The 72,089-nt window shown below is 37.9% G+C and overlaps 1 long non-coding RNA gene and 1 pseudogene across 1 annotated transcript; both read right to left on the reverse strand.

The window, feature by feature from the left end:
* Window positions 1–9,888: 9,888 nt before the first annotated feature.
* LOC116897076 lies at window positions 9,889–36,671 on the reverse strand. Its single transcript, XR_004387394.1, has 3 exons — window positions 36,477–36,671; window positions 12,258–12,360; window positions 9,889–10,876 (listed from the first exon to the last, which is right to left on the reverse strand). It is a non-coding gene; the product is annotated as an uncharacterized LOC116897076 (long non-coding RNA).
* A 30,583-nt stretch (window positions 36,672–67,254) lies between these two features.
* LOC116895604 lies at window positions 67,255–67,782 on the reverse strand (annotated as a pseudogene).
* Between the last annotated feature and the right edge of the window lie 4,307 nt (window positions 67,783–72,089).

Below are 72,089 nucleotides of genomic sequence, written 5' to 3' on the forward strand. Positions count from 1 at the left end.
ATGCTCCAAAGGGGACCCCATTCTCATTTCAATGGTTTGCTGTTAGCATTCGCCTCTGTATTTGTCATACTCTGGCTGAGCCTCTCAGGAGACAGCTATTTCAGGCTCCTGTCAGCATGCACTTCTTGGCATCAGCAATATTGTCTAGCTTTAATGGCTGAATATATATGGCTGGATCCCCAAGAAGAGCAGGATCTGAATCCTTCAGTCTCTGCACAAACTTTATCTCCATATCTACTCCTTTGAATATTTTTGTTCCTCTTTTAAGAAGGAATGAAGTATCTGCATTTTGGTCATCCTTCTTATTGAGCTTCATGTGGTCTGTGGATTGTATCTTGGATAATTCAAGCATTTGGGTTAATATCCACTTATAAGTGAGAGCACACCATATGTAGGTTTTTTTGTGATTGAGTTACCTCACTCAGGATAATATGTTCTAGTTCCATTCATTTGCCTATGAATTTTGTGAAGTCATAGGAGCTGAGTAGTACTCCATTGGTTAGATGTACCACATTTTCTGTATCCATTAATCGGTTGAAGGGCATCTGGGTTCTTTTAAGCTTCTGGCTATTATAAATAAGGCTGCTATGAACATAGTGGAGCATGTGTCTTTGTGGTATCTTGGAGCATCATTTGAATATATGCCCAGGAGTGGCATAGTTGGATCCTCAAATAATACTATGTTCAATTTGCTGAGGAACCTCCATACTGATTTCCACAGTAGTTGTACCAGCTTGCAATCCCACCAAAACTGGAGGAGTGTTCCTCTTTTGCCATATCCTCCCCAGCATCTGTTGTCACCTGAATTTTTGATTTCAGACATTTTGACTGTGTGAGGTGGAATCTCAGAGTTGTTTTGATTTGTATTTCTCTGATGACTAAGGATGTGGAACATTTCTTTATGTACTTCTCAGCCATTCAATATTCCTCAGTGGAGAATTCTTTGTTTAGCTCTGTACCCCATTTTTAATAAGGTTATTTGATTCTCTGGAGTCTAACTTCTTGAGTTCTTTGTATGTATTAGATATTAGCCCTCTATCAGATGTAGGGTTGGCAAGGTACGTTTCCCAACCTGTTGGTTGTCATTTGGTCCTAATGACAGTGTCTTTTGCCTTACAGAAGCATTGAAGTTTTATGAGGTCTCATTTGTCTATTCTTGATCTTATAACATAAGCCATAGGTGTTTTACTCAAGAAATTTCCCCCCAGTAACCATGTGTTCCAGACTCTTTCCCACTTTTTCTTCTATTAGTTTGAGTGTACCTGGTTGTATGAAGAGGTCTTTGATCCACTTGGTAATAAGCTCTGTACAGGGCAATTAAAATGGATTGATTTGTATTCTTCAACATGCTGACCTCCAGTTAATCCACCACCATTTCTTGAAAATGCTATCTTTTCCCCACTGGATGGCTTTAGCTCCTCTGTCAAAGATCAAGTGACCATAGGTGTGTGGGTTCATTTCTGGGCCTTCAATTCTTTTCCAATGATCTACCTGCCTGTCTCTGTACCAATATCATACAGGTTTTATCACTATTGCTCTGTAATATTGCTTCAGGTCAGGGATTGTGATTCCCCCAGTTCTTTTATTTTTAAGGATAGTTTTTGCTATAATGGGTTTTTTGTTATTCCAAATGAATCTTCAAATTGCTCTTTCTAAGTCTATGAAGAATTGAGTTGGAATTTTCATGGGAATCTCATTGAATCTGTAGATTGCTTTGAGGAAAATGACGAATTTTTCTATATTAATCCTGTCAATCCATGAATATAGGAAGTCTTTCCATCTTCTGAGATCATCTTCAATTTCTTTTGTCAGAGACCTGAAGTTCTTATGGTTAGAGTCACACCCAGGTATTTTATGTGATTTGCATCTATTTGTAAACAGTGTAATTTCTCTCTTTTTTTTTTTTTCTATTTTTTTTTTCGGAGCTGGGGATCAAACCCAGGGCCTTGCGCTTGCTAGGCAAGCGCTCTACCACTGAGCCAAATCCCCAACCCCTCAGTGTAATTTCTCTAATTTTTTTCTCAGTTTGTTTATCAGGAATGTTACTGATTTGTATGAGTTAAATTTACACCCAGCCACTATGCTGAAGTTGTTTATCAGGCTTAGTTTATTGTTGGAACTTTTGGGGTCATATCTGCAAATGGTAATATTTTGATTTCTTCCTTTCCGTTTTGTATCTTTTAGACCTACATTTTTTGTCTGATTGCTCTGGCCAAGACTTTGAGTACTATATTGCCTAAGTAGAGAGAAAGTAGTACCTGATTTTAGTGGGCTTGCTTCAAGTTTCTCTACATTTAGTTTGATGTGGGCTACAGTTTGCTGTGTATTCCTTTTACTATGTTTAGGTATGGGCTTTGAATTCCTGATCTTTCCAAGACTTTTAACATGAAGGGGTGTTGAATTTTGTCAAATTCTTTCTCGGCATCTAATGAGAGGATCATGTGGTTTTTATCTTTGAGTTTGTTTACTTAGTGGATTAGGTTGATGGATTTCTGTAAATTGAACCGTCCCTGCATCCCTGGGATAAAGCCTTCTTGATCATGATGGATGATTGCTTCAATGTGTTCTTGGATTCTGTTTGCAAAAATTTTATTGACTATTTTTGTGTCAATATTTATATGAAAAATTGGTGTGAAATACGTTCTTTGTCGGGTCTTTGTGTGGTTCAGGTATGAACATAATTGTGGCTTAATAGAAGGAATTGGGTAGTGATCTGTCTGTTTCTATTTTGTGGAATAATTTGGACAGTATTGGTATGAGGTCTTCTATGAAGGTCTGATAGAATTCTGCACTAGAATCATCGGGTCCTGGACTTTTTTTGGGAGACTCTTAATGACAACTTCTATTTCTTTAGGAGCTATGGGACTGTTTATCTGATCCTGATATACCTTTGGTACCTGGTATCTGTCTAGAAAATTGTCCAGTTCCTCCAGATTTTCAAGTTTTGTTGAGTATAGGCTTTTGTAGAAGGATCTGATGATTTTTTGAATTTCCTCAGATTTTCTGATTGTATCTCCCTTTTCATTTCCGATTTTGTTAATTTGGATATAGTCTCTATGCCCTCTGGTTAGTTTGGCTAAGAGTTTATCTATCTTGTTGATTTTCATGAAGAACCAGCTCCTGGTTTTATTGATTCTTTGTATAGTTCTTCTTGTTTCTACTTGGTCGATTACAGCCCTGAGTTGGATTATTTCCTGCCTTCTACTCCTCTTTGGTATATTTCCTTCTTTTTATCCTAGAGCTTTTAGGTGTGCTATCAAGCTACTAATTTAACCTCTCTCCAGTTTCTTTTTGCAAGCACTCAGAGCTATGAGTTTTCCTCTTAGCACTGATTTCATTGAGTCCCATACATTTGGGTATATTGTGCCTTCCTTTTTATTAAAGTTTAAAGTCTTATTTTTTTTCTTTATTTCTTCCTTGACCAAGTTATCATTGAGTGGAGTGTTGTTCAATTTCCATGTATATGTTTGATTTCTGTTGTTATTGAAAATCAGCCTTAGTCTGTGGTGATCTGATAGGATGCATGGGATTATTTCTATTTTCTTGTATCTGTTAAGGTCTGTTTTGTGACCAATTAAGTGGTCAGTTTTGGAGAAGTCACCATGAAGTGCTGAGAAGGTATATTCTTTTGTTTTAGGATGAAATGTTCTATAAATATGTGTTAAATCCATTTAGTTCACAGCTTCTGTTAGTTTCTCTATGTCTCTGTTTAATTTCTGTTTCCATGATCTGTCCATTGATGAGAGTGGGGTGTTGAAATATACTATTATTGTGTGAGTTGCAATGTGTAATTTGAGCGTTAGTTAGGTTTCTTTTATAAATGTAGGTGCCCTTGCATTTGGAACATAGATATTTAGGATTGAGAGTTAACATTGGTGGATTTTTCCTTTGATTAATATGAAGTGTACTTCCTTATCTTTTTTGATAACTTTAGGTTGAAAGTCGATATTCTTTAATAGTAGAATGGCTACTCCAGCTTATTTCTTCCAACCATTTGCTTGGAAAATTGTTTTCCAGCCTTTTACTCTGAGGTAGTATCTGTCTTTGTCATTAAGGTGTGTTTCCTGTAGACAGCAAAATGCAGGATCCTCTTTAAGTATCCAGTCTGTTAGTCTATGTCTTTTTATTGGGAAATTGAGCCCATTGATGTTAAGAGATATTAAGGAAGAGTGATAGTTGTCTCCTGTTATTTTTGTTGTTAGAGGTGGAATTATGTTTGGGTGGCTCCCCTCTTTTTTGTTTGTTGCAAGGAGATTACTTTCTTGCTTTTTCTAGGGTGTAGTTTCCCTTGTGTTAGGGTTATCCATCTATTATCCTTTGTAGGGCTGGATTTGTGTAAAGTTATTGTGTAAATTTGGTTTTGTCATGGAATATCTTGGTTTCTCCATCTATGTTAATTGAGAGTTTTGCTGGATATAGTAGCCTGGGCTGGCATTTGTGATCTCTTAGTGTCTGTATGACATCTGCCCAAGATCTTCTGGCTTTCATAGTCTCTGGTAAGAAGTCTGGTATAATTCTGATAGGTCTTCCTTTATATATTACTTGACCCTTTTCCCTCACTGCTTTTAATATTCTTTCTTTTTTATTTTCATTCGTTTGTTGTTTTGACTATTATGTGACCGGAGGAATTGCTTTTCTGGTCAATCTATTTGGAGTTCTGTAGGCTTCTTGTGTTTTTATGGGCATTAGTTTTTTTAGGTTAGGGAAGTCTTCCTCTATAATTTTGTTGAAGATATTTACTTGCCCTTTAAGTTGTAAATCTTTGCTCTCTTCTATACCTATTATCCTTAGGTTTGATCTCATTATGTCCTGGATTTCCTGGATATTTTAGGTTAGGAACTTTTTGTGTTTTACATTATTTTTGACAGATGTGTCAATATTTTCTATGGTATATTCTGACCCTTCTCTCTTCTATCTCTTGCATTCTGTTGGTGATGCTTGCGTCTATGACTCCTGATCTCTTTCCTAGGCTTTCTATCTCCAGGATTGTTTTCCTCCGTGATTTCTTTATTGTTTCTATTTCCATTTTTAAATCCTGGATGGTTTTGTTCAATTCCTTCACCTCTTTGGTTGTGTTTTCCTATAATTATTTAAGAGATTTTTGTGTTTTCTCTTGAAGGACTTATACTTGTTTACCTGTGTTGTAATGTATGTCTTTATGGAGATATTTATGTCCTTCTTAAAGTCCTCTGTCATCATCATGAGATGTGATTTTAGATCTAAATCTTGCCTTTCTGGTGTGTTTGGATATCCAGTGTTTGCTTTGGTGGGAGAACTGGGCTCTGATGATGCTATATAGTCAGTTGCATAGATTCCTGAGCTTGCCTCTAGCCATAAGGTTGTCTCTGGTGTTAGGTTGTCTTGCTATCTCTGACAGTGGCTTCATCTTCCTATAAACCTGTGTGTATCAGCACTCCTGCAGACCTATTTTGTTTTGTTTTGTTTTTTCCAGTTGGATTAGGGACTCGGTCAGCTTCAGGTATAGGCAGAAACCGGAAGGGGCCTGTCTCAGACTGCTCTTGGGTTTGTGTGTCCTGAGGCCTCTAGGCGGGTTGCTTGGAGCAGAAGAGTTGGTCTTACCTCTGCTCTCAGGTCTGTCAGTACTCCTGGCAACTGTCTTTCAGTTCTGAGCACAGGCAGAAACCGGAAGGGTTCTGCCCCTGACTGTTCCTAGGTTCCTGTGCCCAGATGGCACAGAGGGCACTAGGCAGTTTCCTCTTGGACCAGGAATGTGAACAGAAGTGGCACTCTCCCCTGAGTTCTCAGGATTGTCCACACTACTGAGAATCCAACTCTCTCCCCCATGGGATTTGGAACAGATTGCTGTGGGACTGGTACCGCTCCAGACTTAAGTTTTACATATGCTGTATTATAAATTTTATGTATTTGTGTTATTTTATCAATGAAATTTATTCATTATTTATTCAACATGTAATACTTGAGTGGTCAAAGTATTTTGTTGGTTTTTTATGTTTATTCTTTTTATTTTCTTCATTAATTTGATTTTGTTACATCTTTATCATAATTTCAAAGTTATTCTATTATTTATTTCTTCTATTTTAATATCACCATAGTAATTTTCCAGTTTGCCGTATGTAGAGTTTATGCCTTTGTTGAAGTCCTGACTGACAACTTGGAAATCACTAGTTAAATGTTTTTATACATGTATATACACATGTAAGACACATCTATGCAGTGTCTTGAATAAAATGTCAGGTTCATTAAGTAGTATTTTGCTTGCACTGTTTATAACAAATTTGTCAGTCACCTGGATGAGGCCCTTGGTAAAAAAAAAAATGTATGTTTCCTTATTAATTTAGATTAACGCTAGCAATCCCTTACTTGCTACACATTCTACATATAGTTTTAGATGAAAGACTGATGCTAAGCTTGGCAGATGATAGCTCAATCTTTCTTTTCACCAAATTTGGAGCAGTAGTTACCATTCTCTTTTACGTCTTTATCTTTCATGATGTCAACACTTCCTTAGACTTACAGGCAAGGCCCTGTTGCAATTCTCACTGTTTCATGGGAAAGGATTCACACAGAAAATGTAATCTCTTTCAGAATAAACAGCTTGCTTTCTTAGAGTTTCCTATTACTTGTGAATTGTTAGGGTTTTGTTTTTTGTTTTGTTTTTTTTTTCCCAACATGATGAAATCATCCATTTCCTTGACAGAGAAAAAAGGGGAAACAATCATTTTATCGTTTCCCATTTTATCATTTCTCCCCAGGACACTATTTCAGCTGTCTCTTCTTCTCTTCATTTTCTGGAGACTGTATTTATAGCAAACTATTTGTTGTTGCTGTTCTTGGTACTTTTCATAAATCCTGGTTCTTCCTTATCTTAAAGATCAGTTTCACATTGTATTCACCATGTCTTAAACTACTGTAGGATTAATGTTTTATATTTATTATTTTATTTGGTGCCTACAATATGTTTTTAGGAGATCATTGTTAACCGTTTTTGTAGGTAAAGCATCTAGCATGTAGCACAGCCAGGCTACATAAGCAACACTGTTTGAGAGTCCTCACTCTTAGTCATTTGCAGATGTTGATTCTTTCTTTCAGGTTTCTTACTGACCTTTTGAAATCTGTTAAGTTGCTTTTGCAACCATAATAAAACCTGCTCTTCTTTCTTCTTATTCAAAGGTATATCTCCAAATAACTTACTGGTGCCTCTGTGCCTTATGAACCACATTTCCCATTTAAAGTAGACGTGTCTCTGACTTAGTGCCATTTAACTAAGTCTGTTGGTTACAGAAAGCAGGCTGAATTTTGACTAAAGTTTCCATCTATGTCCTCAGTTTAAAGAGTACATTCACTGGCATTCCTCAGTTAAACATTTACCAGCATATTTATTTTTTAAACTGGGAATTTATAAGACTATAGTCTCTCAATTTTCTTCATTTACAGCGTCTCAAGAAGACCAAGCCTCTTCCATATGCAGTTTTCACAGAAAAGATGTTTTCAACTTATCTATTGAGGATTTAAATATAGAGAAAAGGAAAATGCTAGGCTAGATTATAAGGCAACAACATAAAATACAGTAGCTGGGTCAATTTAGGGCACTGAGGGGCAGAGTGCTTTGGACTCTGGAAAGGCAAGTGGAAAGGCAGCAGCAGGCAAGTAGGAACAAGCATGGAATAAAAAAGTATCTCTAATTTTACAGCCACAAAAATCTTACAGACATTACAAATGTGCTTGCTGAAATAATAATGTCTAAACATAGGTTGAAAATATAAAGAAATCTAGATAATAAAGCAAAATACAATTAACATACATAGAAGGAAAAGAAATTATATCTAAGAGTCTATTTGAAAGATTATATGTGAATAACAACAAAAGTCTGCCACCTCTCTTCCTCTTACACACATACACACACACACACACACACACACACACACACACACACACACACACACACACCAGAAAGAAGGAGACCCTTAGTAACTGTCATTTCTGTGAAAGACAGAATTTAATCCAAAAATAAAGTTTCTGTTGTGAAATATAGGGAAGAAAGAAAGAAGAAGACATAAGAGATGTCTAAAATTCTGCTGAGGGCAAATATTTGAAATGTGTTAACTAAAAGAAACTGGGGATTCTGACAGCAAAACACGTCTGACATCAATACATTGTTGACTTTTCCATAGACACAGTAAATGTAGTGGGGGGCACTTTAAGTTTTTGAAGGAATGATTTTCATCATGAATACAGGATTCAGCCAAAATATCAATCATATTTTGAGAGGGTATTTTATAATGTCTCAGAATATTAGAAGTCAGAAAAACTCTTTCTGTGGAATCTGTTTTCAGGAAGTTTCTATGGAGATGAAAAAGAAAAAGAGCTAGCATTAGTCTGTTCAGGCTTCTACAAAAAATATACCATAATTTTAGGAATTATAAAATTTTAAATGTTTGATAGCAATGCATGGTTTAGCACACTTATCATCCCTGCCCTTCAGAGATCAGTCATAGCAAATCCATCACAGAAGAAAACAAAAGAACAACAATTTTAGAAAGGCTTTATTTTCCTCAATTGCAGATGCTAAGAGGTTCAATACCAAGGTACCAATATCTGGTAAGGTTCCATTATCCATAAGTGACATCTTTTGCTGTTTGCTCACATGGCATGGGAGCCAATTTGTTCCTTGAACTATTTTCACCTCACAATCCAGAGGCCATGAATTCTATTTCTATCATCTTTTTTTAAAGATTTATTTATTTATTTTATGAGTACTCTGTAGCTGTCTTCATGCACACCAGAAGAGGGTATTAGGTTCTATTACAGATGATTGTGAGCCACCATGTGGTACTGAGAATGAAACTCAAGGCCTCTGAAAGAGCAATCTGTGCTCTTAACTGCTGAGCCATCTCTCCAGCCCTATTTCTGTCATCTTAAGGACTGACTTTCACTGTAAATTTGTGAATAGGACACATAGTATTTGCCAAGATCTAAAAAGTAAAATATTTACATAATAAAATGGTGACTGGAATGGTGAATATGGTGGAGTGTGAGAGAACTGGCCTTTATTTGTCACAGTACAAAATAAGTGTGTAAAACTGATAAACTAGACAATATGAAATAATGACATTGGGTTTAGTTATACGCATCCGAAGAAGCAAGAGAAAGTTTAAAAACAAAAAACCTGGTGATTATTGGAAATAAGAGAAATAAGTATAATGATTCGTCATTTGTAACCATCCCACTGTCTTAATCAAGTGTGTATACATCAACTAAGGCACACTAAACTGTGCTTTAATAGTAGATAATGTTCCAATCTTTTGTCTTAAACCAAAGGAAGCTATGCCTCCCTACAAAGACAATGTCTATCAACAGGAATGGTGAGAACTGTGCTCTACCATAATGTTTCTGGACTCCAGAGAGATGAGCACTTGTTTTTACAATCTTCCTCTCTTTGGGAAGACAGGAAAATCTGAAGAAGCTAAAGTAACATGGCCCCACTGAATTCTTGTGCTGGTGGGTTACAAATATCACATCCTTTCATTCAAATCCCAGAGAGTTGCAGCAAATATTTGAGAAAAAGCAATATGCCCCATAACAGCCTGTGACACTTTTAAAATAGGTGAATGCAGATACAATGACTATGCAATGCTCTGCAAACCACTCATTTAAAATAAACGGCAGTTCTTTTAAAACTGATAACCATGGAAGGGGAAGCCCTTGGTCCTGCCAAGACTGAACCCCCAGTGAACGTGATTGTTGTGGGAAGGGCAGTAATTGGGGGAGGATGGGGAGGGGAACACCCATAGAGAAGGGGAGGGGGAGGTGTTAGGAGGATGTTGGCCCGGAAACCGGGAAAGGGAATAACAATTGAAATGTAAGTAAGAAATACCCAAGTTAATAAAGATGAAAAAAAATACACTGTTGAATATTAACCCATCAATGAAAATGATTTTATTGGCACATTTTAGTATCACAAAAGCTACTTAACAATAACTTTGCCTTCCAAGTATTAAACATAGGTTTTCTGATAACACAGTTGTATATATAGATCTCTAGAAACCCCAACCTTTATTCTGCATAACTCAACTTCCCATCCTATCTTCTTTCAGCCCCCGAGTAATCACCCCGTCTACATTTTCTTTCTATGAACTTGAAACAAAAGGTAGGGCATTAAGAAATGGCATGTTAAGTAGAATCATGGAGTAGAAATTAATTAATTGGAAGCTGTATTATTAATATATCAATAATATAGCTAACTTATGAAGGCAACCCCTAATGACTCTAATCCTAGAAAGAAAACCATCAGCCCCTATAATCATTTTCCTCAAGTCACATTCTTACAACTAACAACTAACAAAAGAGATTAATTATAGTTAAAAGCGTTCTTCAAAAAGGTTCTGTTTATTCCTTAAGAAAACTTCCCAGGTTTGAAATGATCAGAACCTTTATATGCAGCATTGGACTAGTGTGTGCATTTAATGTACACTCAATGAACAGAGTTATGCAATCCAAGTTTGTGTCATTCAGGAAGTGAAAGCTGAATGGCCCAGTTGCACAGGAAATTCCCATGGGGACAAAGGGAGTTCTTGGCAGTGTTGAACTTCACAGTTTTCTAGTCACACTACTTGGCCTGGCTCAGTGGTAAAGTTCTTCTTATCTCATTTCTGTTCCATTCATCTTCCTTTCCTTAGTAGCTATACCTGTGAGGATCATATATTTTAACAAAACAAATCAACCATTCTTCTGGATCTATTGTCTTGGGTGAACTCAGTAAAAAGTTCTTGTCTTGCAGATGACATAATGATGTTCAAAGGTGGCACAACCTTCCTCTTCTGTGAAAGAACAATAGCTCCTGGTCCACTTGTTCTAATTACACTCAGTGTTTTGGGCAGTGAAAGACCGGCAACACCTGGGAATATGAGATGTTTGACAAATATAACACCATATGGTACTCAGGAAGAGGTATGTGTTCACCCTGAGACACAGGAGGGCAAAATTCATCAGTTTGGTAAAAATCTGGCATATCCCCTAGAAAGATGATCCCATGGATTCAGTTTTGCTTAGAAATAGAAATCCATAAATGCTTGTTATAATTAGTCTCACCTACATGTTTAATTTGAGAAACAGGATAAATAAGGTCACATAATATATCCCAAAAAATTCTAATCTAGGTTCCAAATTAGAAGCACAGATTGAGCTAATTTGATTTTAAAAATAGATTTCAGAGTGATCAAGACACTTATATGAAATAAATAAACTATTATGTAATCTGAGAATTGAAGTGTTGATTCTATGTTTTGTTCAAAGAGATTTTAGCACTAGGAAGTTTAGCTACGCCCCAACTACAGTTCATACTGATTCTTTTACCTGTTCTCTTAAATTTGAAAATACTAAATTTCAAGTCTGAATTCAGACATAAAGCCTTTAAATATTTTATTGAAATTATGTGCTTGAATAGAAATACTATTATAAAAAGAAGTTTTTAAGACAAACATTCTTTTCTGAAAAGGGTCTCTTGGTAATTATACTGTGGACATTTAAACACAGTAATTACAGTTTTCAAATGACCAGAAGTCATTACTCAAAAGCTTCTTCACCACCCAATTACTGGGTCATGTGCTTCTCTTGTGATTTTGCACTACTCTGGCATGATTCAACTTTCGTTAGGGATGGGGGTGGGGAATAGATCCTGTTTTGTGTCAGCAGCAGCAGCAGCAGCAGCAGCAGCTAAAAAGGAAAAAAAGAAAGAAAGGAAGAAGGAAAGAAAGAGAAAGAAAGAGAGAGAGAGAGAGAGAGAGAGAGAGAGAGAGAGAGAGATCACTCTCTTTTGTGGGGATATAGAAAGGAGGGAGTGTAAGCCTTGCATTCTTTTTGTGACATCAAGCAGGTAAGCTACTTGTGTCAGAAATAGTGCATTTCTGTGGTTACTGACCTTTCTAAAGACCCAACTTAAAACTATTATAAGGACTGCGCCCTGTTTTGTAATCTGGACATCATATCCTAGAGATGGTTCTAAAGTTAACCCCTTTTAAAGAGGAAGAATTTAATACCAATTCCTGTGTCATGCAAAGCCACAAAACAAGTGCACTTGGATGTTGTTAATGATACCTTATGGAAAGACTATGAACATCCTAGTAGCAGTTGTGAAACTTTTGAGCAAAAAGTAGATAATGGAAAACAAGGAATGAACTGAAAGAGCAGTGGGAGAAGCCTTTGGCTGATGACCCCAGGAAGGCAGAAAAAATTCAAGGAGTCATTTCTAAATTTCTATGAAGTCAGCGTCTACTCACCAATGGAGAAGTTTGGAACTGTTATTTTCAGCAAATCTTTCCAGACTCCCGAATGCATCCTAAGGTCAGTCGGTGGGCACATAAAACATCTGTTTCTTATTTCCTTAATCAAAATAGAACCCAAAGAATGAGATCCCCTTTGAAATGAGCACTCACTACCACTGAGAGCTTAAGAAGTAGATGGAACAGAGCAAAAGAATTTACAGGGCTCATAGACCAGAGATGACCAGCTAGAGTCAGTCATGTTAGCCTGTGCTATGTCGTCAACACAGGCTCTGTTCCAAACTTAAAACATTCCCAAGCCTGGCAGAAGGTAAACCAAGCCAATGATCTACAGTTTTGGGGTTTTGTGTGACTTTAAAACCCAAGGTTAGGAAAGATTAGATTGTTAACAGGTTACAATTTTTTTATTGTGTCTCTAAATAGAAACACAAAGGATTTCTTGTCTTTTGTTCTCTTGGTGTTGCTGGACTCTGGTCTTTGCACTATTGTTAATCTTAGTCACTAGACTTTCCATATCTGGTTACAAAAGCTCTAAGCTGCCTGTGTACAAACCAAACAAAGGCCAGAGAGGACAAAAGTTCACCCATGAGACAGGAACAGAACTCCAACAGAATACTGAAGTTTTTTTCATTTTGATGGGAAGAAAGCTTACAGCACAGATGACTGTCATTGTCTGTGCTGTCATGAGGACAGATAGGGATATTTACAGCTTAAAATTCTTCCATTCATTCTGCCTCATAACTCTCCAATCAGATCATTCAGTTCAAAGCAAAAAGAAAGATTTTATTTGATTATGTGTCAAAAGTATCATCTGCTTCCCAAAAGATTTTGGAATATAGTACATTTAAAACATGTTCTTCCTAGTTACCATTTAATAATCAATATTAATTAACTAAATTAATAAAATAATACTTAAATATTAAAGTTCATTTCTTATATTTACATTATCATAAATATTAATATAGCAAGATAACTATTTTTAATAATATAATTTTAATAAGATATCTATTTTAATAGTAATAATATTAATATAGCAAGAATTGAAGAGAGCTAAACAGGTTCAGTTTGGTGTGGTGAGTAAGTAGTGTAAACTCTCTTCCTTGTTCTGTTAGAGTAAATAAATACATTCTGGTTTCAATTATGGCTTCAAGCACATGAGACAGAACATTTTAGGAACCATGAGCATTTTGGTGTAAAGTTAGATTTGCCTGTCTCAAAATGTGACTCTCCTACTTTACTGATGTATTTTACTGTCAGTCCTCAAATATGTTTTACTGTGGCCAGCTATACAAATTGAATGATCAATAGGAAAACAAGCCATGACTTGCATTGAATTGTTCATCCATGATTGCTGTCATTCTCACATAAAACACTTTTTAGCATCTACTTTGTGTCAGGTACTGTGCTAGGGTACGAAGAACAGAAAGAAATCAACCATTTTCTTTAGCTCTAGGACTTCAGGAGTATTTACAACATTTTACTGGTAGAAATAATCATATCAGTAGCTAATATGACATGTACTATTTCATGTGCCTGCAGATTTCTAAGAACTTTACACATATAGTCTTCTTAATGTAACGTATCCTTTTAGATGTAGACACATCATTATTCTTGTTTTACATGTGCAGGCATAGAGAGATTAAGTTACATACCCAGTGACTACATGGGGTAACAAAAAATAGGATCGTTTTCAAATGAGACTCAACCCTATGTTCTGTACCATGTAAGCCAAGAAAAGGCTGTCTCACTTTCAACATTTTTACAGGCATTAGGGTAAGTCCCAAAGAATAAGATATAAGAAGAGATAAAGAGGAAAAGGTGAGGGCCCTTTCCCTAAAGCTGTTAACAGAATCTCCTAGAATCCATTTAAAAGGGAAAGTGATCACTATTACAGTGAGATGGGAGAAGATTGGTAGTACCCTATTAAGATGAACCTCATGGACTTCCTTGGGTAATTTGATTCTTACACTATTCTGGATTCATATCTATGTCTTTTGGGGGAGTGCTGTTGTATGTATGTTGCTTTTTTCACTATTTATTTAGACTTTTATGAACCATAGTTCTTCTTGAACTGAATAACTCTAAAGTCACTTTCCTCGAATCTCTTTTCACATTGAGATTGATAGCTGCCCACCAAAGCCTTTTAGTCTCCTATGTGTTTGATAATATTTACCTAGAATAAAAATTTACCAAAGTCTGCATGTCTCTAACTCAGTCCAGCAGAAAAACAAAGACTGATGAGATCCAGGCTCATTGGTATTGAGAGGAGTAATATTCCATTTGCATATTCCTGAGGAGAAGCTAGATATGATGCTGGGGTGTGACCTATGAATAATGAACAATAAGGTGTACACAGTGTACATGAGTGTGTTCAAGTAATATATGAACAAGGAGTAGTTCTCACAAAATGCCACCCATGTTCTGTAGTACACCCTAGCTCCTTTGTTCTTGGTTTCCAGATTTGATGACATGGATCCAAAAGGCCAGCTCTGTCCTCTCAGCTTTTCTGTGTCAAATTGTTTTATTTCATGATTCAGCCATCTCTGGCCTAAGCCCCAATCTCTGTGTTTCTCAACTGACTTGTTATGAATTATTCTTCTTCATTCTTCTGTACTGACAAATGTCTTTTCTCTCTTCACAAGCTTAGCGTGGGAGTTTCGCTTTTCACCCCTCTTTAAGACACTTGATGCTCATGGGAAACATTCAATTTTCTGGAAAGTGTCTTCAAAACTACTTGACAAAAAAACTTTTCAGCCCAGAATAAGGAGTAGGCAGGACTCAGGTATACACAAGAGGGGAGTTGTTTTCTTCCCTTTTATCCCCTTCTATTTACTCCCTTTTTTTTCCCCTGATTTTTGTCGACCACTGAACACTCAGAAGCATTATAAAACAACTTCCAAGAGGATGGCATTAGAACAGAAGAACTACTTTTATATTTTGGTTGAGGAAATCAAAGAATCTAAGAAAAATACAGCAGTCAGGAATGAAGTTATACTCAAAACAAATGATATAAATTCTTGCTCGAAGTCAGTAAGAATCAAGTCACAAAATTGCCTCAAACTAGTTTACCAGCAGATGTTTGAGGAAAAATTTGATTCACTGTTTCTGGAAGGCAGAAACAAAGCTGCAAAAAGGTAAAGCACATTTCTTGGGACTGGGAATTTAGAAAATTTTCTTTTAAGCAAGAATTTAGAAAATGTTATCTTAAGGAACACGGCTCTACTTTAGAGAGTGGAGAAGTAGTTCAGTTGGCAGATTTTCCTAGCATACATGAAGTCCTGGGTTTGATCACCAATACTACATATGTTTCATGTGTATAAGCACTCCTGTAACCCTGTTAATTAGGAGATAAAAGCAGAAGGATCAGAAGTTCAAGGTCATCTTTGATTGTGTAGCAACTTTGCAGTCATTCTAGAATGCAGAACACAAACAAACAAATGAAAAAACAAGAGATAAAATAAGAAGGTTCTTTAGTACAGAACCAAAAAGCACATACAATATTTTTAAAGGTCTGTGCCTTGGGAAATTATCTTGCTAAAGTGATTATAATAATTTAGATAATGCTGTTTTGTTCTAATGGATAATCTCTTCCAATCTCTCTCTAGACTAGATTTCAGAAGGTGGAGAGTTGCTTTCCTCCCTTTTCTCTGTTCTCTGGTTTGGTATTCACCTGAGATAGTCTGGTGAAAGAAATGCTCACACCAAACTTATATCTAAAAACTCATTGGAGACTTAAAATGAGTGTTAACTCATAAGGACTCTGAAAAGTCCTGCAGTTAAAAAACAGTCCTCACCTTTTTACAGTTCATTTTCCATCAAACACGATGGACACAGAACAACGTTTGTATTGCTATCTCCTAGTTTGTTACTTGAGGTTTTTTTCTATATTAAGAAGTAGGTGAGGGGTTGGGGATTTAGCTCAGTGGTAGAGCGCTTGCCTAGGAAGCGCAAGGCCCTGGGTTCGGTCCCCAGCTCCGAGAAAAAAAAAAAAAAAAAAAAAAAGAAGTAGGTGAGCATTTGATGACATTAATTAAAACTAAATGTACGAGGAGTGGTTTTAGCTCCTAGGGTGACACAGTCATTGTGGAAAGTAGGTGAAATACAGTTAAACCTCAGAGAAGATTTTACTTACATTTTACCTTAAGTTAAACAAATTCCTTTAAATTTCAAGAGGGGTTTCTGTGTTTGTTTGCTTGTTTATTTTTTTGTTTATGAGTACTGGAAATAACCACTGACATCAATATCACCAGACTTGTTTATAGTTTCTCAGAAGTACTGAACATATGTGGAAACGAAGCCATTCACCTGATGGGACAATGTCTTCTGGGAAAAAAACCAAGCTCCATAATTTTTAGATCAGGCACACACCATAACTGCAGGGTTATTTTTTAAAAAATATTTTTTAAAAATTCAGAAACCAGATTACTCAGCAGCCCTTGAACATTTAATATCTCTGTAGAAATGAATAATTTACAATGATTTTATCAGGTCTATTTTTAGTGCAAAGAAGCAAAACATTAAAGAAAGATATTTAAGTAACAACTCTGGCAAGTATTCTGACTTTAAAACCTCACTAAAATAACTTTTTTCTAAGTAAAACGTCAACTGAATAAATCTTCTGAATTGAATCTGGATGAGCTGTGTAGCGTCTGAGCAAGCTGCCTGGAGTGTGGATGTCTTCTCTCCAGCGTGTTGGAGTTCTTTCACTGTACTTCCTTTCTCTGCACGCTCCACTCACATGAAATGAGCATGCTATCCTAGATCATTATTTAGCCACAGATCATCTAGCCTCAATTTTAGAACCAACATAATAATTACAGTCTCTCCATGAAAATAAATTATTATGTAGAGAGAAGAAATCTTCATTTACTGCATTATATTTTGCTGAACAAGGAAGGGTTTCCCACATTGGGTCTTTAAAGGGTAATACAGTACCGGATGAAATTTCCAGACAAAGAGACATTTCCCTACTAACGTTACAGTCAGTACAAAGCAACACAACTGGAGGAGATACCATTTTATAATTTTATCATTGCAGAGGTAGAAAATTATAGACAGAAAGGGATTTTCCTATGATCATGTACGAATAATAGGCCGAAAATAGAGATTTCAAATCTTTTTCTTAGTTAAATGCCATTAGTTATAGTCATTATTCATAGGTCTCTATAGACAAATCACATTTTTTCTATTGATCAAATGAATTTATAAATGTATAAAAATAAAGAACATACATATAGATATAGATTAAGGGATTAGGATTTTAAGGTTGGTGGGAAAGTGTTGGCTTAGCAAGGACAAGTTTAGTTTAGTTCCCAGCAATAAAATAAACAAATAAAACAAACAACAAAATAATAAATCATAAATGCTACTTAAGCACAAACTGTCTTTGTGAATGCAGTAGCAACACACTGAGGCAGAGCACCCTGAGCTGTACAGCAAAGCTGCTTGATGAAATCTCACCTGAGTGAAAAAAATAGGGTATGCTACTACCACATGATTAATACTTGAACTTCTTAATATCTAGAGCACAGCCACTGACCCACAGGTACTATTGAAATATCCATCTTTAGCTATGATTGCTGTTCTAAAACATAGCATCTTAAATCCCATTGCATCTGGAATACCCATTCTACTGAGTTCCTCAAGTAGCACATTAAAAATTGAACTTTTTTACAAGCCATCTCAGGAATGTCCTCATTACCCCTACAGCTTCCTAACCTGGAAGTCTGGGCTCTTCCCTAGATACCTTCCTCTCCTTAGTCTTTACATCCAACTGTTAGCTGCGGGGAAGTTTGGAAGTGCCCAGCCATTGCACTGTTCAAGGCACACTATAATAGAAGGCTGTGTGTGTGTGTATCTTTCATTCATGAATCCAGAACACTCCTGTAACCACAGATTGGCTCGGTAGTGAGAAGCACAGGGACAGCAGCCAGCAGGGAGTTTAGAGCAGATTAAAAAATTACCACAGGGGTTGGGGATTTAGCTCAGTGGTAGAGCGCTTGCCTAGGAAGCGCAAGGCCCTGGGTTCGGTCCCCAGCTCCGAAAAAAAAGAACCAAAAAAAAAAAAAAATTACCACATCACCCAACCTGGCCCAAGCCGAAGACCTGACCATTCGGTGTGCTGTACAGCCATGCTCTCCCTTCTATTTCCCCTTCATTCCTGAAGTTGTGTCACTGCCTCCTAACTGACTTCCTGTAGCTCCTGTCATTCTCTCTCTGACCGCTGGTCAACCTTTCTGTGGCTGAAGCCACAGAATATCTTTACTTGTGTTTTAGAACCCTTTCCAAACCCACTTATAGTTGTCACCATGGATACTTGTTTAAGCAGTGAATGATAAAGCTCATTGGGCCAAGCTGCTACTGGAGCTCCAGTAGCAAATATAATAAGCACATACTGTTTCCTTCCTGTCCCATCAAATACCATGGGAAATACAAAAGGGAAAATGTCAGGTTTAGAATGCTTTTTTGTGACAAATAACTACATTTTTGTGGAGCAGAGGACCTTGCCAGGAAATCTGGTAAGGTTGAGCTGGGTTGGAAGCCCTAGGAGCTTCACCTGCTCCCAACCAGGCCCCTGTCTGGGAATGACAGACCCCCACCCTTGCCCCCAGTGAGGAGATCATGACCATCAGTCCCCAAGTCCCATATTCAGATGAGGCATCCCACCCACCCCAAAACTGTATAAAATATCCTATCCAGAAGGAATAAAGATGTGTGAGAATTAATCCATCGCCTGAGAGCATCTGTTGTATAAGAGCTGTAACACTTCCTGGGAAGAGAAAGCTCTCCCAAAAGCTTTAGCTGCAGGAAGCTCCCCCTGCACCTCCTCTTCTAGCTGAGCCCTCCCTCTTGAAGCAACAGCTGCAGTTTACACTTCCCCCTCCCTGCTTGGGCCCCTTCCTTGAATGCCCCTGACCTGGACAAAGATCTCCACAGATAGCATCCTGTGCACACACCTGTAGGTTTTCTAATCATTTCATTAGTTACACTCATTTCAATAAACAATTTTTCACTCGAGAATATGTAGGTAAGTATTAATTTAGAACTGAATTTGTGTTTTTCTCTTTTCAAAGGCTTTATTTAGGTGATATAAAGGTAGAGAGTTGGCAATATTGATAAAATGTTAAGAGATTTAATGTGGAGAATAAAAGTGAATAGTTGGAAAAAAGATACAGAACACATTTGCTTAATTTTTAGGGTGTAATTTGTATGTGTGTCTGTGTCCATGTGCATGGGTCTCGGTGTGTGTGCTACAGCGTTTATACAATTCCTCACTTCTGTCACTCATGAGTAAAAGAATTGTTGAACTATGGCTTCATCTTCAGCATCAATTTCAAATAGCAGCTATAACTCGTATGGTCTGTGGGGGGGATAGAAATGTGGAGTCAAAGGCTCTCTATGTATCAAATATCAACTTGAATTCATATCAACAGACTCCTAAATACCATGATTGCAGGTACAATTATCTGTGCCTGACTCTATGATTCCAAAATTTAAAAACTGCTATTTATGCATTCTTTAGGTTATAATGGAAGATGAATTGGACATTCACTTAAAAGTCTTTCTATATATGTTGAATATTCGCTTAAATTGTTTATTGTATGTTTATTCTTCTCCTAACTTTCTTCAACACTATTTTCAAAGTCTCTGTACTTTATATTTAGTCCAAAGATGTTAAAGAGTCTAATTAATAGCATAGTCATCAGGTAGCAAAACTGACTAATGCATTTTACACCTTTGTTCTAACAAGCGACGATATAATCAAGCCTGTTCTTTCTGCTCCTTTTTCCTCAATCTTTTTGGCTGGATAATTTGTGTGATTCTTAGTCAAAACAGCAATATTTAAGAGTATGAAGTTTAAAGATATAGGTCAGATATATAGTTCTTGTTTAGTGTATATGAATCCCTGGATTCAATGCTACACACACACGTATACACACACACACACACACACACACACACACACACACACATCAATTAGTTGTCCTTGTTTAGACACTTAACTCTCCTAAACTTGTCCAGAAGCCCATCTTTGTTTTCATCCCTTTCTCTCGTTAGCCCAAGAAACTCATCTCAAATTATTCTTAATGAAACACCTCCACAGATGGGTGCCTGACCAAGTTAAAGTAGATCCTCAAGTTCTTAGCACTTGAGTCAGACATGTGCACATAATCTTCTTAATTCCATAAAAAGAGATTGATTTTGCCCCTGAAATTTGTCAGACTTGGTGTACATAGCTCATAAAAAGACAAATGGATGTTGTATTTGAGAATATTTTCCTTTCCAGAGGGCATTGGTGACAGGAGGGATGATTGACCTGCTGCTTTAGAACCACATGTTTTGACACAGCATTTTAGCGATGCTCATTCTCAAGCCCATTTCATCAAATTGCTAAGTTTAAACAAGTTGAATATGAACACTGTTTCTACATGTCTAGTTGTCTGCATTTGAATAGAATTGGGAAAGCTAATTTTGCAAATTATTTTCCATGTTTACCTATGCATTTTTCTCCACTTTTTGCAGAACTCCCATGAGCGTCTGCAGTCTCCTCTGGCTTCATATACCATATCTAATGTCAATACTGTAGCAGTCTTCTTTTCTTTCCCTCTCTTTTCTAAGTTTTTTTTTTCTCCCCTTCTTTCTTAGCCTTGCATCTACTGTGTGCTGCCACATGCTAGGCAATGTAATAAATACTTTAAACAAAATGACTTAAAACGCTGGCTTGTGTTTACCTGCAAAGAGCTTAGAGTCCAATAGGTTGTTAGATAGCCATGTCTTTTCTGATTTCAGTGTGAGAGCTATGAAGACAAAGTTGAGCATACAGTGAATAGGACACTCAAGGAGGGAGATGTGAACACTGAAGAAGATGGACTTCAGTGTAAAAAGAAATGGGCTTCCATGAGAAATAGAGTGGAGACCAGAGAGTCTCAAGTATACAAGAAAACAATATAGTACCCAGATAATCAGAGTTATTCAGGGCATATGATCACAGATGGGAAGGAAATGGTAGAGGAAGAGATTTGAGGAAAAGGCTTTACATCTCTGCCAAGGAGTTTAAAAATTCATCATCTGGATAATAGAGTGTGGGCATTGTTGGACATAAGAGTCATATGAAGATAATTATCAGAATCATAAGTTTCAGCACACTGTAAAGAGTGTTATATTTTCCTTTCAGGCTGGTATAGCTTGAATCTTAGATGTCTCCACACAAGATCATGTGTTTGAACACCTGTCCCCAAAATAGTGGCAGTGTTTTAGCATGCTGTGGAATCTTCAGTTGTACTTTGTTGCTTGGTCTGGAACACCAGGGATAGACTTTTTTTTTTTTAATATTTATTTATTTAGGGGCTGGGGATTTAGCTCAGTGGTAGAGTGCTTACCTAGGAAGCGCAAGGCCCTGGGTTCGGTCCCCAGCTCAAAAAAAAAAAAGAACCAAAAAAAAAATATTTATTTATTTATTATGTATACATCATACAGCTTTCTGCCTGCATGTAATGCACATGCAGGCCAGAAGAGGGCACCAGACCTGATTATAGATGGTTGTGAGCCACCCTGTGGTTGCTGGGAATTGAACTCAGGATCTCTGGAAGAGCAGTCAGTGCTCTTAACCACTGAGCCATCTCTCCAGCCCCCCAGGGATAGATTTTTGAGTGTTACTATGCAACCTTATTTCTGGACTGCTGTATGTTTTCTGGTCCATTGGACACATGAGGAGCTCTGTAACATGCTCTGCCTCCAGGGTCAGAACAGTTTCAGTACATCACATTTTCCTACCATGAAAAACTGAAATCCTTCTAGTCTTATGAACCAAAATAATCTTTTCCACCCTCAAGACGCCTCTATCAGGTGTTTTATCAGAACAAGAAAGGTAAGTAATTCAGAGGCCTTACAATGTCTGAGTCTCAACATAACAGTATAATGTAGGTACTAATTAACTCATATTTCACAGAAACTGTTTAGTACTGAGAGTATACAAGGTTACAAACAAAACCAAGGCCATTCGGTTATAATTAAAGGCAATATATGCATTTCAGTTCTAGGCAATCTAACTGAGAAAACTCTTACCCTTCTAATCCATAAAACAAACTCTAGACATTGGGAAAACCCATGCTCTTTTACAATCTCCAACCTAACTGCAGTCTTTATGTTTTACCTGAATATAAAAATCATAGAAGTTTTCTGAAATTCAAATTTTAGTGTCTGTGAATACTGACTTTTGGAATGTAGTCGCTTCTTTTTGGTTTTTCATTTCGTGGATAGCTTAACATTGTAAGGGATATATGTTAACTCTCAGTCATAAAGACTAAATAATCAAGATGCTGCAACCCTTTAATAGGTTCTCATGTTATGGTGACTCCAACCATAACATTATTTCAAATCAATTTCATAAATGTAATTTTGCTACTATTATGAACAATAATGTAAATATCTGATACATAGGGTATCTGATATGTGGCTCCCAAAGTGGAGGGGGGGAGCACAAGTTTAGAATCACTGATGTATACACAAAGTCTTGATAGAAATGATGCTGATTGATATGGTAGAGAAAATTAAAACACAGACTGGCTAAAAAGTGAGAAAGCAGTGGATATTCTTTAACCCTGTGACTTTAGTACACTAGAAAGGACAGGACCACACTGGTCTGTAACAGTTTGTGGATTTAAGAGACAGTGGAAGCAATCATAGAAAGGCCAGCAATTAACCCAGTTTCTAATGTGACTCTGCTTTTCTATGTTACTGTGTTTAAGGTCCTAATTCAGAAATTTATCCCTACATTGGCTGTCCAGTGACATGATTTATGACTCTCCCACTCATTGGGTGTGGCTGTAGAAGACACCAAGGAATTTCAAGACCTGCTAAAATGTGAATTTCATAGCTAGATAGAAATAAAAGAAAATTGAGATTTTTCAAATAGCACATGGGGGTCTTAGGAAGCTTGGAGGCTAATCCAAAGACTGGCTGATGGCTGAAATTGCAGGGTCTAAGACCCTTCATGCTGCTCTTCCTGTATTATTTTCAAGAGTCAAGATGAAATTTCTGTATCCCTCTCAAGACTTCCTGCAGAGTTCAGAAATGCTGTGACAATTTGAATGACACTGTTGTTGTTTTGCTAGTGCTAAAGGAATTCAGGGGAAAGTTACAGAGAGGATGATCCTGTAGCACAAGCGTGCAAGCAGCAACTCACTAGTTTCCTCTCAACATCGGCAACACACTGTAGGGAGAGGGAAGGGCTTCTCCATCCCATCAGTTACTTTCTAGGTGCATGAGAACATGTCTTAAAAACTGCAAAGCCAATGTGCTCTGCCAGTTTGCCCAAGGTTTTTCTTACTTTGAATATATAGTCACAAATCCTAGGAACAACTTTTAGTCCTGGGCCAGCTACAGTGTTTATTTTTTCCTACTTAGGAAATATAGGAAAGCAATGGTTTCTAAGGTCAAGGCTCATGGATATTCCACTCTATTAGGAAAAATACAATGAATAGATAATTAAACGATATCTTTTTTGTTCAAGTATGATTATTTAATTTTTTATAATTCTATAGCATTCTATTTAGTATTTTCAATAATTTTTTTTTTACCAACTGTCATTCTTTCTATGACAAATATAACAACAAAATCTAACTGAGGAGATATTTATTTTGGCAAATGATTTCAATGGTTTGGTATATGCTTGACTGGTTTCATTGATGGAGAGCTTAAAGCAAAGTTGATTATCACAGTATGGTAGGACGAAATAGCTTACCCTATGGCAGATAGGAAGCAGAGAAGGGAAGTTGTTGTTGTAAAAATATAAAAAATAAAAAAAAGTATTATCGTCTTTTATCCTGCTAGGTCCCGCACCGTGGTGCCCCAAGATATCTGCTAGATATCTTGGCGGAAACACATCCCAGCCGCACACTTTCCTATACTCAAACCCTCACATAAAAGAACAAACAACACAATAATCTTTGACCCAATTGATAAGATATAATTGCTCACTTAAACATACAAAGCCTGGTACTACCCATCCCTTAGGAACATTAATAACAACCTGTAAATACACAGAAGAGAATCTTAACATCACCCTCCATCTTGTTCTGCCACGGCTTCTCAGCCCCTCTCCTCCACCCTATCTCCTCCTCTCTCCCCTGGTCTCCTCCTCTTCCTTCAAACTTCTCTCCCGACGATCCTTCCTTCTCCAATGACAGGCCTCCTTCTATCCTGTACCTGCCCCTCACCTATACTTTACAAATTCAATGGGGAGAAGGTTCTGGTGAAGTCACCTGATTCCTGAGTACGTGACTAGGCAGCTGTCCTTGGGGCAGTGTAATTAGCATCAAAATACAGATAACTTTAGGGCAAACCACAACAGGAAGTGACTAAGGATGAAGTCTAAGCCTTGAGAGCATCCTACCATGTGACTTTCTACCTTCAATCAGATCTTAACTTCTAAAATATTTCCTTCTCAACATAACATTACCAGGTAAACACTGGCCTTATACCCACCACCTCAAATCAGCTTCTTGCCTGAGTCAAGGCTAGGGCAAGTTCCATTCTCCACCCACAGTTCTCCAGAGGAGCAAGGACACTCTTGAAAAACCACACAGTGTACTAACTGATAGTCACTTGACCCTCTGGTTCCAGATAGAGTTTGAATGCCAATAAGTTTAAACTGTAACCTTGCTGATGTAACCTGTACCCCTAAAAAGTATAAAAACTGCTTGTTATGGTCATTTGGAGTCACTTTCTGGTCACTTGTCATGGGGCTGATTAAGGTTCAACCCCAACATGCTCGAAAAATAAACCTCTTGGGTTTGCATTGAACTCCATTCTCCTGTCTCACTTGGGGGGGGGGGGTCTCCCAGTTGTTAAGACTCACTTCGAGCCTTGCATTGTAATTTGTATGATGAGTGTGGACAGTGTAGTTGGGGAAACACTAAGAGTGGTTCTGAACTAAGAAGTCAGAGAATCACATGATCCTAGAGTAGAGGTGAATGAAGGTGAGCCAAGGCTACTGAGATGGCTCAGTGTATTTGCTGTGATAACATGAAGACCTAAGTTCAAATCACAAGCATCCATGTAAAATACAGGCATAGCCAAGAGTACTTAGAACCCCTACCATTGGGAGTCAGAGAAAGGTAGGTCCTAGAAGATCACTAGGCAGTCAGCCTCTTAAGAAAGATCAGCATCAGGTTCAGTGAGAAACCCTGTCTCAAGGCAATGAAGCAGAGTGATAGAGAAAGACACTGGTTTATTCCACTGGTCTATGTACTTATGCACCTTCCCATGTGAATACAACACACACACACACACACACACACACACACACACACACAGAGAGAGAGAGAGAGAGAGAGAGAGATTCTACATACAATAAAATAATTTAAAAATAAAAATAAATTTAAAACAGAGATTATATCCACAACTACACTTCCAAAAGGCAACTATCTTCTGCCTTCTCTCTGGCCATCTCATGGCATGTGTTAAGTTTATATTTAATAGAAAACCTATAAATAATTGTAAATATCCCGTTCTGTGAGGACCTACCTATAGGCTTGTTGCTTTTGATCTAACTGACCTAAGAACAAGTAAGCAATTAATTGCTTTTAGAATCTTCTATTTCCATACATGAGGGAAATCCCTTCAGAAACATTTTCTTTTCTGATTCTCAGGGAGCTAATCTAGAACCTTCAATATTTCTAGCTGCTAATTGGTCCAAACATGGACTTTCCACACCACTGAGTCTAGGAACATTCTGACCTTTGATCATCTTTCTTTAGCCTCACACCCATAACTGCTTCGTTTCACGGATTTGCTTGGCTGTTGTGTTTGCCAGATGATAACCACTACTGTATATTTACCCAACTTTGGTTTTCATTTCTTTCAATGTTAGCTTTAGTGTTTTGAAATGTTAATCTCTTTCTCACTTCAGAGTAATTCACTGGACTCAACCGTCTCTCATCTAACGCTAGATCCCGGATGGCCTTGATGGCAACAGATTGTCCCCGGGGACAGGTCTGGCAAAGGCTTGTTTGTATAATAAAATAAATATTTTACATTCCTCCTTTAAGGAATGTCCTTCCTGTTTATGTTAATGATGCCATGATAATCAGAGACAGCAGAGTCTGGGAAGCAAAGGTGTGGCTTCAGCAAAATGTCTCAGCAAGATGGCAAATGTTGGGACCTTCAGGACAGCCCTTAAGGCTGTGGAAAAGAACGCTAAAAACATGAGTTCAAAAATATATAGTTTCTCAACTATGCAAAAAAAAGGATGCAATATGAGTTGTTTGAAGGGGTTTCATGAATCTAAAGGAACAGCGGCACCTACACTATGAGCCAACTAGTCAGAAAGATACTAAGGAAAGAGAGAGATTTAGGAAGTGGTAAGATCCCACCCAGGGAAGTATTTTTGTTTATGCTTACAGAGGCAGATAAATTCCTGAGTTCAGGGCCAGCCTAGAACAGAATAAGGTTAGGCCCAGGTGAGGTAGAAATGGTAATTTCAGCACAGAGTCCCACCCAGCTAGTTTATGTTCTGTGCTTACAAAGGCAGATAGATCTCTGAATTACTTTATAATGTTTAAAAATGTGTGCTTAAGGGGCTGGGGTCACGGGGACACTGATTCATAGGAAAACCAATAGGAAACTTGAAGCAAATGACTGGATTGATATGTAAAATAAATGACTGGGCTTATGGTGTGTGGTAGTTGAGCTATCCCGAGAAATTTTAGAATAGCAAGAGAGAACCACTTGGAGAACTGTCTCAAGCAGAATAAAAAAGGGAGAGAGCTGTCTAGGGATGGAGAAGGAGAAATCAAATCAGAGAGAAAGAAAGCAGAACAGAGAGAATCAAACTGGAAAGCTGTCTCCAGCAGAGCATAAGTGGCCAGCTTAGACCCATGATTTGGCTTCTTTGAGTTGTTTGTTTTAGCCACTCCCAGATAACCCCTTCCTCAGAACCCCTCTCCAAGCTGAGGCTGGTACTTGCCAGACTCCAACCTCATTACAATATTAAGGGTGGGTTCTATTAGATTTCTTTACACAGTATCTACAGATGAAATGAACACTAGCATGCCAAGAGTAAAGGTTACTTTTGATAATTTTTTTTTGTAAGCTATTTCCTTCATGCTGAGAAGTTTGTAGACGGCTTCATTATTCAATAGCTATGGAAGGTGGAACCCTGATAGTAGGTAATAGTTTAGCCATAGGCACAAAAACCAAACCTATGAGCAGCTGGTTGTGATTACTGTCTCCTGTGCTCTGGAAGTATGCAGCATATGGTGTTTACCCCTAAGGGAGAAGTGTCTCAACCTGGCCAATGCAATGGCTCTGGTCTTTGAATGACGTAACTCACATTTGCTTCTAGGCCTAGTAACAGATAATCACCATCAGCCAAAGGGCTGCAGCTGTTTCCTGGAATTTACAGCCAAGGACTTCTGCCTCAGTTGCGTGCTCTTTTACATTAAGGTCATAGAGAAGCTGGGCAGCTGTTTAGTTACCAGCACCTTGTTTAAGCTGCCTTGAGCCTTGTTGCTTGAATAAAGGAAGGCCTGGAAGATTTTTAGGTGAAGAACGCAACTCTTATTTTTTCTTCTAGATTTAGTAAAGTGGGGGAAAAAATGCAGTTAGTGCTGTGTATTTCTACGAAGGATAGAACCTGGACTTTAGGACTTTAGGACGACAAGTCTCCCTGGGCTACTGTGTGAGACTTTCCCATCATGCATGAGCCCCATCCAGCCCTACATGAGTCTTTTACAGATGCTGACAGGGCTCACAACACTTCAGAGCTGGTTTCCCCCAAATTGTCTATGGACTAATTTATGAACCATTAAAGAAAATATGACTCATTGCCAGAATGCACTGTTTTGGTTTTAATAAAAGTAAAGCAAAACAACAGTTCTTTAATAAGAGAAAACAAAAAACAAAAAACAAACAAACAGAAAAAAGTAGTTGAACTTTGGGTCTTAAGAGAATTTATACCTAAGTTTGATTTTGTAGTAACACTAGTTCCAATGATTAATCTCCTGAAGAAACTAGAGGAAATATTTCTCTGATTCATTCCTGGACTACCACTGACTCTTAACTTCACTGGAGAATACAATATCATCCCTTCATTTATTACTTTGTGGAACAACTGGATGTAGTGCTTGCTGGGATCCAATTTTAAACAGAGGCTTAGAAGTCAGGAAGACCAGCTAGGTCCTAACCTCTCTTTATCAGCTGTGTGACTTGGGCAGGTTCTGCCTTCAGAAAAGTGTGCCTCAGTTGACTTCCTTATAGCATGAAATAACACTACTACCATACAGATGACTAAATCAAATGTTATTTGCAAAATAGCTATTGTTGCTGTTGTATGGTTGTCAGTTGGAAAGTAATATTTTTTAAGAGTTACACAAAAGAAAAACCATTATGTACTAACCAGTAAATCAAAGATATTTATTCAATTGTGAAAGAAAAAAAAAATTGTAAATCCTAAGTCATGTGTGTACCCTGAAGTATAAGAAAGGCTAAGAGTGGGCTCAGCCGTTAAAGGCTAGGCTCACAACCAAATATACAAGAAAGGCTAAGAGTGCAGAAGGAATGCCTCAATGGTTAAATGGTTAAAGGATTAAAAGAACTTTTTGCGGGGTTGGGGATTTAGCTCAGTGGTAGAGCGCTTGCCTACCAAGCCCAAGGCCCTGGGTTCGGTCCCCAGCTCCAAAAAAAAGAAGGAAAAAAAAGAAAAAAGAAAAAAGAAAAAAAAAAGAACATTTTGCTCAATTCTTCTGATAAGATTTCAGATCCCAGCACCCACATATCCAGTCATATGTCCAGAAAACACTGAAACACCAGGTCTGAGAGATCTTAGGTCCTTTCCTTGTTTCTGTGTACACTCAAACACTCAAAAATCCATGTACCAGCATACATATACACTCACAAGGACACAAACACACGTAAATAAAAATCTAAAACATAGAGCTAACATCGGCAGTAAGTCCATCCTTAAATAGTCAGACCTTTACCTCTATAGTATTCCACACGCCCTTCCTAGTAGAACCTGGAGTTGAGTCAGTTCTAAAAAACACGATAGAATCCTACCAAACCTTTCACCTAAGGTATAAAGTAGCCTTCTGAAAAATTCCTCAAAGGGAGACAATTGAGTTGATGCATTTTGTCTAATTAGAAAATATTGATAAAAAAAATCAGAGAAATTAGTGCGTAGTTGGCTATTCAGTGTGGCTAGGATGCCATGACATGGAAATTAAGAGTACAATAACCTCCCCATTATTTTACCTTCCATGTATTCAATTATCAGCTAGCAACCATGGTCCGAAAGTAGTAAACAGAAAATTCTGGAAATGATTCTTAAGTTTAAATATGACAAAATTTATTCAACATTTTCTGTTTTACAAAACAGAAGAGCATGAGTTGCCACTCAGTCCTACTTACATACACTATAAATCACCTCATGACCTTGGTCTTACACGTGTGTGTGTGTGTGTGTGTGTGTGTGTGTGTGTGTGTGTGTGTGTGTGTTTGTGTGTGTGTGTGTGTGTGTGTGTGTGTATAGTCACCCCATGATCCAGCATATGCACACTGCATGTACACGTTGCCTCTCAGTCATTTTATAGATGTCCAAGTGAGCAATCCAATTGTCACTGTGTCACAGGACTTACGTTAAAGTGATACTTGTTTTATTTGGCCCCAGGATGCAAAGGGAGTTCAGGTTTGCCAAAGAGAAGCCATACAGTGCTTCCTGAGATCGCAAAGAAAGTCCTCATTGGGGAATGGCAATACTAATGATACTTAAAGCCATGGAATTAAAGGTCTCTATACAGAAAATCATGAAGAAGGGAACTTGTGCTAATTTTTCTGTTGCTTTTTAAATGCCAGCCTCATAGCCACAGGGTGTGATGAACACTTAGTGAAGGTCTTAAACTTGAGTATATATGGATACGGAAATAAAAGGGCATGGTAGGTGGTTTCATAGCACAGATGTGGTTTAGGAATTCATTCCCTGGAAGTGTCCCAGCAATGGACAAGGGGGCTTATTGTCCTAGAAGAATTATTGGCCTACATTGTTTAGACTTTAGTCCTGACTTTCTTGTTTTCTCGGCTCTAATTCAGTCCTGGTTGCCAATGTGAAGTTCTGTTGGTTGCCATTTCAGGAAGTACCGCTCTGTAACCAATTTCCAAAATATTCTGTTCTCCAGGGTTTAGAGCCAAGGTCTAGCTTTCAGGCAGGCTGGATTCCAATCTGGAGACTCTGGGGAAGCCTGGCTTTTCAAGTCTACTCACTGTGCTGGCATAATTCTGTATGTTGTTGCTATACATCTGAGGTCACTTTTGTCACTCACTGTAAGTCATGACAACTGTTGTTTCTACATTCTATGTTACATGCCCTCTCACACACTAAAACCAGCAGCAGCATATGACTCTCCTCATACGTGTGACATTCTTCTGTCTCTCATGGTGCTAACTAGAGACACTTACCACTTTTAAAGAATCCTGATTAGATCTTCATGTCTTTCACTCTTCAACCACACTTTTGTAAAATTTCACAGTATCACTGTACTTGACAGGAAAGGGGTGGGGATCTTCTTCTAAAAGTTCTTCTGTCAGTGTCACTTATCATCCTGGGGTAATGTTATGTATATACTGTAAGGCAGGGGTGTGGATGCAATCCTGTAGTATATACAACATTCCCACAACCATCTGGGAAGTACTAAGGAAATTATTACTTGTTTTCGGAAGCAGCAGCACCTCCATGACTTCATGCTGTATCCCAGCAAGGAAGTACATCTGTTAAATGGGGCATTTGTTCCTAGTGGAAGCCTACAGACTTGCTCTGCAAGCAATCAGGCACTCTGGGGTTGGGGGGTAGGGAGGAAGGATTTAAAACTACAAAGCTAAAAGAAAACACAAAGCATTCCTGAAGCAGACACTCCTGGACCATTTCTAGGGTGTAGTAGGAACCAGTCCTTGAAGTCAGATCTCTTCCTGATAAAAGTAAAAGTTGTTCCAACTCCAAAGGGAACAAATGGATGTGCTTTCGAGCTTGGTCACTCCAGCAGGGCTCATGGAGGAAGCAGCAGGGTCAGTAGACACTGACTACAGAAGGAACCATGTTCTCAAGAGCTTACTCACTCCCAGTCCCACCAGTCAGTTCCAATTAACAAACCCAACCTTAAGTGTCGGCAGAGTTGGATGAAGGGAGAGAGACAGTCTTAAACACATGACAGAACACTATAATTTATAACTCCCTTTTTAGGGATCCAACACTCTCTCTGGTTTTCACAAGCACTAGGGATGCTCATGGTAGGTACACAGACAAGCATATAGACAAAACACCCATATACATAAGAAAAAAATAAATTTCCAATGTCTTGACAACCTATCAAAACATGCTTTTTAAAAAAAATTGCTCTTTCAGAATATCCGTCAAGATTTGTATACAAACTAATACTGTTTAGAATTTAAATATATAATCAATAGCAACACAATTTTTCTCTCTAAAATTTAAAATAAATTATTGTTCCATTTATAACTTGCTAGGTCAATTTATAAAATATTAAAAGTGTCTTTTGCACTTCAGTTATTATTATCTTTATTTATAATGTTGCCCAGTAAAAGTTTAACTCTGAAACATTAGCTTGAATGAAAATATTGCCAAAAAATTCCATGAAGTACTTTTTAATCTTGAAAACACTTTCCAGAAAAATTCTTTTCCAAGATGATTTTACTGGTCTACTTAATGTCAAATCCTTTGGCTGACCAAGATGTTGGTGGAAGAGATTACATGAACTAGGACTTTGTACTTTCAATTCTCTTATTGATGAAGTCAAAACTGGAGGCAATTATTGAATGTTCTTTAGCATCTTTGAATTGCGTGTTCTTTTTTCATGGCTCCACTTGACCTACTTGCCTGTCTTGACGTCAATGATGAAGTGAATTATTAATAATAAAACTAATAGACTAATCAGGTAGAACAAATAGATTATAGGCTTCAGAGTCCTCTCAACTTAGGTGTGTGTTAGGGGTCTGGGTAGAACAAATGGTAAAACTCTTAAATGACTTCTGAACAGAAACCAGAATCATCATTTAGCTATCTAGACACATAAGAGCAGATAGAAATTGGCTAGGGTTAAAAGAAGTGGCTTTGCACCTAAGTTATTTTTCCCAAATTAAATTTTATTAAAAATGTTCCTATACAACAATATATTCCATACCATATATTTTGATCATATTATTACCCCTCCTGCAACTCCTCCCAACTCCTTACCCACCCAACTTCATAATTTCTCTCTCTCTCCATCTCTCTCTCTTTCATGTGTGCTTGCTTCCCCCTCAAAAATAAATAAATGTACAAGAAAAAAAAGTACCTTCAGTTTTAACAGAAAGGCACACTAAGTCTTAGAATATACAAAATAATTTTTATAAAGGGGACACTGAAGCACACAGGATAAACATATTCACCTGATGAGTATGGGTTCTAGTCTATACTCTGGGTAACCTGGATATTCATGCCCTTTCTTCTAATCTCACAATGAGGTTTATAGTTCAAGGAGTAAAGTACTGAAAGTCAGTATGATTAGGACAGTGCCAGAATACCCAGAGACAGTCCATGAAAGAGCAAATGGAAACACATAACCTAAATTGGTCCTGAAGTATATATGTATATACATACTGTCTAAATTACACAGGAGGGGGCTGGAGACATGAACCAGGAGAAAGCAGTGCATACCACTTCTGGAGAGTTGAGTTTCAAAGTACTAGGCAGCACACTCCTAGCTCTAACTCCTGCATCAGGGCTTCTCTCTCTCTCTCTCTCTCTCTCTCTCTCTCTCTCTCTCTCTCTCTCTCTCATCAAACTTAATAGCAAATCTACTCTAAATTTGGGGAAATGGAAGTTCTGTTTTGCTGTATTAATTCTTTCATATTTATTTTATAGATTTCACTAAATTGTGTTCATTTCATTTTGTTTGTACTTTTAAAAATAATTTAAAAAATTGTTTCAGGAAGATTTTTTAAATATTTATAATGTGAACATACTAAGGTCTGAGTGTCATCTTGTTGTACATCAAGCCCAGAAGCTCTGAGATGCTTTTTAGTCACTAACATGGTTTGGAGAACAGAAGAAGCCTAAAATATTTCACTGTGTCATGAGTCAAGTCACTACTCTATGAACATAGCCTCTAGCTTTAAAATATGCCCTATGACCTTGTACAAAGTGAATTGGTGAACTGAATGTTATGTGGTAAGTGGAGATATCCAATCTCTTATTTTAATTTTGAAAACGCAAAATTGCCTGAGAATGCTGAAGTCCCAGGCTCAGAAGGCCAGCACTATTTTAAGCTTGTCTCTGAAGAATATCCCAGAGGAGGGCAGTAGACACATCTGGGAAGCTATTTTCAGGCTCCTGGACTTTAGAAAGACTCTGGAAAGTTGGGAACAAACCAGAAGTGTGACAGGAAATAATTTAAGAAGCAGGGTGGGGGTTGGGGGATAGGTCTGGAGGGGAAACTGGAAAAGAGGTAACATTTGAACTGTAAATAAAAAAACTATCCAATAAAGGAAAAGAAAAAAAGAAAAATCTATATTGCACAAACTGCCTTGATACTAGGTATAAGCTTCTAGTTTTATAGGCATCTTGTCTTTCTGTATCTTTCTAAATATTTAATTTATGCTTAATTTACTTTTGCAATGAGAATATAAACTAATATGAGTATTCTTCAAAATTGACTTACGTTGGCATAAATAAAATGTATCAAAAAAAATAAAAACATCTACGTTCAAAAGCATAGCGGGTTGGTATTCAGTGTCTACCATTCAGTATTATATAGTGTATACATGGGTTACTTGCTTTGTCCTAAAATGATATTCAACTTATTGACTACATTCCTAAGTATGTTATCTGTATTCACTCACTAATTTGATCATCTACACTTCACAAATGAATATTTAAGCTAAATGATAGCTTGAGGAGGTCATACATCCAGTTGTGCCTAGTCTAATACAATTTTAAGTCAGGCAGGGCTACATTGTAAAATCTTGGCCAGTAACAACAACAGAAATTTGCACATGAAAAACCCTTGCTGAATAAAACATTACTTTAAATAAAAAGCAGGAATGAGTCTATAGTCTACCATGCATCCTCACCATTCTTCCCTCCTGCACTCTTAATCTTAGCTCATCTTTCCACCTTGTCTTATATGAGCTATATCTTTTTAATATATTGATAGCTTGACAAGATGGTCTCTTAACCTCAAAACAGCTACTTTTTATGGGTTCAAAGCCTGAAAAGTACAGAGATAAATTAGTGTCTCTACGGTGTGTGTGTGTGTGTGTGTGTGTGTGTGTGTGTAAAAACAGGCAATGTTTTGCTGGATACATTATAAATCTACTCAAAATTAGCAAGCAAGCAAGTCCCACTAAGGACACTATTGAAAATATACTCTTGCACAAGAAATGAAAATCTTTTCATGTCTACCTCAACCCTGTCTTATTGGGAAATGCTAACCTACTTCTTAAATTGCTATTATTCATTATATGAATCATAGGGTGGACCCCTTTTAATCACCTGCTGCATGATATTTAGCCATAATAAAGGCTATAGGAGCCTAATGAACAGGTCTGTTTGGAGATCCTTGAACTGGGAAGCAAAAGCCAGGCTATGAGACCTTTGTTCCTTCTTCCTCTACCCAATATACAAATCTTCCATATCCTTCCCATGTCCTTCACTTCCACATTTCCTAAGAAAATATTCATAATCTGAATTTCCTCCATTCACCTTACTCTCATCTAATGCTTTCTTCATCTACAGTGAACTGCCCTTGCCCTAGTTAACACTGAGCACCAATCTAATGACCTTGAATCTGATGGGCAGTTTAAAGCCCATATGTTTCTCCACCCCTTGGCTACTTTTCACAATATTGAGCACTGCCTCTTTTAACTGGCCAAGCACTCCCTTGTGTAGAGTAGGCAGGCCCCAAAACCCAGACTTGCAGCCACCTACATTTCCACCTCTGCCCCCTGAGTTCTGAGACCACAAATGTACCCTTTCATTTCCAACCTGATTCTATACTTTCCTGGGCTTTCACATTCTCAGACACTTCTTGGTCTGTTTCAAAGGAAGTCCTTTGGGGGGATCTTTAAAGGAGGTCTTAGGTGGGAGCTCCCTACCATCTCTCTGGCTATAACATTTTCTTATTCCCAGTGTTCTCCTTACCATTCCTGACATAAATCCTCATTTTTTGCTCCTAAAAAAAATCTTAAACTTTCCTATGGGTTTGCCATTGTTTGCCTGAGGGATGCTGGTTTCTCTAAATTTAAATTATTCTGTCAATAATAGCATCGGATTTAGGAAGAAAAGTCATAGATTCTTTAATGAAAATAACCTTTTTTTCTACTCTAGTTTCCCTTGTCTATCGGTAATTCACTGGCATGCCTTAGTATGTGCAGGGAGACATGACATATAACAATATACACTACTATGATTTTGGCTCCAACTCAAAACCACCTAAACAAAGAAGAAATGAAATCTCTGCCCTCATGGGGTCCATGAGGCAATCTCGACACTCAGTCGTCCTCTGGGTCATCCTCATGCTTGAAGTAAATGCTAATCATAACTGCACAAGGGCATCAATGGGAAAACAAATAAGGAGGGGAGATAATCCCTACTGGAGAGCAAACCCCACCCCTTAAATCTCTGTACCTCTTGCACACAGTAGATAAGCAACAACAATAGCTGGAACATTCATTCCATTTGCAGGAAGCAGGAAGGAGAAACACCCATTTGGAATATTTTACCCAGATGAAAGACTCTCAGGTAGAAGATATGTGTTTTGTCTTAGAAACTTTTCCTGTTCTGAGTTTCTGAGATTAAGTACTTCTGAACACCTTGAGGTCTTGAGTGTTTTCTGTCTGTCTGTCTCTGTCTCCCTCCCTCCTTTCTGTCTAGGTACCCCCTCCCTCCCTCCCTTTCTTTATATTTCTTTAACTTTTTCTTTCAGCCTTGGGTATATAAACCACAGAATCATCTTAAAGCTTCATTTTTGATACCCTCCTTCACACTTTTCGGTTCTTCTGACCAATTCACATTAGCTAATTCTAAATGACAGCCAATCATGAAAACTGGCTTCCCTTTCTTTGTAAACCAAGAAGTTTTCTGGCTTGCTGTTACTCCTTTTGTTGCTCAGTTTCAACTCCATGCTCCATTTCTCTTGGCCTATGCACTGTTTTTAGCCGGAGTCTTACCTATGCATTTGTCAGATCCATTTATCCCAGATTAATCTTCCACACTTTCTCAAATCTTTGCTTGAACTCTTATAGCTACTATTCTTTCCAACTTGAGCTCTCAAGATGCTGAATCTTTCCAGTTGCCTTGGGAAGGGATCTTTTCCTCTTTTCTTAGAACCACTCTTCTAGTTTGATCTTTAAATTAGGTTTGTAAAATCAATTCTTATCAGTGTTCCTCCGTAGAACAGTTTACAGCTGAAGGAATTGTGTTTGCCCAGTATCACACACCTTTGTCCTTGAGCTAGCTGGTGTTGGTACAGTCGGTTCAGGTAAACAGGCCTATTCCCTTGAGACTTCCTCTTAGTTATGAAAGTGTGTATAACTAAGAAGTGGTTTATGCCTGAGATTCCAAACATCTGGAACCATCTGCATCATGCTTGCTATTTATAATATATGAAGGGTCTCATTACATATGAACTCAGAAAAGTAATAGCATCAATTATTAGGAATAAGCAACAGGTTCATCTATATCAGGGTAGTCAAGCATTTCCTACTATATAAAAGGAATTTCATGTAGAAAGTCACCAAGAGATCAGTAAGGAAACTGTACTTAAAGACACATCTCAAGCTGATGTAGAGAATGCAGATTGACTTCAGTTATCTGAGAAATATAATCACATTCTGCCTACAACTGTGGAGTGATCTATAGTTTACTGGGCCTTGTTTAATGGTTATTGTATCCATATCTACATATTCATCTACATACTTTGTATTGTTTACAGATCATAGAAACTATGTGTAGCATAGAAATTATTCTCCATTACAACAAAAGTTTCTCCATCAGAGAACTTTTATTGCTTTGTGATAAATCAATGCTGTCCAGGTCATTTAAGTTCAGTCTTTTCTGTATTTTAGGACAGAGTTAAAGTTGTCCTAATTTCTATTTCCCAAACCACAATTCATAAGATACCCCTGTTCTCACTAACAAAATCCTTTGAGTTTTGGAGTTTAGCTGGGATTATTAACTCTGTGAACTATAGATAGTAAATGTACTTGGCTTGTGGGCCCCATAACTTCTGCAGCAACTACACAATTCTTCCTCTGTAGTGTGAAAGCCAACCCAACAATACTGGATGGGTGATAGCACTCTGTTCAGACAGTCTTATTTGCAGAAATGCAGTGGGTCAACCTTGCCCTGGACAGTATTTGCCAACCTCACAGAAAGCCAATATACACATGAACTAAGACGTGTGTGTGTGTGTGTGTGTGTGTGTGTGTGTGTGTGTGTGTGTGTGTGTGTGTGTGTCTAGGTGGTACCTAGTTCATGCCAGGAAGATGAAAAGAAATGAGTTTTTGTTACTGAGATTTCATTTTCCCTGGTGGTAAATCCTATGAAAAGCTTTAAGAAAAACATAGTTATTTTACAGACTAGCATAAAGTAGTTATATGACTTTAAAGTGAAAACTTGCAACAACATAGGATTGCAGACTTTGTTAAGAGAGTCTCTTGGGAATACATCCTTGGCTTCTCTCTGTCCTTAGAGAAATTTCATTAAGAAAATGTAAGAGTTTCTAATGTACTACCCCCCACCTAACCAACTGCTACATAGAAAACTAGTATAGATTCACTTAACCATGTTTAATATCTGAACCTTGTCACATTTTGACCCTTCTACCTTATACTGGGACTAACATACTTTGTACTGTTCTAGGATTTCTAGGGTCCCTGGAATTCTCAAACTCTCTCTCATCAATCTTGAAATGATCCAGTTGTTTCAGTCCTAAAGTTTTCTGCTCTTGCTTTGCAGAAGATGCTGCAATTGTTACACCTTTTCTGGACCATCTTTGTGAAACATCATTCCATACACTAACTACTCTGTATCTTGTACCCCAATGCCATCCAATATTAAGGATGTGTTTCTATTTTGAACCATTTGCTTCTCTTATAAGGTCAGCAAAGGGCTTGTTATTCATACCCCCAGCAGTATGAACAGGTCCTAAAAAAAGCACAAAATTTCAAACCCTATCTTCAACATGATAGATGAGACTCAACTAAATTCACATGATAGAATTTAATTTTGCTGATTTGTAGACACATGGAACTTTGTGAAGAACTGTGAAAACATCTCCGTTTGTGTTCACAATGACATTATAAACTCAGTATTTTTGTTTGGTTGCATTGGAAACACAATTCAATTTCTAAGTCCTTTGCCCACCAATTTTATGTGGTTACTTGGTTGGGCTCTGCTTCGCAATAGTATGATGAACAGATCCAGACGGTGTTGTAAAGGATTTTCTGTAAATGTGATTAAAATTTACAGCTTGATAGCCATAAGTAAGGAGATCACTCTTGAAATTGTGGGTGGGCCATCTAAGTAGCTGAACCCTGAAGTTTATTGGAGGTTTTCTTGCCAAGATTATAAAATAGAACTCTCTTGAGTTTCTATCTTTGTAGCATGCCCTGTATAGTACAGATTTAAGGTAACATTGATTTCTGTTTGTGTTGTTAATTTGCCTACCTATTCCATAAATTTTTGACTCACCAGTCCCTAATCATATAAGTCAATTTGTTAAATTTCTCTTTACACACGTGTGTGCGCATACACACACACACACACACACACACACACACACATGCACACGCACACGCACACACACCTCAAAGAACTTCCTTGTTGGTAAAAGAGAGAGCTAACAAATCAAAGCCATGACCCATCTATCAAAGGACCATCACTTATTCAGGAAGTAAACACATACATGGTTCAGAGGCAAACATTAGCTGGAGACACCTGTAAGCACTTTCTGGAGAAAGTGCTTTGAACACCAACTACTGCAATCCCTGACAAATGATTCAGCAGAAATGGATATTTTTAAACAATCATTGATCATCTAAAAGCCATTCTCTAACACTCTATGTGCACTTGTAATGGCACTTGATAACAGCAGTTTTGTTTTCGTTTTTGTTTTGTTTTGTTTGTTTTAATTTTGGAGCAGAGAATGCTAAGAACAGCAGTGTACATAAAAACTTACAGACTTCTGCCACCTTCTATTTTCAAGGACTCTAACACAAACTAACTCCATTCCTTTCTTTCTCCATTATAGATATTAATACCACTGGAAAACATGGGTACTCTGGTCACTGCTGTCCTTTTAACAAATATGATCTTGTTCTGGTCAGAATTCAGCATGAGATACTTAACTTTTTTTTCCCATGTTTTCTGTTTTTAATGAGTCACAAATCACTTCCCCTTCCTATCTTATATGATAAAATTATCATATTTAAGCACAAGAAGTTTAACTGAGCTAATTCGTGGAACTGAACAGAGTGTTTAAATATTTAATCACAAGGAAGCTGCCTACAGTTTAGCTTGTTTTATTTCCTAGCTTGTCGCAAAAATTGATTCCAAGATGGGTTGTAGCAGCAATTCAAATTTACGAATGAGAGATTAAGGGCACCACAGGTAAAGCAATTTGATTCCATGGGCAGCACAGTCGGGGGACAGCAGAAAGAAGTATAAGTTTCAGGTAACTGAGATAAAATGGTTCTTAAGTCAGCAGGCAAAGAAGAGGTAAATTTGAAATCAAAAGCTGTAACTAACTCTCTATACTGGGTGTTGGTTGTGTCCTATTTGTTAATGGGATAAGAACATTCTCTGTGATTCTGAGGGACAAGCTCTGTGAGTCGTACATGTGTGAGAAATGAAGCTTCTGATTTCATGGAATGAGCACTGTGCGGGTGGTGTTATTGCAGCAGACATGAGTGAATGTGTTATGCAAACTATGAGCAATAAATACGTATATCAATGTCCTTCTGAGTAAAGGGATGCTGAGTCATCCAGGAAAAATACCTACATTAAAAAATATTCACGATTCCTCACCATTCACTTCTACAGTTGCTGGGGAGCTAGTACATTACCATGTATGTGATGGTGTTTGAGGTATGGGCCAAGAATAATAGCCCATGTGGGCCACTCAGGCAGATACAAATAGATGAAACCATAGAAATTCGACCCTGAGCTACTACCTCTCCATGACAAGCCCTGCTTTGTCTGTTGCCTCTTTGTAGCGATGGGGAAGAGCTGAATTAGGCTGTCTACAAAGTCTCCTGAAACTTATACCCTCTGCCCTGTCTCCACTAACCCCTGAAAGACAGGCCTTGTGCAGTCCTCATCTGAAGGGCCACCTTCAGACAATCATATCAGTATATAGACAGCTCAGCATCCTTATGTTTTTCTCCATCTTGGGATAATGACCACTTCTGAGAAGCTCTGTTTCCTAACCGGGAAGAAGAATTAGTGCTCTCTCCCATGGTATAATAGAATGTATCAAGAATTCGAAGTCTAACAAATCACATGCCATTTTCCCTATTTTCTTGCTGATGGTGGAATATCTATGCTCAACAACTTTATGTGGGACCCAAAGACCTTTTTAAGCCACAGTTTCTTCATCTATAATATATGTGAAATAGTAACTGTGTGCATTTCAGATTTAGTTTGTTTGGATTAAGCAAATAAGATAAGGTTACTCTACATAAAAGAATACCTGGAATATAATAGATTTCAAAATGAATGCCCTCTTCTTCACAGTCTTTACACTGTGCCCTCTCATGTTTTCAGATAAAGTAATGGACTTTGAAAGGAAAATTTTAGATGGCAGGATGGACAGCCTTGGTCTCTCACCCTTGAAACTCATGAGGAGTTTCACATTCTGCTTAAACAGCAGGTTCAGACATTCAAATGTACCACCCACTCTTATGTTAACAGGCAAGATACCAACATACTAAAGACTGAGTTAGGGTAAAAAGCTGCATAGAGGCTTTTGGACAAGTCTAATGTTCCATTTTCCTGTCTACTTTTGGGAATGAGGAGCTGAAACAGAATGTAGAGATTCTCACTATGCCGTCAGCAGGGCAATGTGAGAGATGTTCATGGAATGCTTGATGAGCTACAAGAAGTAGATGTAGTAAATCTGCCATAGAAGTAGCAGAAGACAGCACAATCACACTTCAGTGATGGAGCCCACATTGTACTCCCGTTCCATGTATTTAAAGACAATTAAATTTATCCTCCAAATTCAAACTTTCTATAACAAACATTTTTTTTCTATTAAAAAAATTAATCTGAAGCTAAATGTGACTGTGTGCACTTGCAATACCAGTAGTGTGTTGGGAGGAGATAGGAGGACGCTGGCTGACAGACTGTCCAGTTCCAAGTTCAGTGGCAGATACTGTGTCATGGTAATAAAGTGCAGTGTGATATAGCAGAACATTCAGCATTCTTTTTCAGCCACTGTGCACATGCCAGCGTTCTCATATTCCCACATATGCATACACATCCACCACCACCACCACCACCACCCCCACCACCACCACCACCATCACACACACACACACACACACACACACACACACACACACACACACACACACACACGGGTCCATTCTTTCTCTTCATTTGATCTAGGCTTGTTTTTGAAGCCGCGAGCAAGAAATGACACTGAAAGCCATGGGCAAACTTTTCTTGTATTAAGGCTTCCACCATCATGTATCCACAGGTGTGTGTTCCTAGCTTCCACATAACTGTTTGAATTTGCTCTCTATTGCTAGTGATAAAACACCACGGAGAAAAGCAACTTGTAAAGAAAAGGGTTTATTTGACTTTAATCCTGATCACAGTCCATCATTGAGGGAAGTCATGGCAGAAGCTCAAAGACAGAAACCAAGGAGTAGGAGGCCATGGAGGAAGGTTGCTTACAAACTTGCACCCCATCGCTTGATCATCCTGTTTTCTTATCCAATACAGGATCACCTACTCAGGGATGGTGCTTCAGCTAGGCCCTCACACATCAATCATTGATCATGAAAATGTTCCATAGACCTGTCTACAGGTCATTCTGATAGAGTCATTTTCTTAATTTCCCTAATAACCACAGCTTATGTCAAATGGACAAAAAGCTAACCAATATAGCAATGAACATCTCCAAATATGGTTATATTAACTGCATATCATTTTCTCTAAAGATAGCATATATCTAAGGTAATACATCTTTTTTAAAGGTAAGAAGAAAAGAAATCAAAGTATTCTGTTATTTGCATTGTTTATTTTAAAATCTTGAGAAGTAAAAAAAACAAACATCACTAATTTCTGCTGTCCTTAGTCAGACATGTTACAGACTCTAAATATGATGAGTATCACTGATATCCTTTCATTTTTCAATTTGAATAAAGCATGGCCCTGGGCTTCCTGGCATGATTCAACATGATCTCCAGCTTCCAAAGCAAGTTTCATGCCTTAGGAATCTTTACCTTAATCCTACAGAATTAAAGAGATTATGTTTGCAAGTACTTCTACACTTTTAAGTGCAAGTCTATTAAGCAGCACTACCCTGGTGAATTCCTAGAATGGTATGTTTAACCTCTGTGTACTTCCTCATGTTATCTCAACTATGTGCAGATCTACTGCTATCAAGAGGAATGGATTCTATCTTGGGTTAGGTAGAATCCAGATCTGATTTTAAACCAGTGCAACAAAGCAGTTCTAAAGATTGAGGAACTTGTGTAGTCAGGCTTCTGCCAGCACACAAAAGCCCCTGAGCATGGTGAGCTCAAGATGAATGTTATGAGGTTGGCAGACAGACAGCAACATCTTTAGGAGGAAAGTAGAGGTAGTAAATTATTTATGTGTGGACTCTTGGTTGATTTCATAACCATGAAAATGAATTTTCCCAAGAAAAGACTTTGAAAGAAGGAACTATCCTCGATATACTATTCTTCATTTGTCTCATGGGAGATGTATTAAAGGAAAAGAAAAAGAAGAACCAAGGGTAGTAATAGAGGTTGGAAGTGAATGTGTTCACAAGAAGATAAAAATGGAAATTCAGGTACTTAGACTATCCAGATGAAACTGAGTCTGAATTAACTGCTAGTTGTACAATGAATCACACATGTTTATATTGTCCTCATTTATATGAAATTAGAGACAAGAGTTATTTCCCCAGACTCCACATACGCTCTTTCACTGCACATGCTTCAACAAGTATGAGGACATGAGAAGCCTGTGCAAAGGATTTTCAGATTTGGAAGTGGGGGGAGAATCCAGGGTATTCTGTGAAGATGCCTCCTAGGTAGCTGGGATTACAGGCTTATGCTACCAGGCCTGATTGCAATTCAACCTCTTTATATTTACAGATATTTTCTACTTACTGCTTTTTATAAGAGGAAAGAAATGTACTTTGTTAAAAGAAATTAAATGCATTGGTATACAACCCAGGCACAAAACCTTCAACCCACAATTTGTCCTGCCTACATGACTTGCATGAGTAAAGATAGAGCAGAAATTAAAGGAATAGCAAACCAATTACTGGTCCAGCTTGAGACCCATGCTTTTAGAGAGAGCACACTCTGACACTATTAATGATATTCTTCTCTGCTTGCAGAGAGGAGCCTAGCATAATCAACATCAGAGAGGCTTTACCCAGCAACTGGTAGAAACAGATGCAGAGACCCACAGCTAAACATTAGCTAGAGCTTAGAGAATTCTGTGGAAGAGGGTGAGGAAGGATTATAGGAGGCAGAGGTGTCAAGGAAAATCAACTAACCTGGGTTCATAGGGGATCACAGAGATTAAACTGCCAACCAGGGAGTATGTATGGATTGACCTAAGTTCTCTTCACAAATGTAACAGTTGTGCAGTTGGATCTTCACATAGGACTCCTAACAGCAGGAGCAGGGCTGTTTCTGACTCTGTTGCCTGCCTTTGGGACCCTTTCCTCCAGTGGGGCTGCATCATCAAGCCTCATAGGATAGGTTGTGCCTAGTCACACTGCAACTTGACAAGCCAGGGTTGGTTACTATCTATGGAAGACCTCCCCTTTTCTGAAAAGAATGGAGGATGAGTGAACGGGGGTGGGGTTAAAAGGAAGCCCTGGGAGGAGGGGGGAGAGAAAACTTAGGTCAGCAAGTAAATTAATTAATTAACTAAAATATATTTATAGTATAAATAATTTATAGTATATTTATATTTATAGTATATTTATAGAAACATTATTGTTTACACAGAAGAAATGCTAGTATGGGAGAGTTTTATGGTTTGTTGATAAGGAAGAAAGGGGGGGAAACATGTCATCTTTGACATTCCCATTGAGAGGTGAGATAAAAACATGGCTTATACTCACATCTGTTGGTGTAGTCAAAAAGAAACACTGAAGGACATCTCAGAATTTTCTAGACGTAGCTATCTGGGCAGTGAAGAAATGGAGCCTAAAGGTGGAGAGGACATTGGTGTTAATAGAATGAGATTCCACACTATTGTTGCATGGGGTCAGGATCTGTCTTCCTAAGCAGTGACCCTCTCGGCATCAGATCCAAGAATTTGATCTCAGTGTCCCCAGTTCTTTCCAGCAGCCTCAACCAGGTCTCACCGAACCAGAACTCTGTCCATTCAGAAATAAAGAGTAATTTAGCTAAGCCTGGAACCTTTGGAGTATGTCTTGAGTTTCACCTCTCCAACTCTTTCTTTACTAATTAACTTTTCCTTTAAACCAGTAGTCCTCAACTGAGGTACAATGTCCTCAAAAGACATCTTTGGTTGTCAAAAAGTGAGAAGGGGAAGAATCTCATTAGCAACTAGGGTGCAAAACCAAGAAAATAGCTGACCACCCACAATCACAGGAATACCTTCCAAAAGCAAACAAACAATACAAGAGTTATTTTGCATAAAATACCAAAATGTGAGATTAAGAAATTTTATATGCTATGGTAAACTGTCTTGGAAAGCATGACATAGAAGAGGCACATGGGGCAATCTATTAATAGTTAAGTATATTCTTGTGAAGGGTCAGGAGATGGATGATTTTTTTGTCACCCCAACATGACAGACAATACAAGACTTAGTTCTGGGCAGAGTATCAAGTCAATCTAACAGCAAAAGTAAGAGCTAAATAACTGAATTCCTGCATACTTTGAAGTGTATTTTTGTTTGTTTGTTTTGTTGGTTGGTTGCTTGCTTGCTTGGTTTGGTTTGGTTTGGTTTGGTTTGGTTTGGTTTGGTTTGGTTTGGTTACTTCTCATCATTTGACCTATAGTAACATTAAGGTTTGGTTTACATGAGATGTCCTGTTAAGAAGCCAGACAGAGACAAAAATCACTGCTCCCACTATACAAAGGCTGCATCTCTGTCCTTCTCTGCCAGCACTTAGGGAAAGAAGAAAGCTGTGCTCACTGAGTAATCACAGGGCACTTGGGCAGAAACAAGAAAAGAAGACAGGAGCTATAGGAATCTGAGAGGCCCAACATGGAAATCACTGAGTAGAGTGAGAGCAGGATGCTAAGGCTCAGAAGATAATGCTCTGAAAAGCAGAGACCTGTAAGTAATGGCAGAAATACAACAGCAGAATCGAAGGTACCAAGGAAAGCATAGTTAGAAAGAATGACAGCCAGTAACAACCAAAAGCAATCAGAATAGTGGAAAAGATAGCTAGAATCTTCCTCAAAGCACTGATGCCCCTACTCTCTCAGTAGCTTCCCAGTCCAAGCAGCAGAATCTCTCAAAGGGAACTGAGAAGTGAAGGCTGGAGGCAGTCTAGGATTGGGCACGCAACTGTTGGGTATATATTACTTATCCAGTGTTCGTGAGAAGTACAGTTGGTTCCTTCTGTAAGGATTTTAAAAGAAAAGGAGAAAAGGAAGGGAGGAAGACCACAGTTCCCTCTGCCTTGTGAAACTCTGCCTAGAAACTTGGCTTCATGGAAGTATCCCTGATGTCATTATTGAGCTAATCCAGTTCTCAGTAAATAATAATGATGGCCTTTGGGAACAACACCACTGTCCTTCCTCTGATTACTGCTGAATCATCATGCTATAATCTCTTTTTTAACATGTGCTTTCTTGTGTTGGCTCCAGTTATTTCCTTCTGATCCAGATTGTGAAACATGCTTGATGCCAAATAAAGATGTAGAAATCATGAGCTTTGACAAATCTAGTGAATTTAAGGAAGAAAGGAGGGAGTCATATTCAGTGGACCCCTCAGCATCAGACCCATGACTTTGATCTGTCTGTACAACTTTTCCGGAGAGAAGGAACAAATATACATTCCCATCAGAAAGCCACCAGTGACAAACAAACAACAAACAAAGCAACTCTAAATCCAGCAGAGTAAAGCAATAACTTAGAGAAGTAATGGTGAATTAAGCGTATGCATGTCACTGACAAGTCCATACAAACATGGCTGACAACTCACTATAGCTGCACCCAAAAAGCTCTCTACGCTATACGTGAGCAGTTTCACCAAAGGCAAACTCCTATTTCCCAGTACTTGTTTACTGCTTATGTAACCTTGAATCTCATGAGTTGGAACTTTCTGAGTTTCCTGAGACTTATTAACCTCTCTCTTCCATTTTAGCATGACAGTTTTAATTCAAAGGTAATAACTCCATAAAATATTCTATTTGTCAGCTTTCTGTTGCTTTGATAAATACCTGAGATTATCAATGGGAGACATACTGTTGAGTGTCCAGTCTGTGATATTCTCCACATTGCTTTTGTATCTGTACTAAAGAAGCACATCGTAGTCAATCAAGATTAATTCACTACAGGGCCTGATATAGCAAAGAAAGAGGAGAAAGAGCTGAGTTCTATTGCCCTACTAAAGGCCATGTCTTTAATGTCTCACAGACCTCCCAATAGACCCCACTTTTAAAGCTTCCACATTTCATCAGTTGAAACTAAGCCTTTAACCATAGACCTTTGGGAGAAACTTCCCCATACCACAAAAGATTCATCTGTTAAACCAACTCTAGCAATATTTACCACTTGCTTTTGACCATTGTTTTATGCCCTGATTAAAACAAAACACCAGCAACGAAAATCATGGTCCTCTAGAAGTAATGGAACAAGAGTACATCTCAAATAATTATCTTTTTTGAAAGATTGATTGGAAAAATTTTTCCTTGCAGAGATCTAAATTAAACATTAGCTCCTACTGTGAGAACAGGGCCAAGAATGGGGGCTGAGAGGCAAAGGAGTCAAGTGATGAATCCCAGGAAATCAAACTCTAGAGACCACCATCAGGATGCAGATCTGAGTTTATTGCATAAACTTGTATACAGTGTTCGAGCCAATCCCAAGCCCCTAAATTCTCAGATGAGTTTATATCATTGCACCTTCATGGTGGCAGAGTGAAAGCCCTGCCTGATGAGGCAACTCAGATGGAGGGGGCAGGAAGCATCATCACCCATTAGGACTTTCATGAAGACAGGGAAAGCAGTTACACCCTGGCCTCAGTTCCTTTTTGCTTTCACATCGGTGTTTCAGGAGCCATCTTAGATCACATGTAGTATAGCAGATTAGGACTCTTTGAGGACTAGAGCAGCAGCATGTGGTCCCTTGCTCTCCATTGTGGGATGATGTCACAGGTGAGGCAGGCACAAGATAGAATGAGGCCTGTCATTGGGTGAGAGGGAACGATGGGCGGGAGAAAAGTTTGAAGGAGGAGAAAAAAACAGGAACAGAAGAGACAGGAGAAAGAAAGTAGCTGCGGGACAACATGGAAGCTGACATTAAGATTCCATGCTGTACCTTTACAGGTTGTTATGAATGTTCTTAAGGAATGGATGTGTACCGGGCCTTGTATGTTTAGGTGGGCAATTATATCTTATCAATTGGATCAAAGGTTATTGTGTTGTGTGTTCTTTCATGTAGAGATTTAAGTGTAAGAAAGTATGTGGTGGCTAGAGACACTGGCCTCGGAGGAATTGGGACATGTGCTTCTGGCAAGATATCTACCAGATATCTTGGGGCACTGTGGTGCCGGATCTAGTGGGGGTAAAAGACAGCTTTTATTTTTTATAATTTTACAACACTCTATCCTACTTTTTCCTTTACAAGGTTGACTTCCTCATTCCCCATTATTATAAATATTTACTGATTTTGACTTTGCTAGTTTTTCAGTATGAAACTAAAAGTCAGAAGCCTTCAGTGGTTATAACTTTTACTATTTCAGATTGTTGCCCCATGTCTTCTTCTTGACTAATCCTACATGGACTGTTGAATTACAGGGTACTATACATTATCCTGAAGACTAAAGATTGAGATTCAAAAAGAAGACTATAAAATGTTTGAGATCAGAGAGCCAACAGTAGATTGTTTTGGGCTTACCATGATGCAAAGAGAAAGAAATTGACCCTTGGCATCAGTCATTTATCCAAGAGTGGTTCTAATTTATTCAGAAGAGTGCTATTCTATTTTGGTCTGATATCTCCAATAAACATTGTTCTTTCTGTTTGATGAACAACTTGGTAAATACAATATAGAAAGGAAATTGAGAACTAACCACTATATCTTATGCACACATATACATTGTTCTGAGTCAGGGGCATAGATGGGTCACAAAGGAAAAACAGGGAATATGCTACATTAAACTTATACATTCTGCTGAATTGATAGGTTAGTACATTGGAGGTCAAAGATACAGTAAGTCTGAGCACAATTTTTTTCTTAAAGGCTAGTAAATTTTAAAAAGACTGAATATACAGTGTGTAATCAGAATGAGTACATACTTATAAATGACCTCATAGTACATTATTACCTTGGTTACAGACTACAAGAAAGGCATATTTAAAGGCAAGCTACTAGCAGCATTTCTCAAAAATAATCGAAAGCCATTCCCACAGATTTTTCTATACCCTAATATTATAAGAATTGTGCAATAACCAGAAAAAATTAGAACAGAGCTTAGATTTCTTTTTTAATTTAACATGTGACAAACACTCCTAAATACTCACATGCTTTACTTTCTCTAAACATAATCACAGTGCTGAAAGAAACATGCATTGTTTTTAGCACTGATTTCTGTTGAATTATCCAAAATATACATGTGTCTTAGTTAGGGTTTTATTGCTTTGAACAGACACCATCACCAATGTAAGTTTTATAATGGATGACATTTAATTGGGACTGGTTCAGATGTTCAGTCCATTATCATCAAGGTAGAGCATGGCAGCATCGTAGCATCCAGTCAGGCATGGTGCAGGGGGAGCTGAGTTCCACATCTTCACCTGAAGGAAGCCAGGAACAAACTGAGCATCCCCAGGCAGCAAGGAGGAGGGTCCCCACAGTGGCACACTTCCTTCAACAAGGCCACACCTTCTAATAGTGCCACTCCCTGGGCCAAGCATGTGGAAACCATCACAGCACATCAATAAAAATTGATATTTTCAATCTGCTTTATCAGATGAAAATGTGGACATTACTTTCTTTTTCTATAAATCATTTAGCACTTACATGTGCTCACATCTAGAATATCTAGAGTTGCATTCTTATGTTGTCAGTATTTGTGTTTCCTCTTTGGAGCTATTTATGAACTTCTAGCTGATATATTTATGTCCTTGGTTCTTGTATATTCTATGGGGTCTTCTATCATCTTATAGGGTCCTTTTGAGCATCTCTACATTCCCAAGCCCCCAACATTCATGAAATAATTACTCTGTCCTTGCTGCCACAGCTGATCCTGTCTTCTCAAAATCATACTTATGTGACCTATTTAGTTTGCACTCACATGTTTAACTATGGATCCTAAGACAGTATTAGCATGCTTGCAAGACTTGAATCAACAAGAGGTTCAGGTTTGTCTGCCCACTATATCAGAATCATTTTTCTATGAGTCTCCAAGCTGAAATACAATACTTTCATCCACGGTCTGCTTCCCTTCAAGGCCCATGAGGCCATTTGCCACCAGACAGCCTCTGACATTTACCATTCCAACAAGTGGAGAGGTTATTATCTGATGCTGAAACAAAGAAGAAAAGTTCAGTTACCATCACAAATGGTATCACAAATGGCATTGTCATCTTCAATAGCACACATGTGGTCCATTGGTGTATGTATCCAATTAGATCACCATAAGTACTTTAGGAGTAGCAGGATTTCTCCCATAGCTGTACAAATTTTCTTCAAATAATAGAAAAATAAACATAGCATACTTTTCAGAATTCTATCTTACTAAATGTTATGCAAGATCAATCCTTTGAACCACATTGTCAATCACATCACTGCTTTCCATTCTCTGAAACATAGCCAACAAAACACTGTGGATTGAGATTTAATCTACACGTTTCTTAAACTACTGACATTAGGCAGAAGTAAAATGTCTAAATAATTCCAGAACATCTTACTAACTAGACTTTCCTGTGGAAGTCACAGCCCATAAATATCCTGATTCTATCAACATACAGTTAGTGATATTAGACTTCATGCTGCAGATGGTGTGTTTGCTTAAGACAACACGATGAGCAAGATAAAAATGTACAAATACCTCCAAAAGAACAACAAAATAATTCATTCCAAACTGTGGAAATAAAATTAGAACTATTTTGTGAAGCCATAAGCCATTTCATATATTATAAAATAGCTTCTATTACTGTGGGGGCAATATTAAACATTGAAGAAATCTTCTGGCATTGATGGGAGTGGAGCCCTTTGGTCCTGTGGAGGCTTGATACCCCAGCATAGGGGGATGCTAGAATGGTGAGGCTGGAGTGAGGGAGTAAGTGGGAAAGCACCTTCTTTTCTTTTCTTTCTTTTTATTTTGTTTTAATCTTTATTAACTTGAGTATTTCTTATTTACATTTCGATTGTTATTCGCCTTCCCGGTTTCCGGGTCAACATCCCCCTAACCCCTCCGCCTCCCCTTCTATATGGGCTTCCAGTCTCCATCCTCCCCCCATTACCACCCTCCCCCCAACAATCACGTTCACTGGGGGTTCAGTCTTGGCAGTACCAAGGGCTTCCCCTTCTGCTGGTGCCCTTACTAGTCTATTCATTGCTACCTATGCAGTTGGAGTTCAGGGTCAGTCCATGTATAGTCTTTGGGTAGTGGCTTAGTCCCTGGAAGCTCTGGTTGGTTGACATTGTTGTTCACATGGGGTCTTGAGCCCCTTCAAGCTCAGAAAGCACCTTCTTAAAGGCAAAGGGGAGGGAGGATAGGATGGGGTTGGTTGCGAAGAGGAGACCAGAAAAATGGAAGGCACTGGAAACCGGTCAAGAGTCAGGAGGTCTTTGTCAGTCATTACTTCAGTAGAGTCCGTGCAGATTTCATAAATGATAGTTTCACTTGCAAAGACTCACATGTGGGTATGCACAACCCACTGAAAAACATGTTTGAGAAGGTTCATAGAAATATTACTTGCCATAGTCAAGAACTGGAAATGCCCTAAGGTCTCATTAGCAGAAGAACATATTTGTGGCATATTTGCAAGTAAAACCTTGCAAAATTGAGTGAAAAGTCTGAGCAAAAAGTTGCTCATAAGTTTTTAATGATAAAAATGTCCCTCCCCCCAAAAACAAACAAATAAAACCAAGTAAATGAAACAAGCAAACAAGGAACCCCAGTAACATACCCAGAACACAGGAGGCAGAGGCAGAAGGATCAGATTTTCAGTTCAAGTTTATTTTCAGCTACATAATAGGTTTTTAAGGACATAATACCAAGTCTCTAAAACATTGTAAGTAATATTTGACAACAAATTCCCTGCCCGAAATATCCATGATTTCATGCATGTGTATTTTCTATATTAAATAATATTCAAAATGACAAAAACTGTATTTTGTGAAGGATTGCTCACACAGGCTCTGGCTGAATGCCTGAGAATCATTAAAGCACAGGATTCTGCAGTTCTTTGTGGGCTGTTCCAACAGGGTGTCAGGTTCTGAGAAATGGCCCAATTAAATCAGTGTAAAATAGAAAAAGAATGTCTGTGGGTCTCAAGACACTATGTACTCTTAATGATGCAGACTATAGGTTCACCTACAAAAAGGAAGTGCATCTTCCTGAACTTAGACTTAACAGGAAAAGTGGAGGTTGAGACCTGTGGTGAGTGGAGTATGGTGAATGAGAGGAAGCATTTGGGAAGCACGAAGGTTTTCCCTCAGAAGAGATGGAATTTCATAGGTGGTAGATTTGTCTAGCTTCTAAAGTAATCTCCTCAAATGAAAACCATCTTTCTGATTTCATCCTTATACCATAATGTTGTGAGTATGTAACTTCTTAGGTGTCATTTTACAAAGATAATAATTGTGGTCAATAACAGATGCATGGTAAGTCTACTGTATTTAATTGAAATAACATTAGTTATGCCTCAAAATTTTAAATGTACAAATTTCAAGGTCACTTTGTCTCAATTAACTTTCTACAGCTGCTTACCAGATGAAACAGGTGCTGGAGTAAATGAAATGGGACACACTACTGTTGCTGTATCAAAATGCCTGACACAGCAGCTTAAGAGAGGAATGAGTAATGTGGGTTTCAGAATATCTCTGTTGGTTTTGGGTCTGTGGTGAGTTGATTATCATGGCAGAATATGGTGGATAAGAGCTCTTTAAGACAACCATGATGCAGAAATTGTTAACAAGGAAGGGCCAAAGTCAGCAAAACCATTTTACCTGAGCTGGGTTACTGAGAATTCTGTTCTGTCATCATTAGTTGTATGCCTTATATCTTTTCATCTTTCTGTTGAGTAAGTCAACATAAATAAACGTCCTCCTCCAACAGAAGAATACGTGATAGTGCCTGGCAATGGTCTAAGGCATATCAAAAGCAAACTTGAGTAGTTTTTCTCAAAACTACAATCTTAAAACTTAATGCAACATTATAACATGTTAATAATCGGAAAGAAAAAAATTCAAACCTACTGCTCAAGCAGTATCATTGAATTAACTAGAAGAAAGTCTTAAATGCTTATGTTCTGACCATAGAAAATATTGTAAAATTGTTTTCCTCCATGAGGGAGAGGGCCATGTTTGTAGAGATGCAAACCCCACAAGGATTTTAGGTACTTAAATAACTGAAACACTGCTTTGCCTTTGTGTGCTTTGTTCTATTTTGCAATTATTAAGCTTCAATGATTTTATGTTATTGTGACCTATTTTTCATAAAACACAACCCAAATGAAATCTTAAATTATTTCTCCTTCAGCAAATGCTGGTGAGGATGTGGAGAAAGAGGAACACTCCTCCATTGTTGGTGGGATTGCAGACTGGTACAACCATTCTGGAAATCAGTCTGGAGGCTCCTCAGAAAATTGGACATTGATCTACCTGAGGACCCAGCTATACCTCTCTTGGGCATATACCCAAAAGATGCCCCAACATGTAACAAAGACACGTGCTCCACTATGTTCATAGCAGCCTTATTTATAATAACCAGAAGCTGGAAAGAACCCAGATGCCCTTCAAAAAAGGAATGGATACAGAAAATGTGGTATATCTACACAATGGAATATTGCTCAGCTATCGAAAGCAATGACTTTATGAAATTCATAGGCAAATGGAGGCAACTGGAAAATATCACCCTGAGTGAGGCAACCCAATCAAAGAAAAACACACATGGTATGCACTCATTGATAAGTGGCTATTAGCCCAAATGCTTGAATTACCCTAGATGCACAGAACACACGAAATTCAAGACGGATGGTCAAAATGCGAATGCTTCACTCCTTCTTTAAAAGGGGAACAAGAATACCCTTGGCAGGGAATAGGGAGGCAAAGATTAAAACAGAGGCAGAAGGAACACCCATTCAGAGCCTGCCCCACATGTGGCCCATACATATACAGCCACCCAATTAGACAAGATGGATGAAGCAAAGAAGTGCAGGCCGACAGGAACCAGATGTAGATCTCTCCTGAGAGGCACAGCCAGAATACAGCAAATACATAGGCGAATGCCAGCAGCAAACCACTGAACTGAGAATGGGACCTTCATTGAAGGAATCAGAGAAAGGACTAGAAGAGCTTGAAGGGGCTCGAGACCCCATATGAACAACAATGCCAACCAACTAGAGCTTCCAGGGATTAAGCCACTACCCAAAGACTATACATGGACTGACCCTGGGCTCCAACCTCATAGGTAGCAATGAGTAGCCTAGTAAGAGCACCAGTGGAAGGGGAAGCCCTTGGTCCTGCTAAGACTGAACTCCCAGTGAATGTGATTGTTGGGGGGAGGGCGGTAATGGGGGGAGGATGGGGAGGGGAACACCCATATAGAAGGGGATGGGGAGGGGTTTTAGGGGGATGTTGGCCCGGAAACTGGGAAAGAGAATAACAATTGAAATGTAAATAAGAAATACTCAAGTTAATAAAGAAAAAAAGAAAAAAATTATTTGTCCTTTTAATATCATTATTTATTTATGGGAATACCTATGTAAGTGAAAGCCATGTGTGTGTGCAGGTACACATAATGACCAGAACAGAATTCTGGATCTCCTGGACCTGAAGTTACAGGTGATTGGGACCTACTCAAAGTGGCAGCTGGGAACGAAACTGAAGTCCTCTGAGAAATGAGGGAGATCTCTTAACCACTGGATCATTTCTTCATAATCTTGAATTATTTTCCTTAAATAAGGTTTTGAAAATTGTCTAAGTATCAGCCCAAGAAAACATAATTTTACCCCGAGGTTGTGGAAATTTTAAAATTATTGATTGATTTTGATGCCAACAGAGCTCAGGGGCCACTCGAATGCTGGTGAGGTGCTGTGGCCTCAATTTGTTGAGCTCGAATAGTCTCCCTCCCTATTCCTGAGAACAGGCTGGAAGTACAGGTATGTGGTACCAGGTCTGGCTGAATTCATTTGTAATAACTGCACCTTGCTTCAGTGTTTTACTTCCTCCTACTGGTGTTGGAAAGGTGTGATATCATAGGAAATTGATGATTTAATGTAAACTTGGGTTGGTTCAGGTTTGTTTGACCAATTTTCATGTTCTCCTTAAAGAAGGATTTAGAGTGATGATATTTTATTTTTATTTTTTGGTTTCTGATACTTGCTGTTTATATTTTTTTCTTATCTTTTTCTTGTCAAATATCCCATATTTGTCAATGTTATGACTTTTTCCACAACTTGTAAAACATCATGTAATTTTGTACTTTGGTATTGTGTCCTGTTGCTTTCTGTCTTAGCAATTAACAGCATCTCTGCTCTTTTTTCCTTAGTTGCCTTGGGTTTTAAATTGCTGGTTTCACTGTTTGAAATGGATACTCAACCCATATCTTTTTTGTCATTCTTCTTTTTGAGGTGTGTCCTTGAGGAGATAAATGGGTTAGACAGCAATGATTTAAAAAAATTCCCCAGAAAGAGGGGGGCAGTGATAGAAAGCTTAGAAATGATCAAAACATTATAGAAGACTACTGTTGTTTGGGAGTGTACCACTTGAACACTCTCTGAATCAAAAAGTTAAGGGGAAGAGTCCCATGCCTGGCTCTTTTTGGTTTCTAAGAAGAGTATTGTCTGCTAACTACCTGTGCAGAATAATACCAATTAAATTGTGTGTGTGTGTGTGTGTGTGTGTGTGTGTGTGTGTACTTACCTATAAAATTCTAAAACTAAAACTATAAAACAGAACAACCCACCAAATTTTAAAGTTAAAAAAAAAGTCAGACAAAAAAAGAACAATTACACAAATGGTCTGTTTAATTTAATTAGGCATATTTGAATGAGATTATTGTCTGCTGTCATACATGCTGGCCCTTGTAAACTGAATCACGGTTAAGTAGCACGTGACTTCAATAATTGACATTTACAGAATACTTATTATGTGATCAACTCTTTCTATGTTCATTAATGCATTAACTTCTTAGTTCCTCAAAGAGAATCTAGGTTGTTTATATTATCGTTAATCCCATTTAATGAAGGATGAAATTAGGCTTTAAGAGATTAAATAGCTTGCCTAATGTCATGGCCCTTGCCAAACCTAAACCAGGCAATCTGGCTCCAGTCTCAATTCTGATGTTCCTCTTGTGATAATTTGACTAAAAATTATTATATTTCATTAGAGGTCAATGCCAAATTATCTACTCTACTCAATCCAATAGTTAATCTCAATTATATCAAGTAGAATTGGTCACCACATAATAATTAATTCTAATTTCTTTACATTTTTGTAAGTATGCTGTTTTGGCTTAAAAGTGATAAAAAATCATTAAAACTTAGAAAAGAAATATCAGAATTCAAAATACTTAAGTGGTTGGATTTTTCTTATGGCATTAGAATCTAGGAAATTCAATAAAGAAAAGTTATTTATACACCAACTACTTATTTTTGATGCATAGTCTCTTTGCTGTCAGCATTTTCCTTGCAAAAACTTATTTCAAAAGTAGCTTTTCCATAACGAGTATGAGTAATAAAGGCTGTTTTCAGTAATCATAAGATTACATGTGGTCAGGAAATCCAGGAGCCCATCACCATTCCATAAAAAAAGAACTATAATTAAAATTTGAACCAAGAAAAGATAAAGCATAGACTGAAAGCCAACATCATTATATTAAATTATTTGCAGGAAAGAAATTAAAATAATTGTTCTGCATTTTCTAGGCATGTCCATATTGGAAATTGAGTAATGCCAAAGTAGTCTCTGAAGTTTTGTATTTTCTGATCATCTTTCCATTGATCTACTCAGACCCTGGCTTCTAATGGAAATAATAACACATCCCCTGGGAAGAATGAAATGGTGTGTAGGGTTGCATAATTTATAGTGTCCCTTCCATCAGTTCCCCACTATCATCAATTTGCAAACTAAAGACAGAAACAGCAAAAGGGTTTACAATATCCCCCAATGTACATTGTCCCAAATATGCAGTATGTGTCACAGAAAATAGAAGTCTGTTACTATAATTATGACTTTATATGGTTTAAAAAGGCCAAAAATTGATCATGTATTCTAGTATCTATATTGCTTGTCATTATATTATTTAAGAATAAGGGTTTTACTTAAAACCTGTGACTCATAGCTGTCTCCCCTGATAAGATTGATGTCCCTATGTATTAAATGTTATCTTTAATCCAGAGTTTGTAGACAACTTAATGAATGAAGAGGAGAAGAATGGAGACTGCATTTCTTTGTCTTTTACCCATTAAATATACTCATGATTGACTGTGCAGAGCCCTAGCCTTTTGTGTCTGGTATAAACCAACATAGTGAAAAACGATATGAGAAGATAGTTACTTTGAGGTTATTAATTCAAAGTGAACAATGCACTCAGGCCTACTCATACATATCACAAGAAAGCAAGCACAAACTAGAGTCTATCTTTTAGGAGAAGACCATGTTAAAAAAATGCTGAAATCTTCATAGAACATTTTTCACAACTTGTGCAAAGTTGTATTTTACAACTTATAAAATATTTCTCAACAGATCAGTCAGAGATTAAAAAACAAGTCACTTACGCCTTCTATCTGAAGCTGTCTCTAGCTCTATGCTTCAGTAATTTGTTACTCATTTTCTTGCTTAAAATGGCATTAGTATACCCTGCCTATAATTTTTTAATGTCTAAAAGTGGGCATGGCTTAATATATGTCTTAATGATTGAGCAAGACATCAATACTTCTTGGGCCATAAATATGCTGCTAAATGTCTTAAGACATCTCAGAATATTTAGAATACTGTTAAAACTGACTGTGGAATCCATCTTTATGAAAACAGAGACTCTTGGTTCACTGCACGTTCTGGTATTTCCTTACATTGACCAAGTTTCTCTTTGACTAACTGCCCTGCCCATGGTTATCTATAAGGGGCCAGTGAATAAAAACCAGAAGAGATTTTGATAATTTACTTTGCGAGCTGGCTTACTAATATGTTGTGTTACAAAGACTGCATCACCTCTTTTCTTGCCTTAGTATAAAGTGTTCTTGTTTTCACTTAGAGCAACAGTCTATTTCTTGTTTTCTGCACCGTTATTTTCAAAATGACTATCCATAAATTGACTCTATAAAACCTTTGACAAAATTCTACTCCCTTTTGTAATAAAGTTCTAGAGAAGATAAAGATACAAGGGATATACCAACATAACAAAGGCAATTAACAGTAAGCCCATAGCCAAAATCAACTTACATGGAGAGAAATTCAGAAGTGTCACTAAAATCAAGAACAAGGTAAGGTGGCCTATTGCCTTTTTACCTATTCAAAATAGTGCTTGAAATCACAGCTAGAGCAATAAGACAAGTGAACTTTAAGAGGAAACAAATTAGAAAAGAAGAACTCTAAAGACTTTATTTTCAGATTATAGTATGCACAGTGCGCCTAAACAATTCCACCAGGAAACACCAGTGGCTGATAAACACTTTCAGCAAAATAACTGGATACAAAATTAACTCACAAATACTACCAGCCCTCCCATATACAAATGAAAAATGGGGCTGAGAAATCTGGAAAAAAACACCTTTCATACTATCCTCAAACATTATAAAAAATATCTTAGAATAACTCTAAACAAGAAAATAAAAGGCCTGCATGATTAAAAACTTTAAGACATTTAAGAAGATATCAGAGAATTAGAAGATCTCACATACTCATGCATTCATAGGATTATTATAGTAAAAATAGACATCCTGAAGATCTCAGGTGAGGCCCCAAGTTCTGTCCCAATACCTGGCATAACTAGAACTCTGAGGACCCTGCCCAGCCAGAGGCGCACATTTCTTCTGGTTTGCACCTGTGCCCAGGAATAGACCCTGGGCTCTGGCTCTCTACCTATTCTGCCCACACCCAGAGGCAGCTTGAGCCACAGGAGCTCTGACACACCCAGGATCTCAGGATCATAGGATCACAGAATCACAAAGACAGCTGGATCTCCAAGATTTCTGACACAACCAGGATCACAGGATCACAGGTTCACAGGAGGGACAGGCTCTAATCAGATACAGCAATGCCAGTTAGCACCAGAGATAAACAAATAGCAAGAGGCAAGCACAAGACAAAAAGCAACAGGAACACACTGGTGGGATTGCAGGCTAGGATATCTATTTGGGAAATCAATCTGGCAGTTTCTCAGAAAATTAGAAATAGTTTTACCTGAAGATCTAGCATCCAAACAGTCCCATAAACCCTAAAGAGATAGAAGCAGTCATTAAAATTCTCCCAACCAAAAAAAGCCCAGGGTTTAGTGTAGAATTCTATCAGACCTTCAAAGAAGACCTAATATAGTCCAAACTAGTCCACAAAATAGAAACAGAAGGAACATTACCCAATTCATTCTATGAAGCCACAATTAGGATCATACCTAAACCACACAAAGACCCAACAAAGAAAATGTCAGACCAATCTCTGTTATGAACATCAATGCAAAAATACTCAATAAAATTCTTGCAAACCGAATCCAAGAATACATCAAAATGATCACCCATCATGATCAAGTAGGCTTCATCCCAGGGATGCAGGGATGGTTCAATATGTAGAAATCCATCAATATAATCCACTATATAAGCAAACTCAAAGAAAAAAAATACAGGATCATCTCATTAGCTACTGAAAAAGCATTTGACAAAATTAAACACCCCTTCACGATAAAAGTCTTTGAAAGATCAGGAATTCAAAGTCCATACCTAAACATAGTAAAAACAATATATCGAAAACCAGTAGCTAACATTAAACTTAATGGAGAGAAACTTGAAGCAATCCCACTAAATTCAGGGACTAGACAAGGCTGCCCACTCTCTCCCTACTTATTCAACATAGTACTTGAAGTTCTAGCCATAACAATTAGACAACAAAAAGAGGTCAAAGGGATACAAAGTGGAAAGGAAGAAGTCAAAATATCACTATTTGAACAGGACTTGAATTGGTCTGCACCAGGTCCTTTATATATGGCTTCCAGTTTGTGTTTTTATGGCATTCTTTATTGTTAAGAATTAGTGGGCCTCTATACATATACAGCCACCCAATTAGACAAGATGGATGAAGCAAAGAAGTGCAGGCCGACAGGAGCCGGATGTAGATCTCTCCTGAGAGACACAGCCAGAATACAGCAAATACAGAGGCGAATGCCAGCAGCAAACCACTGAACTGAGAACAGGACCCCCGTTGAAGGAATCAGAGAAAGAACTGGAAGAGCTTGAAGGGTCTCGAGACCCCATATGAACAACAATGCCAAGCAACCAGAGCTTCCAGGGACTAAGCCACTATCCAAAGACTATACATGGACTGACCCTGGGCTCCGACCTCATAGGTAGCATTGAATACCCTAGTAAGATCACCAGTGGAAGGGGAAGCCCTGGGTCCTGCTAAGACTGAACCCCCAGTGAACATGATTGTTGGGGGGAGGGCGGCAATGGGGGGAGGATGGGGAGGGGAACAGCCATATAGAAGGGGAGGAGGAGGGATTAGGGGAATGTTGGCCCGCAAACCGGGAAAGGGAATAACACTCGAAATGTAAATAAATACTCAAGTTAAAATAAATAAATAAATAAATAAATAAATAAATAAATAAATAAATAAATAAATAAATAAATAAATAAAAAAGAATTAGTGGGCCTCTGTTACTTTTGATCTCTCTTGGGCTATTTGCGTTCTCTTCCTTTGTTTTGCCCAATTCCAATGTGTTAATTTTTGTTTTATCTTATCTTATTATTATCCCTTAGAAGTCTGCTTGTTTTCTACTGAGGGACAGAAAGTGACTAGGTCCAGCTTGGAGGGGAGGTGGAGAGGAAGTGGAGGAGTACAGGGAGGGGAACCTGTAATGTGCATTTATGTGAACCGTCTTGTTTGGAAGCACCTTTCTTGCTGCTGAGAGTAAACCACAGATTACAGTACGTACCAGAGTAAGTACTTTTCATGCTTTGTTTATAATTTAATTAGCAAAGCACCTTGAAAGCAGATATGGTTTTTCACATACAGGCTATTTCAAATATAATGGGTTCCTTTGTACAAGTAGATAAGAATGGGCCAATTTTTGATATGACATTTTCTTAATTTCTCTCTCAGCTTGTTTATCCTTTGAGTAGATGTAATCTACTGATTTGTTTGAGTTAATTTTATATCTAGCCACGTTTCTGAAGTTGTTCCTAAACTGTAAGAATTATCTTGTTGAATTTTTGGTATTGCTTATTTATACTATCATATCCTCAAACAGTGGATTTGGTGGATCCTCAAAAATGATTTGGTGTATCATTATGTTGAGGTTTGGACCTTGAATTCCTGATCTCTATACTACTTTTAATATGAAGGGGTGTTGTATTTTATCAAAGGGGTTTTTAGCATCTAATGAGATGATAATGCATTTTGTTTTCTTTGAGTTTGTCTATATGGTGGATTATGCTGATGCATTTCCATATATCAAACCATCACTGCATCCATAGGATAAAGCCTACTTGATCATGGTGAATGATGGTTTTGATGTGTTCTTAGATTTTTTTGTAAGAATTTTACTGAATATTCTTACATTGATATTCATAAGGGAAATTTGCCTGAAGTTCTCTTTCTTTGTTGTATCATTGTGGAGTATCTGAGTAACTGTGCTTCAGGAAATTTATTGGGTAGTATTTCTTCTGTTTCTATTTTATGAAATAGTTTGAAGAGTATTAGAATTAGGTCGTCTTTGAAAGTCTGAGAGAATTGGGCACTAAAACCATCTGGCCCTGGGCTTTTTTTGGTTGGGAGTCTTTTAATGACTGCTTCTGTTTCCAAAAGGGTTATAGGACTGTTTAGATGCTTTATCTGATCCTGATTTACCTTTGGTGTCTTGTATCAGTCTAGAAAACTCCTGCATCTCATCTAGATTTTTGAGTGTTGTTGAGTATAGGCTTTTGTAGTAGAATCTGATAATTTTTTGAGTTTCCTTTGTTTCTGGGGTTATGCCTCTCTCTTCATTTCTGATTTTGTTATTTGGATACTGTCTGTGTACTCTCTAGTTGATTTGGATAAGAGTTTTTCTATCTTGTGGATTTTCTCAAAAAAACAAAAACAAAAACAAAAACAAAAACAAAACAACAACAAAAAAAACCCAGTTCCTAGTTTTGTTGATTCTTTGTATAGGTCTCTTGGTTTCTACTTGTTTGATTCCAGCCCTGAATTTGATTATTTCTTGCTGTTTAATTCTCTTGCATATGTTTGCTTCTTTTTGTTCTATAGTTTTCAGATGTGTTGTTAGCTGCTAGTCTATGATCTCTCCAATTTCTTTATGGAGGCATTCAGTGCTGTTGTCCATTTAGCATCACTTTCATTGTGTCCCATAAGTTTGGGTATGTTTTTCCTTCATTTTCATTAAATTCTAGAAAGTTTATAATTTCTTTCTTTATTTCTTCCCTGACCAAGGAAAGAGTTGTTCTGCTCCATGTGTATGTGGACTTTCTGTTATTTTCGTTGTTATTGAAGACCAGCCATGATGGTTCAATGGGATTGAGTGTTCTTGTATTTGTTGAGGCTTGTATTGCATCTGATTATAGGGTCAATTTTGAGAAGGTACCATGAGGTGCTGAGAAGGAGGTATATTCTTCTGAGACATGTTCTGTAGGCATCAGTTAAATCCATTTGGTTCAAACTTCTGTTCATTTCACTGTATCTCTGTTTAGTTTCTGTTTCCATGTCCATCAGTGAGAGTGCAATGTTGAAGTCTCCCATTATTTTTGTGTGAGGTTCAATGTGTGCTTTGTGGTTTATTAGTGTTTTTTTTTTTTTTTTTTTTTTAACAAATGTGTGTTCCCTTGTATTTGGGGCATAGATGTTCAGTATTGAGAGGCCATTTTGGTGGATTTTTCCTTTGACGAGTATATAGTGTTCTTTCTATCTTTTTTTAAAATAACTTTTGGTTGAAAGTCTATTTTAATTGATATTAGAATTGCTATTTGATGTTAGAATTTTTTTCCAGCCTTTTATTTTGACGTAGTGTCTGTCTTTGTTACTGATGTGTGTTTCCTGCTTGCAGCAAAACACTCGGTACTGATCCAATCTTTTAACCTAAATCATTTAATTGGGGAATTTAGTCCATTGTTGTTGAGAGATATTAAGGAGTAATGATTGTTGCTTCTTGTTATTTTTGCTGTTATAATTGAAATTATGTTTCTTTTAGGTTTGTCATGAGAAGATTAATTTCTTGCTTTTTCTTGTGTGTTGTTTCCCTCCTTGTGTTGCAATTTTCCTTTTCCTATTCTCTGTTGGGCTATGTTAGTGGAAAGATATTGTTTAAATTTGGTTGTAAAAAAAACATAAAGCTACTTAATTAACTTTGATTTCTTAACAGCCTATATTGAAAACAGTTGAGTTACCTTTAAAATTTTGTTGAGATCTCTTCAGGATAGTTTTCTTTTTGCTCTTCATTTTTCTTGAGTATTGAACCAGGGCCTGGGGTGTATTAAGCACATTTTCCCTCATGCTACATCCCCAGCTGCTAATCTTTTCACTACACTTAGGTAGATGAATACATACAGTTTTTAACTTTTGTGGCTTCCTTTTTTAAATTTTATTTTGTGTGTGTGTGTGTGTAAGAGAGAGAGAGAGAGAGAGAGAGAGAGACAGAGACAGAGACAGAGACAGAGAGAGACAGAGAAAGACAGACAGACAGAGACAGAAAGAGAAGAAGAAGAGAAGGAGAGAGAGAGTGAGAAAGAAAGGTGTATCACTATGACATAGCACACATGGAGAAGTAAAGGACAACTTTGTGAAATCAGTTCTTTCTCTGGCCCTTTTCCTGAGTTCTAAGGATCCAACTCAGATTTAGGCTTGCACACTAAGTGTTCTTTTCTTCTGAGCCATCGTGCTAGTCTAATTTTTAATTGTATATACAAATCATTTATATATATATATATTATACATGTATATAATTATATATATATTATTACATATATTATATATATATTAACTTTTAGGCAGTTAATTTGCTAATGCCATGGACAAATGTGGATTTTAGGAGGCCACTTTTTGAAGAATGAGAATTTTAAATAAAGACAGCTCATCAATATGTGGATGGAGCAGATCCAGTTGAGTATTGATATGTATTTAATAGCCTGCTTTCAAGAAAAATGTACATAGGCAAATATTTACTAGGCATTACTGATGTAAACACCTGCAATGCAGAATCTATAAATAGCTGTACATTTGAGCTGGAGAGATGGCTTAGCAGTTAATAGCACTGACTGATCTTCCAGAGTAAGATTCTCAACAATCACATAGTGGCTTACAACCATCTGTAATAGAATCCAACCCCCTTTTCTAGTGAGTCTGAAGACAGCATGAGTATACACATATACTTAAAATAAATAAATATTTAAAAAAAGAGAGTGCTGGGCCAATTCTCCAGTCCAAGGTTCAGTACATTAAAAAAAATAGCTGTACATTTATAGTACGTTTCAAGTACCAATTTGACTCTCAGAAGATATTTTCACTGATTTTGCCAAGATTTTACAAAGTTAATTCACATTTGTGATTGAAAACAATTATTCCAAAATGAAGAATAGCTCAGGTTTTCACTTACATTAATAAGCAATTAGACAGCTAATATATACCTGAGACTTCATATTTTTCTTAAGACTTGTTAGTGACTCTATTGCTTAATCTGTTAATACTGTTTAATATTGAGAGATTCCCTTGTTATTTTGAGTGTTGGAGTATTGCTCATAATAAAATGACCAAGAGCAAAGCATATGTTAACATTTAATCTGTGCAAAGTTCAGAGCAATGTTCAATGCCAACATAATATGGGCTGTATACTTAATTTCTAATTTCTAGTAACAAAGAATTGAATAAAAGTTGTTTTATTATATCTCTCACTATTACCAAATACATAATTAAATACATACAAAATAATATTATTTTAACCAGTAGCTATATAAGCTACTAGTAAAATATTTCCTAGCTTATACTGTGTTTCTAAATATGATGTGCATTTTATGCTTATAACACATCTCTCTCTGGACCATGTGGGTACCTAGTGGCTGCCGTATTGAAAGGAGTAACAGGCAAGAAAACAACAAAAGTTCTAATATGAAATTCTGGCTCCTTTCTGTCTGTAGTGTAAGTACTCCAACATGGTCAACTTCAAACTAGCAAACAATGGAAAATATGCACAAAAGCATGATGTATTTGCCCCAAGAAGCCACAGCAAACATAAAATAAACAGAGACCCAATGGTATGTATAAAATAAGTGAGACCTCTTGAGCCTGAAGTATTTCTTTGCTTTTGTTTTCAGTAGAAGTTACTGAATTTTGGGTTTATGTAAACTAATTTTTAGTAATAACTATATTTAATACCTGGTCAAGAAAATTCTTGAACATATTACATTTATCTCCCAGAAGCCAGAATAAAGCTACTGCAGCTTACAAGTAAATTGAATCATCAAAATGGATATCACAAAACCATGCCAGTGAAGTGAGCAATTTGGCTGAGAACATCAAAGAATCACATATTTTATCTCCCTCTCAATCCAGACAGTTCAAAGTTGAACAAGTTATAAGATGCAGGACAGCTGAGTGACAGAAAGGTATTTCTGTTTTAAGATGTTTTGCTTGTCATTACAAGTGGTGAGTTTACGGGAAAAGGTGACAATGGCTTTGAGTTCAGGAAGCACTGTGTTGGATTCCTCCCATTGCCACTTTGAGCTGAACAACTAAGCAGGAATCAGTCCTCCAGAAATTATTCACATATTAATAAGTGGTAGTTGAAGAGTGAAATGTGCACCTTCTTAGTTTTCTGTAATAACTGACACAATGCTGCGATTTCCAGAGTGTTCTACAAAACGCTGCTGCTGAAATTATCAATAGCTGTTCTGTTGATTTTTGCTCAGGATGAGAAAGCAACAATAATATTTCTAATATATAAAAATGATAATATTGATAAAAAAATACTATACATATCCAAGGTATATATTTACACTGGAGTAAATAATGATTTCATGAATATTTATGCCAAAACCATTAAAGAAATGAGTTACATTTCACCCTAACCAACAATGTAGATCCATATAGAGTAATACCAAAATAAACTAACAAGTAAATATGTAAACAACTGCACCCTCAGGAAAAAATTAACAATAAAAGAAATGATGTCTGCAAGTAAGCCAGGCTGAGCAACTGAAGATAGCTCTTAGACGGCAAGTGAAGAAGTGAGAGAGCCCTTGTGTCAGCCAGCCTTCTGCTATTGAAATGGATGCTTCCCATGAATCTGACTCTTCAACTTAATAAGAAAAGAAAATATTTCAGCTGGCAATCTTCACCATTTTGTTCTTTAAATGATTGGCTTTTTGTTTTGTGCCTGCACAAAGAAAGAACATCATGATAAGGAGTCTATGATAGAGCAAACTGTTTTCACTGCGGTGATGGAAAACAGAGACAGGAGGGAGAAAGGTCTCATTATTACAAAGGTAATAATAATCTCCGGTAAGTAGAACACCTTCTAGTAGGCATGACTTATTAAAGGTTCCATCAAGTCCTGATGCTGCCACCTCAGAAATAGCCGAAGCTCTTTTTTTTTTTTTTCATATTAAACTTGTAGTTTTATTCAGGTTTGATTTTTTTTTTTTTAAACAAATGTGTCAGGGAGAAAGCCTACAGGAAAGGGTAAAGCCCGTGGGGGTTTTCCCAGATGCCTGAGGAGAGATCGTATCCCCCTATCCCCTCTTCTCTTCTCACCACTGGTAAAGGGGTGTAGGGAAGAGACACAGGCAGGGAAGGGGGCTGATCCCCAGTCTGTACAGTGGTGCTTGGGGGTGAAGGACTATGGAGAACAGGGGATCGCATCACGATGAGTAGGATAAAGGGCACAAGACCATTTGCCAGAATCCACAGCTTTCTGATTCCAAATTGAATTAAAAAGAAAAAAGGAGAGGGGAACCTAAACCACAAGCAGCACCCACTCCCTTTCCTCCCATCAGGGCCGCGAGAGAATAGGCAGGTAGCTTCACCAAGGCCATGGCTCCCTCATGCCTGGCCAAGGGAGCTAGGTGAAGGGCAGGGTCTCCCTGACAGTTTGAAGGGGTGAGGAAAACCAAAATAAAGTGTTGAATAAATTGAACAGGAGTCCAGCCAAGGGCCCAGCCAGTGCTTGGGGAGGGACCTCTATAGGCTCATGAATCACTGCTGCCACCACCGCCACCCTGGAAGCCATTTATTTTGCCATGGCCTTGATTGCAACAGCTGCCTCCTCTGTCATGGCGGACAACACTGTGCCCAGGATCTCTTCTCCAGTCATACTTCTCCTCAATCTCCTTGTCAAAATCTCCCTCAGGCAGATGAAGGTGCTCTCGTACCTCCCCACTGTCCTGGAGCAGGAGTAGGTACCCATCTTGAGTGTCAATCAGCTGGAAGTCATTCCTTTTGATTTTTGGGGCATCATGTTATGAGTCGATGGGTAGATATCTTTAGATTTCTTTCCAGTAAAGATACCAATACCAACCAGATAGACCTTGGCATGGCCATGTTTGCCAGTTTTCAAAGTAGACAGCTCGACAATCTTACATAGCCGGCCCTTGAGCACCACAAAAGTATTCTTACATGATGCTGGACACTGCATTGGGAAGATGGCTAAGGCCTCTGCATCTCCTGTCTTGAAGTCCAAATCATCTGCCATTTTAAGAGGCTTCCATTCCAACTAGCTTGAACGCACTGACTCGACCTGGCCCACTGGCCAGGACCCAACCGCTGCCTCCCAACTGTGCTATTTTCACCGCCATCACCGCTAGCAGCACCATCACCGCTGCTACATCCTAGTCTTCTCCAAAGTTCTTAGGACACTGGCCTTTAGCAGCTTTAGCATTCCTGATCCAAAATGAAAAATAGAATTCCTGTTAGCTTTGGGTGTCCTGCTCAAGCTATTATTTTTAAAAAGTGAAAAGAGGGGTTGGGGATTTAGCTCAGTAGTAGAGCACTTGCCTAGCAAGCGCAAGGCCCTGGGTTCGGTCCCCAGCTCTGACAAAAAGAAAAGAAAAAAAAAAAAAAGTGAAAAGGATTTCTGGTTTCTGCCTGTGCCCTGAGCTGAACCACTTCCACAATTCTCTGTACCCAAATCCCAATGGGGGAGAGAGCTGGACTCTCAGAAGTGCAGACAATCCTGAGAGCTCAGGGGAGACCTCCACTTCTGCTCACATTCCTGGCCCAAGAGGAACCTGCCTAGTGCCCTCTGGATATAGGAACCTAGCAGCAGTCAGCAGCAGGACCCTTCTGGTTTCTGCCTGAGCCCAGAGCTGAAAGCAAGTCATTGCCTGGAGTGCTGACACTCCTGTGAGCAAAGGTAGGACCAAAATTTCTGCTCCAAGCAACCTACCTGGAGTGTTTAGGTCCCACAAAACCAGGAGCAGCTCTCTGTTCCCATATCCAGCTAAAAGAAAACAGGTTTACAGGAGTGCTGACACAGAGGCTTCCAACAAGGTCAAGTCACCGTCAAAAATCCCTTAAAGAACTACAGGAAAATACATCCAAACAGGTGAAGGATTTTAACAAAACCATCCAGGATTTAAAAATAAAAATAAAAACATTAAAGAAATCACAAAGGGAAGCAACCCTGGAGATAGAAAACCTAGGAAAGAGATCAGGAGTCATAGATGCAAGCATCACCAACAGAATACAAGAGATAGGAGAGAGACTCTCAGGGGCAGAAGATAACACAGAAAACATTGACAAAACTGTCAAAGATAATGTAAAACGTAAAAAGCTCCTAACCCCAAAATTCCAGGAAATCCAGGACACAATGAGAAGATCAAACCTAAGGATAATAGGTATAGAAGAGAGCAAAGATTTACAAATTAAAAGGCCATTAAATATCTTCAACAAAATTATAGAAGAAAACTTCCCAAACATAAACAAAGAGATGCCCATAAAGATACAAGAAGCATACAGAACTCCAAATAGAGGGGACCAGAAAAGAAATTCCCCCTGTCACAAAATAGTCAAAACACCAAAGGCACAAAACAAAGATTATTAAAAGCAGAAAGGGAAAACATTCAAGCATCATATAAAGGAAGAACTATCAGAATTAAACAAATTTCTTATCAGAGGAAGCCGAAGATCCAGGGTAGATGCCATAGAGACACTGAGAGAACACAAATGTCAGACCAGGCTACTGTATGCTCAATTAACATAGATCGAGAAAACCTTAGCCAGACTAATGGGAGAGCACAGAGAGTGTGTCCAAATTAACAAAATCAGAAATGAAAAGGAAGATATAACAACAGAATCTGAGGAAATTTAAAAAAATCAACAGATCCTATTACAAAAGCCTATATTCAGCAAAAATGGAAAATCTGGATGATATGGACAATTTTCTAGACAGATACAAGTTAGCAAAGTTAAATCAAGATCAGATAAACCATCTAAACAGTCCCATAACTCCTAAAGAAATAGAAGCAGTTATTAAAAGTCTCCAAACAAAAAAAAGTCCAGGATCAGATGGGTTTAGTGCAGAATTCTACCAGACCTTCATGGAAGACCTCATACCAATACTACCCAAACTATTCCAGAAAATAGAAACAGAGGGAGCACTACCCAATTCCTTCTATGAAGATACAAGTATGCTTATACTTAAACCAACCAAAGACCTAACAAAGAAAGACAACTTCACTCCAATTTCCCTTATGAATATCAATGCAAAAATACTCAATAAATTTCGCACAAACTGAATCCAAGAACACATCAAAATGATCATCCATCATGATCAAGTACACTTCATCATACTGATGCAGGGATGGTCAATATAAGAAATCCACCAATGTAACCCACTATGTAAACAAATTCAAAGAAAACAAAAACATGATCATCTCATTAGATGTTGAGAAAAGCATTTGACAAAATTCAACACCTCTTCATGGTAAAAGACTTAGAAAGATCAGGAATACAAGAACCATACCTAAACATAGTAAAAGCAATATACAGCAAACCATTTGCCAACATCAAACTAAATAGAAAGAAACTTGAAGCAATCCCACTAAAATCAGGGACTAGACAAGGCTGCCCACTCTCTCCCTACTTAGTCAATATAGTACTTGAAGTTCTAGCCAGAGTAATCAGACAACAAAAGGATGTCAAAGGGATATAAATTGGAAAGGAAGAAGTCAAAATGTCACTATTTGCAGATGATATGATAGTTTACTTAACTGACCCCAAAAGGTCCACCAGAAACTCCTAAATCTGATAAACAACTTCAGCGAAGTTGTTTGGTATAAAATTAACTCAAACAAATCAGTAGCCTTCCTCTACTCAAAGGTAAACAATCTGAGAAAGAAATTAAGGAAATAACACCCTTCACAATACTCACAAATAATATAAAATGCCTCAGTGTGTCTCTAACCTAGCAACTGAAAGATCTGTGTAACAAGAACTTTAAGTCTCGGAAGAAAGAAATTGAAGAAGACCTCAGAAGATGGAAAGACCTCCCATGCTCATGGATTGGCAGGATTAATATACTAAAATTTGCCACTTTGTCAAAAACAATCTACAGATTCAAGGCAATCTCCATCAAAATTCCAGCTCAATTCTTCATAGAGTTACATAGAGCAATTTGTAAATTCATTTGGAATAACAAAAAACCCAAGATAACAAAAACTATCTTCAACAATAAAAGAAATTTCACCATCCCGGACTTCAAGCAGTATTACAGAGTGATAAAAAGTGTATGGTATGGGTACAGAGACAGGCAGGCAGATCAATGGACTAGAATTGAAGACCCAGAAATGAACTCATACACCTATGATCACTTGGTCTTTGACAAAAGAGTTAAAACCATCCAGGGGGATAAGATAGCATTTTCAACATGGTGCTGGTTCACCTGGAGGTCAGTATGTAGAAGAATGCAAATTGACTCATTCTTATAGCCCTATAAAAGCTTAAGCTTAAGTCCAAGTGGATCAAGGACCTCCACAATAAACCAGATACACTCAAACTAATAGAAGAAAAAATGAGGAAGAGCCTGAACACATGGCCACTGGGGAAAATTTCCTAACAAAAACACCAGTGGTTTATGTTCTAAGATCAAGAATCGACAAATGTGACCTCATAAAACTGCTCAGCTTCTGAAAGGCAAAGGACACTGTCATTAGGACAAAACAGCAACCAACAGTTTGGGAAAAGATCTTTACCAATCCTACATCTGAGAGAGGGCTAATATCCAAAATATACAAAGAACTCAAGAGGTTAGACTCCTGAGAGCCAAAGAAGCCTATTAAAAATGGGGTACAGAGCTAAACAAAGTATTCTCATCTGAGGGATATCAAATGGCTGAGAAGTACCTAAAGAAATGTTCAACGTCCCTAGTCATCAGGGAAATACAAATCAAAACAACCCTGAGATTTCACCTCACACTGGTCAGAATGACTAAGATCAAAAACTCAGGTGACAACAGATGCTGGGGAGGATGTGGAGAAAGAGGAACACTCCTACACCTTTGGTGGGATTGCAAACTGGTACAACCACTATGAAAATCAGTCTGGAGGTTACTCAGAAAATTGGATCTAGTACTACCTGAGGACCTGGCTATACCACTCCTGGGAATATATCCCAAGGATTCTCCAATATACAACAAGGACACATGCTCTACTATGTTCATAGCAGCCTTGTTTATAATAGCCAGAAGCTAAAAAGAACCCAGATGCCCTTCAACAGAGGAATGGATACAGAAAATGTGGTACATCTACACAATGGAGTACTACTCAGCTATCAAAAGCAATGACTTCATGAAATTCATAGGCAAATGGATGGAACTATAAAATATCATCCTTAATGAGGCAACCAATTCCCCAAAAAACCACATATAGTATGCATTCATTGATAAATGGATATTAGCCCCAAAGCTCGAATTACCCAACATACAATCTACAGACCACATGAAGCTCAAGAAGGATGACCAAAGTGTGAATGCTTCAGTCCTTCTTAAAAGGGGGAACAAAAATATTCACAGGAGGG

Source organism: Rattus rattus, chromosome 3 (genome assembly GCF_011064425.1).
Source record: "Rattus rattus isolate New Zealand chromosome 3, Rrattus_CSIRO_v1, whole genome shotgun sequence".
Classification (NCBI taxonomy): domain Eukaryota; kingdom Metazoa; phylum Chordata; class Mammalia; order Rodentia; family Muridae; genus Rattus; species Rattus rattus.